The sequence below is a fragment of the Argopecten irradians genome, unplaced genomic scaffold (assembly GCF_041381155.1).
Source record: "Argopecten irradians isolate NY unplaced genomic scaffold, Ai_NY scaffold_0114, whole genome shotgun sequence".
Lineage (NCBI taxonomy): Eukaryota > Metazoa > Mollusca > Bivalvia > Pectinida > Pectinidae > Argopecten > Argopecten irradians.
This window is the reverse complement of record NW_027187581.1, coordinates 1,942-74,030: the sequence shown is the minus strand read 5'-3', so window position 1 is coordinate 74,030 and position 72,089 is coordinate 1,942. Positions and strand designations below refer to the sequence as shown.

General features: G+C 37.6%; 3 protein-coding genes across 3 annotated transcripts; 1 reads left to right on the top strand and 2 right to left on the bottom strand.

The window, feature by feature from the left end:
* Positions 1 to 11,348: 11,348 nt before the first annotated feature.
* LOC138311793 (uncharacterized) lies at positions 11,349 to 31,569 on the bottom strand. The gene is made up of 17 exons (XM_069252988.1): positions 31,437 to 31,569; positions 30,900 to 31,164; positions 26,782 to 27,022; positions 25,796 to 25,978; positions 24,543 to 24,811; positions 22,150 to 22,373; positions 21,716 to 21,821; positions 21,244 to 21,413; positions 20,676 to 20,814; positions 20,259 to 20,380; positions 19,850 to 19,937; positions 19,514 to 19,691; positions 19,032 to 19,139; positions 16,809 to 16,999; positions 14,988 to 15,080; positions 14,750 to 14,876; positions 11,349 to 14,327 (listed from the first exon to the last, which is right to left on the bottom strand). The coding sequence occupies exons 2-17, from the start codon at positions 31,149 to 31,151 to the stop codon at positions 14,173 to 14,175; spliced, it is 2,646 nt and encodes an 881-aa protein (XP_069109089.1). The 5' UTR covers positions 31,152 to 31,164; positions 31,437 to 31,569; the 3' UTR covers positions 11,349 to 14,172.
* Positions 31,570 to 58,997: 27,428 nt separating this feature from the next.
* Positions 58,998 to 62,947, bottom strand: LOC138311791 (ankyrin repeat and SOCS box protein 8-like). The gene is made up of 2 exons (XM_069252986.1): positions 61,423 to 62,947; positions 58,998 to 61,152 (listed from the first exon to the last, which is right to left on the bottom strand). The coding sequence occupies exons 1-2, from the start codon at positions 62,167 to 62,169 to the stop codon at positions 60,868 to 60,870; spliced, it is 1,032 nt and encodes a 343-aa protein (XP_069109087.1). The 5' UTR covers positions 62,170 to 62,947; the 3' UTR covers positions 58,998 to 60,867.
* A 272-nt stretch (positions 62,948 to 63,219) lies between these two features.
* Positions 63,220 to 68,849, top strand: LOC138311792 (DNA repair nuclease APEX1-like). Its single transcript, XM_069252987.1, has 9 exons — positions 63,220 to 63,395; positions 63,695 to 63,715; positions 64,678 to 64,722; positions 65,165 to 65,341; positions 65,755 to 65,953; positions 66,327 to 66,398; positions 66,671 to 66,817; positions 66,928 to 67,108; positions 67,629 to 68,849. The coding sequence occupies exons 1-9, from the start codon at positions 63,378 to 63,380 to the stop codon at positions 67,744 to 67,746; spliced, it is 978 nt and encodes a 325-aa protein (XP_069109088.1). The 5' UTR covers positions 63,220 to 63,377; the 3' UTR covers positions 67,747 to 68,849.
* The last annotated feature ends 3,240 nt before the right edge of the window (positions 68,850 to 72,089 follow it).

Genomic DNA, 72,089 nt, shown 5'->3' with positions numbered 1-72,089 from the left:
CATGTATACAGATGTGTAGGCTATAGGTACACGGTAATTATACCCGAGATCGTGGTGAAATTATTTAATCATGTCTATTGTTTAGATATTTAACGAAAGTCTACCACGTGCACGCGGTTTGTTTACGGTATGAAAACAAGCAGAGCTAGTAATAAAGAGATAGTTTCGTATTCAAATCACACGGGTTTTTTTTATTTACATATGTCGTAAATTATCTGTATGAAGAAGCCGAAGCCATGTATTGTTTTAGAAAATGACTATGTCATATAATGACCGGCATCGACTGATCATCGTGTAATTAGACCATATAATTTGATTCTTGACGTAACCGGAAGCGATCGGCCGTATGTAGGTTAGTGCAGACGAGAACATCCACAAAAACATTCATGCAACTAACTAACTAAACTACGTTTATAAGCGGTAACAAAATCAAGATTGTTGTAATCCATTCCTTTAAAACGTATGATTCTCTCCTTTGTGATAACATTCACATTAACAATCAATATCGGTCGGTTTTTACGAACACTAGGCATACATGCGGTACACTAGTGTAAAAAACGACTTCCGATCGATTAAATCCGGATCGTAATGATCGGTATTCGGTTCACTTCTCCAAACCGAACCCTCTCTAAACCGGCCGAAATTATGTGCACCGACCATGATCTGTTTCGGGAGGTTCCACTGTAAATTGAAGATTATTTAAATTTAAAACACAATATGACATTAGCTGTTTATATTTTTGTCAAAAACATATTAAGCTTATCGTTCATAACACACTAATCATCACCTTCGAGACAATTTAATGAAAATCAATTAAACATTAATTTGTATAACACAGGTCGTCTTATGTTTTCCCCGCCTTGACTATCAATGTTCCCTGATCACTCTGAAAGTATTGATTTTACCTTTTTTCGGTCACCACATGAACTGCCCTTAAATCAATTACATCCAATGCAATGAGACATACTGCATTTATTATAACGCTGTAAGGCAATTCTTCAAGATCAGCTTGCATTGTTTATTTACCTTGAACATATACATGCACAGTATGGTACCTTATTTATATCTCCTTTCCTATTTTCAATCTACCTTGATGACTTGGAATCTTATCTAGCGGAAAAAGAATGTTAATTGTCTGACAAATTGTATTGACAAATTATTTATAGATAATATTGAAATGTATCCCAAACTTTTCATCATTTTATATGCCGATGACACTGTTCCACAACAAATGTTAAACGGATTTGAACAACATTGCATTACATGGAAATTATAACCTAATATCAGAAAGATAAAAGTTGTAATATTATCAAAACGTAAATTGGGCCAACAACACCAGTTTACGTTAAGGGATATAGAATTATTTTGATAAGAAGGGTATACATATCTATGGTAATGGTAGCGTTTTTAAAGAAAAGGGAAAAAAACTGCTGAACAAACAATTAAATCAGTGTTTGCTATTTTTAAGAAACTAAGGAATCTCTTCCTGTTGATTTTAAACTGAAAATATTTTAGTCACTTGTAATGCCAGTTTTATTATACTCATCAGAAGTATGGGGATTTGAAAATACAAATATTGTAGAAAAATTCATTTGTAATTTCCTCAAGTTAAGAAAGTGTATAAAACAATTCATGGTCTATGGCGAGCTAACAAGATACCCAATTGATATTGAAATGAAAAGTAGAACGATTACTTTTTGGCATAACTACATAACATCAAATAAATTATCAAGTAATATTTATAAATTAATGTATACTTTACATGAAAATGGACCAGACGTTTTTTAAATGGCTGAAAGATGTTTAAGATATCTTATCCAGAGCTAGTTTAAATCATGTTTGAATATATCAATCAACTGTTTTTCAAAGAATAATTACAAAACCTTGTTAAAAGTAGACCAATTGACCAATTTATTCAGAAATGGTATGACTGTATTGATAAGTCTTCTAGAAGACTGACATATTCTATATTTAAGACATTTTGGCATAGAAAAATATGCCTCTTGTCTGTCTCTGCTGCAAAACAATACATGTTAACTGATTCTGTGGTCCCAGGAACTTGATGAGAATAGCAATTCAGAATAGATATTTTAATTGACATCAAATTAACAAGGAAAAGGTTAAAGATGCTATAAAATCATTTGGCATATAACATCATAGGAAATATTAGAATGGGCTCCCAAAAGATGTGTTTCTTATTTAACACCTTGGTGTCCAAGGAATCCTGAAGAGTCTAAACTGGAAGGAACACTAGCAAAATTATTTCTTATTGTCCAAAAAAAGTGTTGACTTTAGAAATATATTCCTCCAATAATCGAGACCGAGCCATTTAGTACTTTCAGTACTTTGATTTTTCTTCTGGTGCTGGAATAGATAAAAGTAGGTAGGTTAAAAACATGATAAAAAAGAGGTGTTTATTTGTGAGTGAGGGCTTCAAGGGCTACGTTGTTTATGTTTGCCTTGAAGCCCTCCAGTGTAGTGTTTTGTACTGTTGCCACAGGGAGGAGATTCCAGTGTGTGATGGTGTGTGGGAAAAAGGAGTACTTAAATGTGTCCTTTGTGGCTGTGATGTGTCTGTATGCATAGGGATGTGTGTCTAGTGCGGGTGTCTACAGGTGTTAGGTATTGTTCTGGGTTGATGGCAACGAGATGGTGTGTGATTTTATATAGGAGGATGAGTCGTGATTGTTGACAGCGTGTTTGTAGTGTTGGCCATTGGAGTGTGTATAACATGTCTGAGACTGAAGAAGTGTTATGATATCTGTTGTGTACATATCTTGCTGCTCTGCGTTGAGTTTTTTCTATTTGTTGTATTTGGCCAGTATTGTGTGGGTCCCAGATAGAGGAGCAGTACTCTAGTTTGGGTCTAACAAGTGCTTTATATGCGTGTTCTTTTATGTGTGGTGAATTGATTGTGAGGTTTCGTTTTAGGAAACCTAGTGTTCTGTTTGCATTTGCGGTGATGTTGTTAATGTGTTTGTCCCATTGGAGGTTGTTTTGTAGTGTGAGGCCTAAGTATTTACTGTGTTTGGCGTGTTCAAGTGAGTGGTTATGGAGAGTGTAGTTGTGGTGGATTTTGCTGCGTTTGGTGGTAGTGGAGATGACGTTGCACTTGTCGGGGTGAAATTGCATTAGCCAGTTGTGTTCCCATTGTCCTGCATTGTCTAGGTCGTTTTGTAGTTTCTGTGTGTCTTCTTGTTTGTGTATGGTCTTGTAAATGATGCTATCATCTGCGAAAAGTCTAAGGGTGCTGTGTTTCATGTATTCATGTAGGTCGTTGATATATATTAAGAAAAGTATGGGGCCCAGACAGGTTCCTTGAGGGACTCCGGATGTTACTGGTATTTTGTGTGAGTGTTTGCTCTCAAGTATTACTGTCTGGGTGCGATGTGAAAGAAAATCTGTTATCCATGCATGTGTGTTACCTGTGATGCCGTAGTATTTGAGTTTGTACTGAAGGCGTTTGTGTGGTACTTTGTCAAAGGCTTTTGCAAAGTCCATGATTATGATGTCTGTCTGTGTATTGTTGTTGTGGTTTTGTGTGAGGGCGTGTATGAATGTGGCCAGTTGGGTTTCGCACGATCTGGAAGGTCTAAAGCTGTGTTGTTTGTCGTAAAGTATGTTGTTGTTTTCCAGATGTGACATGGTGGCGCTGGTGATTATATGTTCCATTAATTTGCATGTGATGCATGTGAGTGATATAGGTCTGTATTTTGCGGGATTGTATTTGTCGCCTTTTTGTAAATGGGATTGACATTTGCGTGTTTCCAGTCGTGGGGAAGTGTTCCTGTGGTGAGTGAGCACATAAATATTTTTGTAAGGATTGGAGCCATGATGTCTTTGAGTTCTTTCAATATTCTGCCATGAATGTTGTCGGGGCCAGTTGCTTTATGCGGGTATATATTATTCAGTAGTTTGTGTATGCCCTGTTGTGTTATGTGGATGTCTGGCATAATTGGGTGTGGTAAGGTCCTTTGTCAGGTATGGTTGTATTCTGTTCTTGTGTGAAAGCAGACTGGAATTGTTGGTTTAAGATGTTGGCTTTGTCAGTTGTGTCCGTCAACAGCTGTCCGTCTTTCCGTAGGGCTGTGATGTCAGAGTTCTCTTTCTTAGTTGTTTTTATGTACGAGAAAAGTTTTTTTTGGATTGTGTTTTTTGTTAGGGTGTGAGGATCAAGGTTCGTCTATTGGTATGTCTGTTATCATTTTTTCTAAGTAGTTGAGGTATGCGTTTCTGGTTTGTTTTTGTAGTTCTAATTTTGTTGCTTTATATTTAGGTTTGATTTCTGGTTTGGATTTATACTGTATGTGTAAGTGTTTGGATTTGTTTATGAGTTGGCGAATGGGGCGGGTTATCCAAGGGAGTTTGGATTTGTGTGTGATGTGCTTGGTGGGTATGTTTTTATCTATGGATTTGTTTAGTGTTGTTTTGTTTAGTGTTGTCTCTCTACAAGTTGTAATACTACTTTAATCGGGACGTTATATCGGTGTTATAAATACGTAGGTAGGTGACGATTAATTATGAAAATATCGAGTTACAAAAATATAGGTCAGATTTCTGGCAAGTGATCGATGAAGCCCTTGTGTTATTTTATATGTATTTCTGGCTATTTTTTCACATAGAAACTATACATGGCCCTGTGGGTCAACGGTCAAGGCCAATAGCACAAAAAGAATAAGTAGGGTAGCCTATATAATATTAGTAAGGCAACTAGTGTGCTCATTGTCCCTTGATCATATATTACATGATATTATATTGCCTCAAATAACCCTTAGCTTGACCAAATATTAAACAATTATTTGCACAAATTTATTTGTATCTTTAAAACAGCACCTTTATGGATCGAATACGGCGAATGTTTGGGATAAGGAGAGAAGACTACCAGAGTCGTCAAGTTGATGACTCTAACAACAAGCATGTGGTGCAGGAGGACTGTTTAGAATGCCGAATCATTGGGACTGCGATACCCATAGGAGCAGCAGGATACATTCTGTATCACTACAGGAAAAAGGCTGGAGTTTACAAAGGACAAGAAGCAGTCTTGTTGAATGTTCTGTGTGTAGGAATGTCCTCAGGTAAACATTCCTGTAGTTATAAAGCCACCATTGTATTACAACTGTGTGATGTAACATCGGCACTGTATCGCAAAGGAAAAGGAGTCATGTTTACTTTGACAGATTAATGAGTATTGAAAGAGTTAAAATATGGCTGACTTTTTTTTAGAAGATTTTCATCCACAATTTACTAGGGTGTGTAATATTATTAAATAAATAAAAACATAGATTGAATGCAAGCACACAAAACAAACATCCATGTCATATATAGAAGTAAACTCAATACAGATTACTCAGTTCAAGTTACCTTATAGTTTACCTTGATTGGCTCCATGTTTTATTGTGTTAATTTATAAAGTTGCAATGGTCATATTGAAAACTGATCGATACATTACTGTACTTCAATCTAATATTAACATGTGTGTGATTTTATTGTAGTTTTGCTTTTCCTTGGTGGATGTCGCTTCTTTGGCTGTGGAATATTTAAGCATTTAAAGGGCAATTCAACGACAAATACTTCACAAGATAGATGACCATATGCCTGTAAAGGTCTTTAGGATCTGTGCTCTGACCACAACAGTCTATGACATTCAATGCAATTATGCCTCTACGAGTAGGACAGATAGTTTACCTTGGTAACTGTGACCTGATTGGATGTCCTACTGGATGGTGTTAATCAACAGCATAATAATCAGTTTAGAGCCTGTAAGATTATCATGATGAGATGTCCTGCATTATTAATATCTTAACAGTTGGTGAGGTCGCACCATACTTTGACCCTGTGGGTTGTCTTGCTTGGTGTCTATAACAGTATGAGACAGTGAGGTCGCACTATACTTTGACCGTGTGGGGTGTCTTGCTTGGTGTCTATAACAGTATGAGTCAGTGAGGTTACACCATACTTTGACCCTGTGAGGTGTCTTGCTTGGTGTCTATAACAGTATGAGTCAGTGAGGTCGCACCATATTTTGACCCTGTGGGATGTCTTGCTTGGTGTCTATAACAGTATGAGCAGTGAGGTCGCACTATTTGACCTGTGGGTGTCTTGCTTGGTTACAGTATGATGTGAGGTCCACTACTTTGACCTGTGGGTGTCTTGCTTGGTGCTATAACAGTATAAGTCAGTGAGGTCGCACCATATTTTGACCCTGTGGGGTGTCTTGCTTGGTGTCTATAACAGTATGGACAGTCAGTCTTTGACCTGTGGGTCTTGCTTGGTGTCTATACTATGAGTCAGTGAGGTCCCACCATACTTTGACCCTGTGGGGTGTCTTGCTTGGTGTCTATAACAGTATGAGTCAGTGAGGTCGCACCATATTTTGACCCTGTGGGATGTCTTGCTTGGTGTCTATAACAGTATGAGTCAGTGAGGTCGCACCATATTTTGACCCTGTGGGGTGTCTTGCTTGGTGTCTATAACAGTATGGACAGTCAGGTCGCATCATACTTTGACCGTGTGGGGTGTCTTGCTTGGTGTCTATAGCGGTATGAGTCAGTGAGGTCCCACCATACTTTGACCCCGTGGGATGTCTTGCTTGGTGTCTATAACAGTATGAGTCAGTGAGGTCACACCATATTTTGACCCTGTGGGATGTCTTGCTTGGTGTCTATAACAGTATGAGTCAGTGAGGTCGCACCATATTTTGACCCTGTGAGGTGTCTTGCTTGGTATCTACAAGGGTATGAGTTAGTGAGGTCGCACTATACTTTGACCCTGTGGGGTGTCTTGCTTGGTGTCTATAACAGTATAAGTCAGTGAGGTCGCACTATACTTTGACCCTGTGGGGTGTCTTGCTTGGTGTCTATAACAGTATGGACAGTCAGGTCGCATCATACTTTGACCCTGTGGGGTGTCTTGCTTGGTGTCTATAGCGGTATGAGTCAGTGAGGTCCCACCATACTTTGACCCTGTGGGATGTCTTGCTTGGTGTCTATAACAGTATGAGTCAGTGAGGTCGCACCATATTTTGACCCTGTGGGATGTCTTGCTTGGTGTCTATAACAGTATGAGTCAGTGAGGTCGCACCATACTTTGACCCTGTGGGGTGTCTTGTTTGGTGTCTATAACAGTATGAGTCAGTGAGGTTACACCATACTTTGACCCTGTGAGGTGTCTTTTTGGTGTCTATAACAGTATGAGTCAGTGAGGTCGCACCATACTTTGACCCTGTGGGTTGTCTTGCTTGGTGTCTATAACAGTATGAGACAGTGAGGTCGCACCATACTTTGACCCTGTGGGGTGTCTTGCTTGGTGTCTATAACAGTATGAGTCAGTGAGGTCGCACTATACTTTGACCCTGTGGGGTGTCTTGCTTGGTGTCTATAACAGTATGGACAGTCAGGTCGCATCATACTTTGACCCTGTGGGGTGTCTTGCTTGGTGTCTATAACTGTATGAGTCAGTGAGGTCGCACCATACTTTGACCCTGTGGGGTGTTTTGCTTGGTATCTACAACGGTATGAGTCAGTGAGGTCGCACCATACTTTCACCCTGTAGGATGTCTTGCTTGGTGTCTATAGCGGTATGAGTCAGTGAGGTCCCACCATACTTTGACCCTGTGGGATGTCTTGCTTGGTGTCTATAACAGTATGAGTCAGTGAGGTCGCACCATATTTTGACCCTGTGGGATATCTTGCTTGGTGTCTATAACAGTATGAGTCAGTGAGGTCGCACCATATTTTGACCCTGTGAGGTGTCTTGCTTGATATCTACAAGGGTATGAGTTAGTGAGGTCACACTATACTTTGACCCTGTGGGGTGTCTTGTTTGGTGTCTATAACAGTATGAGTCAGTGAGGTTACACCATTCTTTGACCCTGTGAGGTGTCTTTTTGGTGTCTATAACAGTATGAGTCAGTGAGGTCACACCATACTTTGACCCTGTGGGGTGTCTTGCTTGGTGTCTATAACAGTATGAGTCAGTGAGGTCGCACCATTCTTTGACCCTGTGGGGTGTCTTGTTTGGTGTCTATAATAGTATGAGTCAGTGAGGTCACACCATACTTTGACCCTGTGGGGTGTCTTGCTTGGTGTCTATAACAGTATGGGTCAGTGAGGTCGCACCATACTTTCACCCTGTGGGTTGTCTTGTTTGGTGTCTATAATAGTATGAGTCAGTGAGGTTACACCATACTTTGGCCCTGTGGGATGTCTTGCTTGGTGTCTATAACAGTATGAGTCAGTGAGGTCGCACCATACTTTGACCCTGTGGGTTGTCTTGTTTGGTGTCTATAATAGTATGAGTCAGTGAGGTCGCACCATACTTTCACCCTGTGGGTTGTCTTGTTTGGTGTCTATAATAGTATGAGTCAGTGAGGTTACACCATACTTTGACCCTGTGGGGTGTCTTGCTTGGTATCTACAACGGTATGAGTCAGTGAGGTCGCACCATACTTTCACCCTGTAGGATGTCTTGCTTGGTGTCTATAGCGATATGAGTCAGTGAGGTCCCACCATACTTTGACCCTGTGGAATGTCTTGCTTGGTGTCTATAACAGTATGAGTCAGTGAGGTCGCACCATATTTTGACCTTGTGAGGTGTCTTGTTTGGTGTCTATAACAGTATGAGTCAGTGAGGTTACACCATACTTTGACCCTGTGGGATGTCTTGCATGGTATCTACAACGGTATGAGTCAGTGAGGTCGCACCATACTTTGACCCTGTGGGATGTCTTGCTTGGTGTCTGTAACAGTATGAGTCAGTGAGGTCGCACCATACTTTGACCCTGTGGGATGTCTTGCTTGGTGTCTATAACAGTATGAGTCAGTGAGGTCGCACCATACTTTGACCCTGTGGAATGTCTTGCTTGGTGTCTATAACAGTATGAGTCAGTGAGGTCGCACCATACTTTGACGCTGTGGAATGTCTTGCTTGGTGTCTATAACAGTATGGGTCAGTGAGGTCGCACCATACTTTGACCCTGTGGAATGTCTTGCTTGGTGTCTATAACAGTATGAGTCAGTGAGGTCGCACCATACTTTGACCCCGTGGAATGTCTTGCTTGGTGTCTATAACAGTATGAGTCAGTGAGGTCGCACCATACTTTGACCCTGTGGGATGTCTTGCTTGGTGTCTATAACAGTAAGGGTCAATGAGGTCGCACCATACTTTGACTATTTGAGATATTTCAAGATCTTACACATTATCCTAGATATAAATTAAACTTTAATTGTGTATTATCACACAATGTAAATAAAATGCCGTATCACAAGTATAGGGGAGGCTGTCCTAAAATTATCACAGCTGTTGATTGGATAATAATTATAAAACCTTCATGAGTGTTTCTGAATGGATTCTAGACCAAATACATTCCAAATCTGAACATGTGTGTGACAGATAGTTGATACAATAGATAAAACTGTTACGGTATGTTTAACCCGAGGATGAGATATTGGATTGTGATGGGGTCGTAAATAAAGTAGTGACAATATAGAATTTAGTTGAATTAGTCTCTGCCCTATCGTCGGTTACCCACGTTAATCAGCCTATGGTCTGATACACGGAGCGTAGTGGAATTTAGACACTGGGTTTCCGAGGGTGTGTCTGCCCTCAATAAGATTGAAAATATCATTTATACAACTACATATAATATGTACATGTGCATCCAAAAATTGCAACATATCTATATAAATGGTCATTTTAGATTTTTAGCCTTTTTTAGCCAAATTGCTTTTTGTCCATGGTCTGTCGTCCGTCCTTCCGTCCGTTAATAATTCTTGTTATCGCTATTTCTCAAAAAGTGCTGAAGAGATCTTTCTCAAATTTCATATGTATGTTCCCTTAGGGCCCTAGTCACACATATTACATTTTGGGACCAATCGGTCAACAAGATGGCCGCCAGACAGCCATCTTGGATTTTGGTAGTTAATATTTGTTATTGCTATTTCCCAGAAAGTATTGAAGGGATCATTCTCAAATTTCATACGTAGGTCTCCCTAGGGCACTAGTTGTACATATGTATTTTGGGACCGATCAGTCAACAAGGCGGCGGCCAGGCAGTCATCTTAAATTTTGATAAAGTTTGTATCCCTCTTTCTCAGAAAGTATTAAAGAGATCATTCGCAAATTTCATTCGTTGGTTCCTATATAGATCTCTAGCTGTGCATAATGTATTTTCGGACTGATCGGTGAACAAAATGGCCGACAGGACGCATATTGGATTTTGATAATTGAAGTTTGTTACCGCTATTTCTCAGAAAGTACATAAGGGATCCGTCTCAAATTTCATGTGCATGTTCCCATAGAGGTCTAGTTGATCATATTGCATTTTCGGATCAATCAGTGAACAAGATGGCCGACAGGCCACCATCTTGGATTTTGATAATCAAAGTTTATTACCGTTATTTCTCAGAAAGTGCTTAAGGGGTCTGTATCAAATTGCATGTGCAGATTTCCCTAGGACCTTAGTAGTGCATATTGCATTTTGGAACCGATCGGTCAACAAGATGGTGGCCTGCAAACAAGATGGCGAACAGGTTGCCATCTTCAATTTTGATAATCAAAGATTGTTACCGCTATTTCTCAAAAAGTACTGAAGGGATCTGTCTCAAATTTCATGTGCAGGTTCCCTTAGGACCTTTGTTGTGCATATTGCATTTGGGACCAATCGGTCAACAAGATGGCCGACAGGTAGATAATCGTTTGTTACTGTTATATATCTCAGAAAGTACTGAAAGGATCTTTCTCAAATTTCATATGAAGTAATATGTAGTAAAAGTTTGAAAAGCAAACAAAGGATCCCTCTTTCCATTGTCAGACATAGATCATTCTTTGGTGGGCGCCAAGACTGATCTCTTGTAACCATGGAACAAATTGGTGATTGGTACATAATTTTGACCTTGAATTTTAAGTCACGCTATTATTAATGGACATATTCTTATCACTACTGGTAAAACAGTGTGTACAGAATGGATATTAGCCTAGTTACAAGTAAGTCAGAAACATCTTGGGTGGAAAGAAGGGATAAGATTTTGTATGAATGATCAGTCCAAAAGGACAAGACTTGTAAATCATTATTAGCCATAAAGAGTAGTATATTCTAGTCGTTTTGGCAAAGGCAGCCTTTTGACATTTTCCATTTTGTATATGGTAACCTACTAAACGACCCCCATATTGAGCCACAAGAATCGAGCCTGTGTCAAGCAATGCAGGCCCCATGGGCCTCTTGTCACTTCCAGAAAAGTAGTTGATGACTAGAAGAGACTTACAGGAAACATCGCTGGAGGATGAGCTGACAAACACTTCGCCATGACATCAACATGTCATAGGAGCTAAAAATGACAAAATAACTCAAGTATAGTGACAAGTTTAATTATACCATTATTACAAAATACATATCTGATAGATTCTTACTTACAATGGTCCTACTACAGTTATCAGAATTACCTAGTAGACAATCGTCAGGAAATGGACTAGATCTACAACATACCGTCCATTAATAGATGAAATTATAGCTAAATGCCAGGAATACTAGTTATTTCTCATTTCACTATTATATTAATCATTTGTCCATGTTTGTATTGAGAAATATGTATGAGACAAATGGCGAAATTGAACAAATACAGTAAAACATGACGCACAGAACAATGCAGTTACATACTGTTTCACATATACTGAAGCAATTACTAAAAGATATAGCTAAAAACAGAAGCTAAAGCTACTACAAATGTTGAAAACAAAGATTTTAGGCATTATCTACAGCTTGGCTTCTGGGCAGAAAAATGGATGTAGTCTACAGCATGAAGTCCAAACAGGACTTGTGGTCTACTTTTAACTTCTGTTCCTGAGTATACAAACTTTGTTTAATAAATGCAACATCATCCATGTATATCAATTTTTCTCTTCTTTACAATGATCTGATTTGGATATTTCAATAACGAATTGTAAAAGTAATGTAGTTATGTAAATGTTTCTATGAAAACTGCATAACCGATCTGCTATGGAATTTAAAGATTTTGCAAAATAACTGAGCAATAAACTGATTATTTCGAAATAATCATTATGCTCCTGTAAACTGAACATAAATATAGCACAAACTAATAGCACTATTAATCAAGTTGTAGAAAATATCATTATGCTGTCTATTTTACTTCCGTGGAGTGATAGCTTCACTGTAAGAACATATGTAGAATCCTTTATGCTGTTCAAGCTGCTGCAGTTCATCAGCATTATTCAATTAAGGTTCTGATTAGATTTCTTTTTTACTTTTCATTTACACAAAACCTGGTAAAGGATGTTATCATTCTGATAGAACTTTAATTCAGAAAAAAACCAACATCATCATGATAACTAAGGATGCAACATTGCATCAAGTTGTAGGATATCATGACACAAGTGTTAAAACACAAACTGTGTGAAGGTCCTGTTCCCACTCAAAACTACCTCAAACTTCCTACTGTGTTCCTCATGGATGGATAGGGTAGATAGTATCTCTTCTTGGTACAAAAATATTATCAGACAGACATTATCACTTGCCGAGTAATGCGAGCCAAAATCTAAACAAATCTTTGACTAAATATTTCTAAATCTACCAAATCTCACAGCAATCATTGAGCTAAAAGTGTTAATGTTTACAATCATTTCTGAAGTTGCTACAAATAATTCACAAATTTGACAGCCTATTCATTTTGAAAATACTGCAGTTTTGCCATTGTGGAATACCTGGTTTATTCAATTGATAAGAGGATATTAATTTGATTTGCTACAGTAAAGTTGTACTGTTAAAATAAACATAAGTTTTGAGATTTTATACATCCTGCATGCATAATGAAATTGCACAGTTTGAAAAAAAACTTCTATAAATTGATTGCAATCTTAGAAATAATCATATAAAGTTGTAAAAAATAGAATAGTTTAACAAGAAAGTGGTCTAGCCAGTAAACCCATTGTATAGATAGAAGTTACCTATTGCATTAAAAATATTATAGTAAACAAACATCTGACATTACAACAATCACAACATGCAAAATCATCTGGGAGAAAGTTATAAACTAATCATACAAGTATAGTAAATAAAATTACAGTCACATCTCAAAATTTAACATAGAACTCCAAAAGCTAGAAATTCATAGAGAAATCGTTCATGCATTCTGAACAACACAAATGTGATATGGTTAATACATATTTATAAAGCTTTGAACTTATTGAAAGTGCGCATTAAGTCTTTGTTAGTAACTACAGATATGATCAAGGCTTATTTTTACTATAGCCAATGTAAAGAAGATTTTTGTTAGTAACTACAGATATAATTAAGACTTATTTTTACTATTGCCAATGTAAAGAAGATTTTTGTTAGTAACTACAGATATAATTAAGACTTATTTTTACTATAGCCAATGTAAAGAAGATTTTCCTTTATAGATTACTTTAGTTTTCTGTACTGATGTCACAATAATCTTTTTATTAACTTGCATTAAACACTTGCTGTAGGATGAGTTCATAATAAATATGTCTACAAGTGTATATGTTACAATGATTCTTGTTAACATCATAATCCATCTATACATGTACTGAACATTCGTCAACAGTTACAAGTATACCATGGCTTTGGACCCTTACACAAACACTTTACAACCTACATACATTATTCATTCTCCTTTAACATTAATGATTTATTGAAGCTGCACATCTGAGAATTCATACATAGTTATCTGCATACATCAAACATGTTTATATTCATACCAAAATAATTGACTATCTTCCAAAACTTACAGATAATTTACTGTATACAGCCTTATATAAAACAGATTCTGGTATAAATACCTTATACTATTCTCTCTCAATTCAACTCTCACCGACACAGACTCTTATTTCCAACAGGGAGCACTCGTAATGTATCACTGGTGTTATGGAAACCTATGTTATTCTAACTGTGGGTAGTAATTTTAACAAAGTACCGCTGCATCCTCAACCTATATCTACCCTGGAATAGCTCTAGTTACAGGTGGTGTCCGTCAGATTTTAGCAGATCAGGTTAAGTACTTGTTGCTGTGTATGAAGAAGTGTGCAGAAAGCTACTCTGCTACATCAACTTTAACAACTTTATTGCCTCTGTCTGAAGCTATTACGGTTCTCCCTCTTGTCTGTGATAATGAACTCTATGTACAACTCATTGGAGTTTTATCTTGGGCTGGCCTTTGTAAACTGTATCAGATAACGCAGACAGATTTGAGAAGGGTTTTGGATAACATATTCACTGTAGGCCATATGGTTCCATCCTCTGGATGCAGGCTCTGATTTGGTATCGGTTATCATACCAAGAGGAATGGTTGGCCCTGCAAAACAATAACAGATACATGATGTTTGCTTCGGTAAAAGATGGTGTCTGGTTATATCATTATTATTTCTTCTTCCAATTTCCTTTTTATTCTTTGGTTATAATTTGTTTTACTGATCCACTTTACCATGTGTACTTGTTGCAATCATATATGAAATTTAAGATGTAGAATGAGCATATTTGATAAACAGTGTTCAATCTACGATTATTTTCGTGGGTCCTTTTCAATGGTTTTTGTGAAAACAATGGGTCCCACAGTGTTATAGATACCTATTCCATGAAATTTCATGGGTCCTTTTAAAATTCTGTGAGTCCAGGACTCGGGATGCGCATGTAGATTGATCACTGGATAAATATTGCTCGTTTCCTAATGTTAATTTTCTCAATCACTTGTGGTTTACGGCCTTAAACATAACTTACCATAGGGTAGAGCTACATCATACATAGGGCTGGGCCCTTTCTTTCCGATGATATGCTTGCTGTTGAAGTCAGTATCTTTAAGGTCTTGGAAGTCAATACTTTTCTCCTGTACCTTGCCAAGGGCAACCTACAGAATCAGAATAAGAGTTACTCACTTGCAGTTGTAAATATAAAGAGGACCTGATATACTAGACTAGTAAAGATGTTGTAATGTCATTGTAAGCCAGACTCTACCTACCTCACACACTAAACAAAGCTTGGTGTCCGACGTAGGGTTTGTGTTGTAGCAGTAGTCTTTGCTCTTGCAGAATGTATCGGCAAAATATACTCCCTGTAAAATAAGCATTCAGTGTTGAATGTTGTGTTGATACAATTACACATTTGTCTGTTTCTAAAGTATTTGGTAATGTAATTAAATCAAAATTATACAACACCAATCATTAAACAAAGGCTCAATTGGCTCACCTGCTATAATAATAATGATAATAACTTTATTTAAACATCAAACCAATGGCTCATCTCCCATGGGGTCAACACAAAAGCATGCAATACAACAGACAATAATATGACAAATTATACATGTATATATAGAAGTAAATCAACTAAACTAAGGTAATTAATAAAAAAAAAAAATAACATACGAAAACATTTACATTTATATGTATATCAACTACGACTACAAATCAAGTTAAATATAAAGTGAAAATAGATTCATCACCACATACTATTCAAGGACAGGAATTCGATTGTGTTGTTTACAACATTTAAACAATTTCAATATACATTTGCAATAAATGCATTTTTAATCGGTATTGAAAATTAGCAAGTGGCGCACATTCTTTACTTTGCCTGGGTAATAAATTCCAGTTAATCACTCCAGAGTAGCTAAATGACTTTTTCATTAGTTCTGTACGAGGCTTTGGGAGCACACAAGCATCTCGTGAGGCTAATCTGGTAATCATGGTGCATACTTATTGTCGGTGTGGGATTACTTCGAAAAGCAACAGTGTATTACTACCCTGACAGATGGAGGAAGTTCCTTTGATCAATAAAGGCACAAATTGAATGGGACAACAGTATACACGTGGCAATCAGCCGAGTCTGACTTCATAAGCCCCGCCCCATAAAAACAACACTGACAGTCGTGATCACTAAGATGTGACGCGGTAGTGACATGACCTCTCTACTTATGATGTACAGAACAAAATATTTTAATGTTACATTTTAATGAACTTTACATATAACCACGGTTTACAAACAGCTTGGAAAGTAACATGTCGGAAATGCCAGTAAAGGAATTAAGCACTGAAAATTCAGTAAATTTTGTATGGAAGTCCCAATTTTTTTCCATTCCATCTCTCATCAATTTTGATATAAATTCACCAGGGTTGAGACAAGAAGGTGGGTAAATGAATTATCCATTTATGTTGGATATTGTTGAGTTTAATTGTAAATTTACTTGACATACATGACATTGTATTATTTTCAACGCTGGATGTTTTACAATACTACGGTCAATGGGACAGAATCTTTTTGATTCACAGGCATGTCTGTAAACTATGCGTGGGGAACTAACATAGTTGGAGGAAATGGGCATGTTTATAAAATGTGTCGACCAATAAAAACATGCGCTTCACTCCCAGAATAAATCAATCGCTTCATTACTAAGCCATCCCCCTTTAGAGGGAGTAATACAGCGAAGCCTTTCAAAGCTGTGTGGACAGTAAGAGAGTGAATAAAAATGTCTATATATGACACAGGTAAATCAGGTTGTCTAGATTTTCCAAAGTAAATGTTTAGACATAACTCACCAGTCTATGTTGTCAGAAACATTACCCATTATAACAGCATACTTATGGTATGATGTCACAAATATTAATATCTTTATCAAACCAGGTATGTCTACAACAACAGTAATATATCCCCCAGCCTCTCTATGGAAAGGAAACAGATGGTATGGTATGGTTAATTCCTACAGGCCCCCAACCATGAATAGAGGGGGGCATAAATGAAAATTACAAACATTAATTCATGTGTTGAGCATTTTGTTATACGTTACCTCCCCAAACAGGTTTCCAGTGAAGGGGACCTCTGGAGGAGAAACCTGTAGTCCTCTGTGTAAGATACTAAGGAAATTGGCTGTTGAGCTGCCATGAAACAAAAGTTTGTGGTTGTCCACATTTGTACCAACCAGTCGCTCCTCCTCTCCAGGTCGGCTCAGCTTGTACATTGCTTGTACTTCACTAGCACCTATATATAAAAAGGATGCAATGTAAGGACTTCTATTGTGATTGTCAAGGTATTTTGCACGATTGCTGAAGAATTATTAGAATGGTGTATATATGTTTTTGAATGATGAAAGAAATATTTGTAATTATTGTATGCAATAAGTTTGCTAACTTCCGGAATAAAATTTTTATTGAGTTGAAATCAATATGCCACTTCTTATAGTACATAACTTATAATGTATTCTAAGCATGCCTAAATAAAACATCAATTCTTCACATTTTACAAAAAATGAATTTTCAAATACCATCAATATCATACTTCTTGGTATATAACACATGCATACCATACTTCTGTGATATCATCAATATTATACCACAGTTTTCAGTGTTAACCCTTTGAGTGCCACAATACTTACCATTATACCATATGGATAATCTACATTAAATTTGACTCTTTTGACTACTTTGAAAACTTTTCTTCTATTGATTATAACTTTGCCATTTGTTGATGGATTTTGATGAAATTTTGAATGGTATCATTTGATACCTTTACCCTTCAGAAATTATATTCATAATTACCTTATGATATCATTTGCAGGTAATATGGGCAGGTAAAAACGGTAATTAAGGTGAAAATGATTAAAATATTGAAATACAAAGCCTCTGTCTTTGTTTTTACTTCATTAATTATAGTTTTGACACTTGCTAACAACCAACATACAACTAGAGCAAAAATTCCAATTCTCATTTCAAGGGTTGAGCTAGGTAACACAGGTAAATAACACAGGTAAAATAAGGAATAAAATCGGCTTTTTATTTAAAGCGTTCATTAGGTATTTATCAAATTTTAGAGTGATTTTTAGGTTAATAGTTCTATATCCACATTTATAGATATCCTTTTTTCCCAAATAACAGTCCACAGTAATTGGTATTGAACCAACTTACCTGTACAAGCGAGCACAGGTAACATCAGGTAAATATGGCGAAATTTGGCTACAACCATATCATTTTGTGTTTTTTTGGTCATTACTGGCGATTTAAATTAGTCTCAGAAGCATTCATCAATTCATCAGTCGTTATAAAGGTCAGTAGTGGCTCAGGTATTCACAAATAATGATATTGATAACACGTACCTCGTCATATGCTGTCGGCTGCCATCTTGGATTGGGTCATTTTTAATGGCATACCTTTCGTTTTTACAGATATAATGCCAAAATATTTGAGTGAAATTAACTTGAAACGATGACCAATGGGTTCTTTCCTCCATTTGCAAGTGATTATTTGCCCATATATTTTTCTTGAAGTCCAATAAAACACTTGTAAATAGGGCAACATTTTATGTAAAATTCAAATTTTGAAAGAATGGATCATCTCCATCTTCCGATTACTCGCGATCGTCATCAAAAAAAATTATGATAGATTGATCAGCAATACCATCCCGTGTCATTTCTAAATTTCTGATTTGTTATTTGATGCCTTTCTCATTAAAATTGTCAAAAATATTTGCTATTAATGTCAAAAAACTTATCACTTGAGTCCCGTAGGTCCGCCATCTTTTTGTCACTTTCGTTTTTTCAGTCATCATTTTGTTTGCGATCGAAAATTCAACCTGAATTGCATGGTACAGACAGCAGCCATGCTATGTAAATAAACAGGAAGTAGTGCTCTAGTGAGATCTCGTGAGACTATAACGGGATGTAGAATTAGGTGGGAGTAGTCTCCACTGTAAACAAGCAAGGAAACTGAGGCGGCCTCGGCCGGTTCAACGCTATACGAGCGATGGCGGTGTAGGGCGCAATGGCACTTAAAGGGTTAAACACATAATTCCTGATTTTTAGCTTACCAGGTATATATATTTCAGCTTTCCATGATGAAACAAAATATGGTCTGGCCTCGATTTCTCGAAACAAACTTAAGTCAAAATTTGACTTAAGTCAATTTTATCAACATAATTTACATAAGGAGAAAAACTTAAGTTTGGACTTAAGTCTGTACTTTTGTTTCGAGAAATCGGAGCCTGATTTTCAAATAATTTGATTATCTTGAACACTTACATGAGCTATACATGTACTTGAGAATGTACTGAGCTTCAGGGCTGTCCTCTGTGAGTACCTCGATGTTACAACCAACAGCTTGATGTATGTAGTCGAGAGGATTCATTTCTGTAAACATCAACATGTAACTTCATAGTCCTTTCATAGTTTTATTTTGAAATAAGTTTCTTTTATATACAAGACATCCAAGAGGAATCTCAGCGCCCACCAAAGAATAATCTACGTCTGACAAGCGAAAAGAGGGATCTTTTCTCTGCTTTTCAAACTTTTACTACATACTACATATGAAATTTGAGAAAGATTCTTTTAGTACTTTCTGAGATATAGCAGTAACAAACTTCAATTATCAAAATCCAAGATGGCTACCTGTCAGCCATCTTACTGACCAATCGGTATATTGAATGTTTTCTACACGTGCCATCATATTCCAAAAAGTAAGCTCCTCTTCAGTTATTTTTTTATATTAACGCTTGTGTACTTACGAGACAATTTGGACTGAGCTGCTAACAACATTTTACTGGCACATTCCAGGTCCAAGAGATCAGAAAGCACCTTCATGTGCTGTTTAAGGGAATTATAGTTGTTTATTGGTGCAATCTTCTCAAATGTGAAACCATGGTGTGGTATGAGATGGTAATATTCATTAGTCAGTTTTGAGATCTGAAATAAGAGACACAAAATTAATTAATTTTAATTCAGGTCATGATGATCTTATCTTTCATTGTGTATTCTGTATTTATCACAATAAAATATTTGAGATCAAAATGGATATTATAAAGTCAATTAAGTGTAGAATCCTTCTATGATCAATTGTTCACCTTTTCACAATTGCTTTGGTATGACTGGGTGTCTTCAGCCGTCATCATTCCCGACTTCTGTTGATCAGTTACTGCTTTGATCAAATCCCTGAAATAAATATTTTAAAGATAATCATTCAGTCTCATCCCCATGTTAACTTCATGGATGGCCTCTTTCTCATATCTCTTCTTAGCATAAAGATTGAAAATATCCGTTACATATTTTCGTTTTCACAAGATATACAATAAATGGCATTTCCACCATGTCACATTAACAAACTTTCATAAACTTTCACTTCTGAAATATTGATAGACAAAATGTCCTTTGATCTTTATAAATAATTGGTTACTTATTGTAAAGTCAATGGCTTGGGCTGTTATCTGATGTGATGATATAGAACCCAACCCTGTACAAACATCCGAACCTTACCCAAGCTGAGTCAGAAGTTTCCTGCCTTCTGTAAGAGCTTCTCTCTTTATTTTGCCAAATGGCATAGCATCAGAGTAGATTCCAGTCTTGTTCACCGCCGCCAGCATCATGCTAACACTAGTCTAATCAACAACCAAATAGTAACTCAACCAAAGACGCTCAGGAATATGTTTAGAGTAAAATCAAGCTTTTTAGCTCTGACAATAAAAGAAAAGAACAGACTTGTGTACAATGAATATCCATTTCTTTAATAAAACTGATTTCATATTTTCAAAGGCTAACAATTCATACTGACAGACAATAATCTTGTGACTAGAACTTAGCTACTGGTATATAACATTTACATGAACATTGGAACATGTTATCAACATTAGCAGAGCATTTAAGTTAGACGTAACTCTATTCAATCTTACATACCATTTCTTTGAACAAGTATTGTACAGATTCAGGTAGCTTGGAGGGAATGTCAGACTTGAGACTGAAATCAATCTTGCGCTCTTTCTGTCTCTTGTCATCCCGCGGAACAAGTCTGTACTTTTTCGGCTGCTTTTCAAAACTGTAAAACAGGTAACATATTTATCAATACAGGCAGATACATTGGTTTGATAAGTTTAACGTCCTATTAACAGCCAGGGTCATTTAAAGACGTGCCAGATTTGTTGGTGGAGGAAAGCCGGAGTACCCGGAGAAAAACCACCGACCAGCGGTCAGTACCTGGCAACAGCCCCACATGGGATTCGAACTCGCGACCCAGAGGTGGAGGGCATGTGGTAATATGTCGGTACACCTTAACCACTCGGCCACCGCGGCCCTATGCGGATACCACTGTTGTAAACTGTAAAAGGACTTTGAAATCACTAATAATACTAAATCAATGTTTGTAACAACCTCTTAATGTCTCAGGGAGAGGGCTTGTTTATAAGTTTTTTGTCAATTTTAAAAAGGCAAATAAAATCTGTGTAAAGCAGCAATGTGATTTACTTACGAATTGACATTGGACCAAGAGTTTCCCGTTTTCGACCTGAAGATTTTGCCAAACTCTGCCACAGCTTCAGCTTTCTTCTGGAATGGTGTGTGCTGGAACTGTCCCCTATCTCCTATTCTACCCCACCTGGTGAACAACACGTAGACGTCCACACCTTTCTGCCAAACAATCTGCAACCAAATATCTCTTCATTATTTTAAAACAATAGATTTATCAATTATTCACACAAATCCAGCACATACCGTTTTCGACCCAAAAAGTTTCTAGGGCGTTTAAAAAATTGAATTTTTTTTATAAAAGGTGACGAAATTATTGCGAATCTACAGTTTTGTGTAGTTTTGGTCTTTATTTATGCCTGGGCAATTGAAATCAATGCCTCAAGAAGGGGGAGGGGCGCTTATAGGGAAATGGGCTTATTGGGTTGGTCCCTAGAAGTTCATCATGACCATGTTTTACTGTATAATTTTCTCACCTGCATCTTGTAAAAGTTAAACATGCCCCAGGCACCACAAGACACATCCACCTTGGACAGTAGAACATCGTACAGGATTCCTTGAGTGTCATCCATAGCTAATACCCTGTAATAACAAACTTCATTTCTCAGTCACCTTAAGTAAAAGACATTTTTGTTTTCAAGGTATCTATAACTTGATCAGTAGATTGGATTTCACACAGATTGAAATTCCATAAAATATTGTTTGGCTATAGATATCTTTGAGTGTCTCAGACTAGCAAGCCAGAGGTAACAAGTATTAACCCTAGAGGATGAAAAGATTTTAAATCGCTAAAAACATGCAAACAACGGTGGGATTTTTTTAGGGAAGATCTATTCATATTGGAAATACAAACCACAGATATCATAAGCGATCACTACCAAAACTACCGAAACGCATTTCCTCTACACACCCTATATCTTTCATCTGACAATTTGGATCTGGTTTTGCTATGGAATCATCTTCTTCTTCTTCGTCATCATCATCATCATCCTTTACTTTGGACACGTCCATGGACTCGTCAGTTTGACTGTCGAGAGTTTTGAGCATTTCTTCAGCATCTGTCTGATAATCAACAGTACTGCCTCCTGATAGAAGGCTATCCCTGACCTCCTGTGTGACTAACGTAGGCTTCTCCTGTAACCAAGTCATACATTATACATGAGAATGTTTCATAATGCATCATTCCCTTCCCTGGTAGATATCCGTTTTCGTTTTTTTTGAAGGATGAATAAATGATAAAGCTAAAGCTACAAGAGATCCCAGAGGGATCTTGGCGCCCACCAATGAATGATCTATGTCTGACAATGGAAAGAGGGATCTTTTCCCTGCTTTTCAAACTTTTTCAAACACACTACATATAAAATTTGAGACAGATCGCTATAGTACTTTCTAAGAAATAGTGGTAACAAACTTCAACAATGAAATTCAAGATGGCGGCTGTGCAGCCATCTTGTTCACCTATCAGTTACAAAATGCAATATGCACAACTAGGGCCCTAAGGGAACCTACATATGAAATTTGAGAGAGATCCCTTCAGTACTTTTTTAGAAATAGCAATAACAAACTTTAACTATCAAAATCCAAGATGGTCGCCTGTCGGCCATCTTGTTCACCTATCAGTTACAAAATGCAATATGCACAACTAAGGCCCTAAGGGAACCTACATATGTAATTTGAGAGAGATCCCTTCAGTACTTTTTTTAGAAATAGCAATAACAAACTTTAACTATCAAAATCCAAGATGGTCGCCTGTCGGCCATCTTAATGACCAATCGGTCCCAAAATGCAATATGCAAAAGTAAGTTCCTAGGGGAACCTACATATGAAATTTGAGAAAGATCCCTTCAGTACTTTCTGAGAAATAGTGGTAACAAACTTTAACTATCAAAATCCAAGATGGTCGCATGTCGGCCATCTTGTTGACCGATCGGTCCCAAAATGCAATATGCACAATAGAGGCCCTAGGGGAACCTACATATGAAATCTGAGAAAATCCCTTCAGTACTTTCTGAGAAATAGCGGTAACAAACTTTAACTATCAAAATCCAAGATGGCCGCCTGTCGGCCATCTTGTTGACTGATCAGTCCCAAAATGCAATATGCACAGCTTGGGCCATAGGGGAACCTACATATGAAATTTGAAAAAGATCCCTTCAGGACTTTCTGAGAAATAGCGGTAACAAGAATTGTTAATGGACGGACGGACGGACGGACGGAAGGACAGACGGACGACAGACCACGGACCACGGACGAAAGGCGATTTGTATAGCCAACCATCTGATGATGGTGGGCTAAAAATGAGAAAAGAAATTGGATGTTTAATAGAAAGTGTATAGACTTGATAAACCTTGATATAGCGTTGTGTAGCCTTGATAAAAAGAGGCTCATGGACCTTAATGGTCATCGGACTATTGGCACATTACAACAACTCAGAGAATATAGAAGTGGCAAACAATATTGCTACAAGTCCAATATCCAGTCTCTATAAGGCCTCTGAGTTATTTACAAGAAGTTGTTTTTGTGACCTTGAATGAAAGTCAAGGTCATTCATTTGAACAAACTTGGTAGCCATTCATCCCAGTATGTCACAGGCCCAATATCATGTCTCTAGGGCTCTTAGCTATTCACAATAATTTGTTTAAAGGTTTTAGCCTATTTGACCCCTGTGACCTTGAATGAAGGTCAAGGTCATTCATTTGAACAAACTTGGTAGCCCTTCATCTCAACATGCCACAGGCTAAATATCAGGTCTCTAGATCTCTTAGTTATTCACAAGAAGTCTTTTAAAGAATTACACCTATTTGACCCCTGTGACCTTGAATTGAGGTTAAGGTTATTCATTTGATCAAACCTGGTTACCCTTCATTCCAGCATGCTACAGGCCAAATATGAGTACCCTGGGCCTTTCGGTTATAGAGAAGAAGTCGTTTGAAAGAAAATTTTACGCACGGCGTCAAACGATGCATGATGACAATAGGTCATCCTGACCCTTTTGGTCAGAAGACCTAAAAATTTAGAGCTGATTTTAAGTTTCTTACTAATACCATGTACTACTATACAAATTTGTTATTAGCATAAAGTTCAAAATTAAGACAAATAAAATTGCCTGTAAGCCCTAAATATCCCCACCTCCATGTGAAATCAGAATAGGGTGGGACAGACCCAATATGTCAATAAACTTCCCCATCATTTCGTAACAGTGGCATCCACATAGAAAAGGACAATCCAAAGAATATGTTAGGAAGCTACCACTTGATTTCTCTCTTACTGATGCAAGTGACGAAAGTTCTGTATTAAACCTACCATTTTGCTTTCCTCCACACCTGCTATAAGCTGCAGTCGTTTCGAAAGTTTTGAAGCACTATGTATTAACGAATGTTGCAAGGGGGATAACCCTGCATTGTCTTTCTTTAACACATCAGCACCAGCCTTCCACAACACATAGAGGATTTCCTCTGCATCAAAGGTACCATAGTCTAACGGGCACACAAGATGGTGCACCACAGTCCAGCCTTGGTGATCTGTGGCATTCACGTTGACAGGACTAGTCTTTTCTACGGTGGGGAATTCCTCTGTCAAATATAATCATTTAATCTATTAAGGTCTACAGGACTAGTCTTTTCTACCGTGGGGAATTCCTCTGTCAAATATAATCATTTAATCTATTAAGGTCTAAAGGACTAGTCTTTTCTACAGTGGGGAATTCCTCTGTCAAATATAATCATTTAATCTATTAAGGTCTACATGACTAGTCTTTTCTACAGTCAGGAATTCCTCTGTCAAATATAATTATTTCAACTATTTAGGTTTACAGGACTAGTCTTTTCTACCGTGGGGAATTCCTCTGTCAGATATAGTCTTTTCTACCGTGGGGAATTCCTCTGTCAAATATAATCATTTAATCTATTAAGGTCTAAAGGACTAGTCTTTTCTACCATGGGGAATTCCTCTGTCAAATATAATCATTTCGTCTATTAAGGTCTACAGGACTAGTCTTTTCTACCGTGGGGAATTCCTCTGTCAAATATAATCATTTCATCTATTAAGAGACCTTAAGTTTTATGGGACTAACCAATTTCTGCAGTGTCAGGAATTCCTTTGTCAAATACATTTCTATTACTTACCTTTTTGTATTTCACAAATATTACAAACATTTTGTTAGTGGAAAGAAGTTTGTTACCATTCCAACTGTGAATAACATATGATAGCTAAACAAGCCTTTTTTCCTAGTGTACAAGAAAAACCTAGAAGAATTCAATATACAGTGGACCCTTAATAATCCAAACAATTGTGTCCCAGCTGAATTCTGAATCTTAATATGTGTCATGATTAAAATCTATTCCCTAATATTTACTTCTCGATTGTGAGTTTTCAGGACTGTTAGCGTCCGGATTTGCAAGTACGCTGTATACATTTATTCAGTATAATTAAAATTGATAATTCAGAAAGAACCGTGATAAAGATAAGTGGAAAGAAACTTTTTTTTAAAACAAGCAGTAAAAAAATTCTTTGTGACAAACAGAATTTCATAAATGAAGAGGAAAACAACTGCTTACCTTTATTAACACTGCTGCCGTGTCTAATTAGAGAGACTTTTTTCGATCCCATACGAGAGAGTGAAGGGAACTGTTCTGGTGCCTCATCTTCTCCATCCTCGTCCCAATCCACGATGTCTGTATCATTGTCATCATTATCATCATCTTGATCATTCATATCATCACCCGAATCCCCTGAATAACCTTCATCAAGGGTCAAAATGTAGATTATTATGACAGTTTTCTGTGTCCATTTCATAAGGGCAAGAGCTATAGAGAAATAACTCGTTACCATAAATTGGGATATTTTGGCATTTTGAAAATTTGGCGTTTTTGTGACAAAACAGGGTGGATAAATTTTGGTTCATTTAAATTTGGTGATTCCATATGCTATGCAAAATTTTTGCAAATTACTTGATCAAAAGAAAAAAATCTGAAGATTATCTTTGTCTATATCCCACAACAATGAAACACTGACGCGATTAGTTTTGAAGCCTTATTGATACAAAGTCAACATTTTAAAATATTTGTCCTCAATAGATGTGATTATTAGTCACACATCTAATTATATACGTGTTTGCATAAAAGAGAGACACTCACACAGTTTACGTTTTTTTCTGGTTGACAGCACATACCTCAAATGTATCTTCATGTAACATAATGGAGTAATTTACCCATGAGTATGTGTTCACATACCTAATAAATGGCATGTAGATGTATTGATTGTTATAATCATATACAAACAAATAAATACATAGCCATATTTTGGTGTTTTAAATTTTGGCACTTTCATGCCAAACGCCAAATATGCCAAAATATGACCACATCCAAAATATCACAATTTATGGTATAACACAAATGGCAGTTTTTATAGTATGGAATTTAACTGAAGATTCAAGTTCAAAGTTTCAGTGACAAGAGCCCAAAGATAATGAAGTGGAGGATGGACTGGCACAAAATCATGGCCCCTCACAATATCGTCGAGTATTACATAAAACCAATCTCACCTCCATCATCCGACGCCTCCTCATCCTCCTCTTTGTCTTCATTATCCTCATCTTCATTTTCTTCATTCTCTGAGTCCCTATCCTCCGGCCCACTGTTGGAGTTCTCCGAGCTCACAGAGATGAAGGCTTTGATTTGAAACACCTGCCGAGAGGCTTTACGTGTCAGGGCAGGCTTCTTGACACCATCGCCGTGCTCATCAAAGGAGTAGTTGAGTAATAATTTCACCATGGAGAGATCATTCTGAAAATTAAAAATTTTGATTTTTATATCACATGATTGGTTTCCTTTGTTTAGTTTTACATCCTAAACCACCGACCAGTGGTCAGTACCTGATAACTGCCCAACATGGGATTTGACCTCGAGACCCAGAGGTGGAAGGCTTGTGGTAATATGTCTGGACATCTTAACCACTTGGCCACCCCGGTCCTATTATTCCAAAATGAAGAATAGTCAAAGACAATAATCTAGTTATTAAGAAACTTCATAAAAAGAATATAGTTCAAATCTGTTTCTATTTCAAATTCAAAGAAGTAGAAGGTATGACCAGAACCAGAGATTACAAATACATGTAACTATAACAAGAGGCCCATGGGCCTTAACGGTAACCTGAGTTCGGATACAGAATGAAACAAAGACATATAAACACTATATATTGGCCCATCAGGCCCTTGATATCAGTCAGTGATTTTATAAATTCGACTTTTTTTTATCTATGAAGATTATTTGGTTCCATCAAACCTGTATATTAAGAAGAAGATTTTTTTAAATTTTAGCCATTTTGACCCCCTTTGGCCCCACGACTCTGGCCCCTGGGGGTCGGCCAGGACCAATATGGATATGATGTTAAAATGCTATCTCAGGCTGATAATTCTAACTCATTTTGACTAATTTTCTATGAAAACTAAGCAAATAATGATAATAGATGTGTTTTTCCTATATAAACTATTGTAAATTTGACCCCTTCTCCAGGTGAAAAATCTGAGATCCCAGGGCCATGAAATTCACAATTTTTGTAAAAGGCCTTAAGACCTTCCAATCTATGAAGAGTATCTGGTTCCATCACATCTGTGAATTCAAAAGATGTTTGAAATTTTAGCCATTTTGACCCCTTTTGGTTCCGCCCCTCTTGCCCCATGGGGGTTAGCCAGGACCAATATGGACATGAAATCAAAATGCATTTCAGACTAATAATTCTAACCCAGTTTGACTTATTTCCTATGAAAAATAAGCAACTAATGTTCATAAATGTGTTTTTCGTATATATCAAATATAGTTAACTTCACCCCCTCCCAAGGGGGAAACAAGAGACCCCAGGGTCATATAATTCACAATTTTTGTAAAGGACATTAAGACCTTTCCATCTGTTAAGAGTATTTGATTCTATCAGTTCAGAATTTCAGAAGTAGAGTTTTTGAAGTTGAAGTTTTAGCCTATTTGACCCCTTTTGGCCCCATCCCTAAGGTCCCTGGGGGTCAGTCATGGAAAATTTGTTGATAGGATTCAATGGCCATCTCATAGGGATAATTCTGACAACATTTGACTAATTTTCTATTATAAATGACCAAATAATGCTTAAAAATGTATTTTCTTTATATAAACTGTAGTAAACTTAACCCCCTCCCCATGGGGAAACCTGAGACCCTAGGGTCATATAATTCACAATTTTTGTAGAGGACCTTGAGACCTTTCTAAGTGTGAAGAGTATTTGATTCTACCACATCTGTGAGTGGAGAAGAAGATTTTTGAAATTTCAGTCAATTTTACCCCTTTTGGCCCCTCCCACAGCCGCCAAGGGGGCGGGGGTGGGGTCATGTAATTTTGATTGGCCTTATGCCTTAGAAGGTTTGTGCAAAATTTCAATGAAATTAGTTCAGCGGTTTTGGAGAAGAAGTTGAAAATGTAAATTGTTTACAGACACATGACGTGCGATTGGAATCAAAGTGCCAAGGCCACTCATAGATGCTGTGATTGAAGGATCCAAACCAAATAATAAAGAAATTGGTTTTTCATTTAAATATTGAATTTAGTATACTTTAAGTGTGCAGTGTTGAATTTCGGAGTTTAACAAAATATATTTACAGTATACCATATTTATTTTATGATATTTAAAGTTTTTCAAGATTAATAAGTTGAATAACTCAATTTCCTGAAATAACTGTAATAAATTTTATATCTAAATTATTTCTGAAATAACAATTTTGACACCAATGAAACCGTTCAGAATCTGAGTATCATTTTTTATAATTCTTTTTTTAATTACTAAATTATCAATTTCATCAATGTCTCTTCAAAGACAAACAAGAGCTGTTGGAGAACAGCGAAGCTCGCCTATTCAGAAGAAGTTGATGTTCAAGTATTTACTATTTAAACATGGAAATATGACAAATTAACAGACTCAAAAAACCTAAAGGGCCCCAAATTGGTTGTATTATCACGTTCAGCATCCATACACATTAGGAAAATAAAAACATAAACCTTTATGATGACTTAAGCTTAAACAATAGACAAAATAGAAACTTGCTCAAAAACTTTAACATGGAAATATGACAAATTAACAGACTCAAAAAAAACCCTAAAAGGCCCCAAATTGGTTGTATTATCACGTTCAGCATCCATACACATTAGGAAAATAAAATCACAAACATTTATGATGACTTAAGCTTAAACAATTGACGAAACAGAAATTTGCTCAAAAACTTTAATGTGAAATGGGACGCCAACGCTGACGCCGACGCCGGGGTGACAACATTAGCTCCCCCTATTCTTCGAATAGGCGAGCTAAAAATAATAATTAAACATATCCGTATCATAATATCCACTTAACATTAAAGAATATTTTCAGAAAAATATAACATTAGAAATATTACCATTTCTGGACATGTTTTGGTTTCCTTTTTAGAAAACTTACATGGGTTGCTTTGACGACTTTCGACTAATAAATCATGGCCAGATACTTTTGCCGAATAAAAGGTACATTATTTCATTACGTATATCACTCGGATTTCTTTTAAATTCACAAGATCGCTAGCCGTTAACATCAAGAAAACTTCATGTAATGTACCGGACTTTAGCAAGTCTTCGTAAGCCTAACAGTAACTGGTTGGCGAGATATTATCGTGCAGAACATTATACCGTGAGTTGTGCTTTGTCGACTTTTGACTCATGATGAAACATGGCCATATACTTTTGCCAAGTAAAAGGTACATTATTTGGTTACTTATAACACTCAAATTTCTTTTAAATTCATAAGAACGCTAACATAAAAAAAAATTCATACAATACATCGGACTTTAGCAAGTCTTCATAAGGCAACCGTACATTACATGACAATATAAGTTTATTTGTCACTTAAAAATGCTCGTACATATATAGATCTATATCATCATTATATTTTGTAAGTTTATGTTGATTAATTTTGTACCTTTCCCCTTTCAATATAACGCAGTTGTTGATAAACAAAAGACACAACTCCCAGTGACAGACACATACTATTAACTTTTACTGCACAATAATACAGTGTATCATCGGATATAGTTCGTCAATGCAACCAACACAAAAAACTTTATAAGCGTTAAAAGAATTTTCTTTTGTAGTAACCTTCCAAACATTTAAATTTGATTACAGTAATCGATCAGTAGCATGAATTATGTAAAATTTCAATAAACATACACAATCCATAATCCACCGAAAGTCTGCCGCGGAGGAAGACAGCGAAGAAAGTGTTGTTCATGATTTTCGGGAGACTACTATCTCGGAGTAATACAAATATCATAGAGTCCCAACGGAACACTTAAAACTCTCCATCCATGGTGTATATGTATGTACAAATTCAATGACTGTGGTTTTGAATATTGGGGTTTTATTTTTCATACCATCAAGTATTTCACAGCATCAAAAAGTCACGTGAGACTTCGTCTCAGGTGACCTTAAAACCATTATTAATGAAAAAACATGGTTTTTAATGAAACACCTAAATGATAAAAACACACTTTGTACACTGACAGTTTCAAAAACAATGTTCTACACAAGTAATTAAAGTGTTACATCTTGAAAGTAGATTTCACACTTTCAACTCTAGTCTTTATGACTATCACCTAGTATATTCAGCATTGCTTACCAGTTTTGCAGCATGCATAAGGGGTGTAACACCGTTACTGTCAGGAAAGTTAGGCGATGCACCATTTTCAAGAAGAAATTTCACAATTCCAAATTCAGCAAAGTGAATAGAAAAGATAACTGGTGAAAGTCTTCTTTCACTGGCTGTAGTGAAATAGTCTGGAACTACTTCCTGGACAACATCAAATGTAGGCATATCGGATAGTGGATAGTCATACAGGAAGTTGAAGTTTCCACCTTCGGATAAAAACATCTTCAGCCATTTTCTGAAATGAAATGACAGAGGGAAAAAGTTATGTAGCATTGGCCATAACAAAGTTGTCTTAGTATGTAACTGCTCCTATTGAAGTATGGACTTAAACATACCATGAGTATATGTTATATTATAAAAGCATTATAAGCTAGAATTGGTATCAATAATAATTATTCATAATTATACCCAATTAGAAATAGAGTGTAACATATAGTGGGGTTAGCAATGTTCTACATAAGTAATGTTTTGTTTCAGCGATATCATTATTCACAAGTTTACACTTACGCGCTTTCTTCAGTCAAGCTGGAAACATCATGCTGGTTCCAGAAGAAAGCTCCCAATACCGATCGCCCAAATTTGTCTTTCTTGCTCAGATCTAATGCTTTGTCTTGTTCTGCAAATAATTTATATAAACATGCTAAATTGGGGTTTCTATTCTTCATAAAATAAGCAGCCAAGTATACAAAAGAAGATAACAATTCTTGAAACAGAGAAGAAAGTGAATTATAATTCATTGTTGTACTAACTCAATACACTTTAAAATCATGTTAATTTGCATACTTAAAATATCTCATGTGTACGTTTGTGTCCAGATGATAAACAAAAGAGACCCAGGAGCCTTAATGGCCACCTTAGTTTGAAAGACAACAAGAGGCCCATGGGCCTTAACGGTCATCTGACTCATTGCACAAAACAACAAAGTCACAGTATAAAGTATTGGTTAACGATTAATATAAACAATACAAGAACTCCTTAGTTGAATATGTAAGTTTCTGAAATAGGTAAATGTCATTTGTTGAACAAACTTGGTAGCCCTTCATCCATATATGGTTGTAACCCATTTACGGATTTTAAAGCCAAATTTCAGCAAAGCTTCCAATTTTGGACATCAGCCATACTATCCCCATGGGTCTTAGCTCGGTCCTTTATAAAATATGATTGTCCTCACCTAAAGTTCCCCTTCAGAATCAATTAAAACCCCTATAGACCAATTTTCCTTGAGATCGGAGACTGAAACCTGAAAACAGGAAGTGGGCCAGCGGCCATCTTGGAAAACCTAAGTCTTAATGAAAATGTTTGCATGTTGTTCGGCATTAATTTAAACCCCTATAGATCAATTTTCATTGAGATTGGAGACCGAAATCTGAAAACAGGAAGTGGGCCAGCTAACATTAAGAAAATTTGCCCTTTTGGGGCCCCACACCTCAGCCCCTAGGGGTCGGACCAGACTCATATATATAAAATACGATTGTCCTTCCCCAATGATGTTTCACACCAAATATGGATGAAATTCATCCAAGGATGAAGGACTAGTAGGATTTTAAAGCTTAAATTAAGAAAATTTCCCCTTTTTAGGCCCCGTCCCTCTGCCCCTAGGGGTCGGACCAGGCTCATTTATATAAAATATGATTGTCCTTCCCCAATGATGTTTCACACCAAATATGGATGAAATCCATCCAAGGATGAAGGAGGAGTAGGATCTAGCTTAAATTAAGAAAATTTGACCTTTTGGAGCCCCGCCCCTCTGCCCATAGTGGTCGGATCTATTTCATTTATATAAAATATGATTGTCCTTCCCCAATGATGTTTCACACCAAATATGGATGAAATCCATTCAAGGATGAAGGAGGAGTAGGATTTTAAAGCTTAAATTAAGAAAATTTCCCCTTTTGGAGCCCCGCCCCTCTGCCCCTATGGGGTCGGACCAGGCTCATTTATATAAAATATGATTGTCCTTCCCCAATGATGTTTCACACCAAATATGGATGAAATCCATTCAAGGATGAAGGAGGAGTAGGATTTTAAAGCTTAAATTAAGAAAATTTCCTCTTTTGGAGCCCCGCCCCTCTGCCCCTAGGGGTCACCAGGCTCATTTATATAAAATATGATTGTCCTTCCCCAACGATGTTTCACACCAAATATGGATGAAATCCATCCAAGGATGAAGGAGAAGTAGGATTTTAAAGCTAAAATTAAGAAAAATTGCCCTTTCGGGGCCCCACCCCTCTGCCCCTAGGGTTCGGACCAGGCTCATTTATATAAAATATTATTGTCCTTCCCCAATGATATTTTACACCAAATATAGATGAAATCCATTCAAGGATGAAGGAGGAGTAGGATTTTAAAAGCTAAAATTAAGAAAATTTGCCCTTTTTTGGGCCCCATCCCTCAGCCCCTAGGGGTCGGACCAGGCTCATTTATATAAAATATGAATGTCCTTCCCCAATGATGTTTCACACCAAATATGGATGATATCCATCCAAGGATGAAAGAGGAGTAGGATTTTAAAGCTTAAATTAAGAAAATTTGCCCTTTTGGGGCCCCACCCCTCAGCCCCTAGGGGTCGGACCAGGCTCATTTATATAAAATATGATTGTCCATCCCCAATGATGTTTCACACCAAATATGGATGAAATCCATCCAAGGATGAAGGAGGAGTAGGATTTTAAAGCTAAAATTAAGAAAATTTGCCCTTTTTGGGGCCCCACCCCTCAGCCCCTAGGGGTCGGACCAGGCTCATTTATATAAAATATGATTGTCCTTCCCCAATGATGTTTCACACCAAATATGGATGAAATCCATCCAAGGATGAAGGAGGAGTAGGATTTTTAAAGCTAAAATTAAGAAAATTTGCCCTTTTGGGGCCCCACCCCTCAGCCCCTAGGGGTCGGACCAGGCTCATTTATATAAAATATGATTGTCCTTCCCCAATGATGTTTCACACCAAATATGGATGAAATCCATCCAAGGATGAAGGAGGAGTAGGATTTTAAAGCTAAAATTAAGAAAATTTGCCCTTTTTGGGGCCCCACCCCTCAGCCCCTAGGGGTCGGACCAGGCTCATTTATATAAAATATGATTGTCCTTCCCCAATGATGTTTCACACCAAATATGGATGAAATCCATCCAAGGATGAAGGAGGAGTAGGATTTTAAAGCTAAAATTAAGAAAATTTGCCCTTTTTTGGGCCCCACCCCTCAGCCCCTAGGGGTCGGACCAGGCTCATTTATATAAAATATGATTGTCCTTCCCCAATGATGTTTCACACCAAATATGGATGAAATCCATCCAAGGATGAAGGAGGAGTAGGATTTTAAAGCTAAAATTAAGAAAATTTGCCCTTTTGGGGCCCCATCCCTCAGCCCCTAGGGGTCGGACCAGGCTCATTTATATAAAATATGATTGTCCCTCCCCAATGATGTTTCACACCAAATATGGATGAAATCCATCCAAGGATGAAGGAGGAGTAGGATTTTAAAGCTAAAATTAAGAAAATTTGCCCTTTTGGGGCCCCACCCCTCAGCCCCTAGGGGTCGGACCAGGCTCATTTATATAAAATATGATTGTCCTTCCCCAATGATGTTTCACACCAAATATGGATGAAATCCATCCAAGGATGAAGGAGGAGTAGGATTTTAAAGCTAAAATTAAGAAAATTTGCCCTTTTGGGGCCCCACCCCTCAGCCCCTAGGGGTCGGACCAGGCTCATTTATATAAAATATGATTGTCCTTCCCCAATGATGTTTCACACCAAATATGGATGAAATCCATCCAAGGATGAAGGAGGAGTAGGATTTTAAAGCTTAAATTAAGAAAATTTCCCCATTTGGGGCCCCACCCCTCAGCCCCTAGGGGTCGGACCAGGCTCATTTATATAAAATATGATTGTCCTTCCCCAATGATGTTTCACACCAAATATGGATGAAATCCATCCAAGGATGAAGGAGGAGTAGGATTTTAAAGCTAAAATTAAAATAAAAAATTTGCCCTTTTGGGGCCCCAACCCCTCAGCCCCTAGGGGTCGGACCAGGCTCATTTATATAAAATATGATTGTCCTTCCCCAATGATGTTTCACACCAAATATGGATGAAATCCATCAAAGGATGAAGGAGGAGTAGGATTTTAAAGCTTAAATTAAGAAAATTTGCCCTTTTGGGGCCCCACCCCTCAGCCCCTAGGGGTCGGACCAGGATCATTTATATAAAAAATGATTGTCCTTCCCCAATGATGTTTCACACCAAATGGATGGATGAAATCCATCCAAGGATGAAGGAGGAGTAGTGAGATTTTAAAGCTTAAATTAAGAAAAAATTGCCCTTTTGGGGCCCCAACCCTCAGCCCCTAGGGGTCGGACCAGGCTCATTTATATAAAATATGATTGTCCTTCCCCAATGATGTTTCACACCAAATATGGATGAAATCCATCCAAGGATGAAGGAGGAGTAGGATTTTAAAGCTAAAATTAAGAAAAATTTGCCCTTTTGGGGGACCCCACCCCTCAGCCCCTAGGGGTCGGACCAGGCTCATTTATATAAAAATATGATTGTCCTTCCCCAATGATGTTTTTACACCAAATATGGATGAAATCCATCCAAGGATGAAGGAGGAGTAGGATTTTTAAAGCTAAAATTAAGAAAATTTGCCCTTTTTGGGCCCCCCTCTCCCCAGCCCCTAGGGGGACCAGGCTCATTTATATAAAAATATGATTGTCCTTCCCCAATGATGTTTCACACCAAAATATGGATGAAATCCATCCAAGGATGAAGGAGGAGTAGGATTTTAAAGCTAAAATTAAGAAAATTTGCCCTTTTGGGGCCCCCCCCCTCAGCCCCTAGGGGTCGGACCAGGCTCATTTATATAAAATATGATTGTCCTTCCCCAATGATGTTTCACACCAAATATGGATGAAATCCATCCAAGGATGAAGGAGGAGTAGGATTTTAAAGCTTCAATAAAGAAAAAAATTTGCCCTTTTGGGGCCCCACCCCTCAGCCCCTAGGGGTCGGACCAGGCTCATTTATATATAAAATATGATTGTCCCTTCCCCAATGAATGTTTCACACCAAATATGGATGAAATCCATCCCCAAGGATGAAGGAGGAGTAGGATTTTAAAGCTTAAATTAAGAAAATTTGCCCTTTTTGGGCCCCACCCCTCAGCCCCTAGGGGTCGGACCAGGCTCATTTATATAAAATATGATTGTCCTTCCCCAATGATGTTTCACACCAAATATGGATGAAATCCATCCAAGGATGAAGGAGGAGTAGGATTTTAAAGCTAAAATTAAGAAAATTTGCCCTTTTGGGGCCCCACCCCTCAGCCCCTAGGGGTCGGACCAGGCTCATTTATATAAAATATGATTGTCCTTCCCCAATGATGTTTCACACCAAATATGGATGAAATCCATCCAAGGATGAAGGAGGAGTAGGATTTTAAAGCTAAAATTAAGAAAATTTGCCCTTTTGGGGCCCCACCCCTCAGCCCCTAGGGGTCGGACCAGGCTCATTTATATAAAATATGATTGTCCTTCCCCAATGATGTTTCACACCAAATATGGATGAAATCCATCCAAGGATGAAGGAGGAGTAGGATTTTAAAGCTAGAATTAAGAAAATTTCCCCATTTGGGGCCCACCCTCAGCCCCTAGGGGTCGACCAGGCTCATTTATATAAAATATGATTGTCCTTCCCCAATGATGTTTCACACCAAATATGGATGAAATCCATCCAAGGATGAAGGAGGAGTAGGATTTTAAAGCTAAAATAGAAAAAATTTGAGCCCCTAGGGGTCGGACCAGGCTCAGGAAATATGATTGTCCCTTCCCCAATGATGTTTCACACCAAATATGGATGAAATCCATAAAGGAGGAGTAGGATTTTAAAATTAAAAATTAAGAAAATTTGCCCTTTGGGCCCCGCCCCTCTGCCCCTAGGGGTCGGACAGGCTCATTTATATAAAAAATATGATTGTCCTTCCCCAATGATGTTTCACACAACCAAATATGGATGAAATCCATCCAAGGATGAAGGAGGAGTAGGATTTTAAAGCTAAAATTAAGAAAATTTGCCCTTTTGGGGCCCCACCCCTCAGCCCCTAGGGGTCGGACCAGGCTCATTTATATAAAATATGATTGTCCTTTCCCCAATGATGTTTCACACCAAATATGGATGAAATCCATCCATCCAAGGATGAAGGAGGAGTAGGATTTTTTAAAGCTAAAATTAAGAAAATTTGCCCTTTTGGGGCCCCACCCCTCAGCCCCTAGGGGTCGGACCAGGCTCATTTATATAAAATATGATTGTCCTTCCCCAATGATGTTTCACACCAAATATAGATGAAATCCATCCAAGGATGAAGGAGGAGTAGGATTTTAAAGCTAAAATTAAGAAAATTTGCCCTTTTGGGGCCCCACCCCTCAGCCCCTAGGGGTCGAACCAGGCTCATTTATATAAAATATGATTGTCCTTCCCCAATGATGGTTCCATTTGACCAAAATGATAGATGAAATCAACAAAGTGAAGAGAGAGTAGGGAATTTTAAAAGCTAAAAATAGTGGTTAAATTAAATTTCACAATACCCAACTCCCTATCCCCTAAGGATATGTCGACCAGGTTTTAAAATAGGTAAATGTGATTTCCCTTTGAAAAACTTGTTTTTGCCTTAAAATAATGGTGAAATCCATTCAAGGATTAATCAATATAAGGAGGAGTAGATTTTAAAGCCAAAATTTAATTTCCCATTTTGGAGGCCACCCCCCCATACTAGCCCCAGGGGTCGGACCAGGCTCATTATATATAAAATATGATTGTCCTTCCCCAATGATGTTTTATTACACCAAATATGGATGAAATCAAACCAAGGATGGACCTAGAGATAAGGAGGAGTAGGATTTCAAACTAAATATGATGAAAATAGTGGGCCAGCGCTTCCATTTGGTACCAAAATCTTTAAAAAATTGTTTGCATTTGTTCGGAAAATCAATTTGGAAAATTGACCCTTAACCAATGAATTGCAACCGGAGACCTATAATACCAGGGGTAACCAGGGCCATCTTGGAAATCCAAAATTTTATAAAAAATGTTTGATCTTTTTCAATGTTTCACACAATTAAAATGAAATATAACCAATTTTTTGAGATCGGAGACTTAAAAGGGTTAGGTTTGCCCTAGGGAGCCCAATTCTATAGCTTTAATTTTTATGAATGTTGTTCGGCCCCAATCAATTAAAACCTTAAACCCATTCCATTTTTTTATGAGAACTGAAACCTTTTTTAAATCTCAAATGGGCAAAATTTGGGACCAAAATCAAATTTTGAAAGAATGGAAATCCAACATTTAATAAAATTTGGGTCCCTTCCCCAAATTAAAATTAAAAATGCCAATTTTCCAAAAAGGATTGTTTAATTTTTAAAGCTTACATTAAGAAAATTTGGGGGCCCCACCCCCATAAATCTAAAAAATTTTATATAAAATTTTGATTGTCCTTTCCAATGATGAAGTTTTCACACCAAATATGGATGAAATCCATCCAAGGATTTTGAAGGAGGAGTAGGAAACCTAAAGCTAAAAATAGGCTAAAAAAGAAAATTTGCCCTTTTGGGGCCCCCGCCCCCTCAGCCCCTAGGGGTCGGACCAGGCTCATTTATATAAAATATGATTGTCCTTCCCCAATGATGTTTCACACCAAATATGGATAAAATCCATCCAAGGATGAAGGAGGAGTAGGATTTTAAAGCTAAAATTAAGAAAATTTGCCCTTTTGGGGCCCCACCCCTCAGCCCCTAGGGGTCGGACCAGGCTCATTTATATAAAATATGATTGTCCTTCCCCAATGATGTTTCACACCAAATATGGATGAAATCCATCCAAGGATGAAGGAGGAGTAGGATTTTAAAGCTTAAGATAAGAAAATTTGCCCTTTTTGGCCCCACCCCTCAGCCCTTAGGGGTCTGACCAGGCTCATTTATATAAAATATGATTATCTTTCCCAAATGATGTTTCACACCAAATATGGATGAAATCCATCCAAGGATGAAGGAGGAGTAGGATTTTAAAGCTAAAATTAAGAAAATTTGCCCTTTTGGGGCCCCACCCCTCAGCCCCTAGGGGTCGGACCAGGCTCATTTATATAAAATATGATTGTCCTTCCCCAATGATGTTTCACACCAAATATGGATGAAATCCACAAAGGAAGGATGAAGGAGGAGTAGGATTTTTAAAGCTAAAATTAAGAAAATTTGCCCTTTTGGGGGCCCACCCCTCAGCCCCTAGGGGTCGGACCAGGCTCATTTATATAAAATATGATTGTCCTTCCCCAATGATGTTTCACACCAAATATGGATGAAATCCATCCAAGGATGAAGGAGGAGTAGTAGGATTTTAAAGCTAAAATTAAGAAAATTTGCCCTTTTGGGGCCCCACCCCTCAGCCCCTAGGGGTCGGACCAGGCTCATTTATATAAAATATGATTGTCCTTCCCCAATGATGTTTCACACCAAATATGGATGAAATCCATCCAAGGATGAAGGAGGAGTAGGATTTTAAAGCTAAAATTAAGAAAATTTGCCCTTTTGGGGCCCACCCCTCAGCCCCTAGGGGTCGGACCAGGCTCATTTATATAAAATATGATTGTCCTTCCCCAATGATGTTTCACACCAAATATGGATGAAATCCATCCAAGGATGAAGGAGGAGTAGGATTTTAAAGCTAAAATTAAGAAAATTTGCCCCTTTTTGGGGCCCCACCCCTCAGCCCCTAGGGGTCGGACCAGGCTCATTTATATAAAATATGATTGTCCTTCCCCAATGATGTTTCACACCAAATATGGATGAAATCCATCCAAGGATGAAGGAGGAGTAGGATTTTAAAGCTAAAATTAAGAAAATTTGCCCTTTTGGGGCCCCACCCCTCAGCCCCTAGGGGTCGGACCAGGCTCATTTATATAAAATATGATTGTCCTTCCCCAATGATGTTTCACACCAAATATGGATGAAATCCATCCAAGGATGAAGGAGGAGTAGGATTTTAAAGCTTAAAATTAAGAAAATTTGCCCTTTTGGGGCCCCACCCCTCAGCCCCTAGGGGTCGGACCAGGCTCATTTATATAAAATATATGATTGTCCTTCCCCAATGATGTTTCACACCAAATATATGATGAAATCCATCCAAAGATTTATTGAAGGAGAGTAGGCTTTTTAAAAATAGCTTAAAATTAAGAAGGAGAAAATAGATTGAAAATTTTTTTAAATTAAGAACCTAAAAATTAAGAAAATTTGCCCTTTTGGCCCCAAACCCTCAGCCCCTAGGGGTCGGACCAGGCTCATTTATATAAAATATGATTGTCCTTCCCCAATGATGTTTCACACCAAATATGGATGAAATCCATCCAAGGATGAAGGAGGAGTAGGATTTTAAAGCTTAAATTAAGAAAAATTTGCCCTTTTGGGGCCCCCCACCCCTCAGCCCCCTAGGGGTCGGACCCAGGCTCATTTATATAAAATATGATTGTCCTTCCCCAAATGATGTTTCACACCAAATATGGATGAAATCCATCCAAGGATGAAGGAGGAGGAGTAGGATTTTTAAAGCTTAAAATTAAGAAAATTTGCCCTTTTGGGGCCCCACCCCTCAGCCCCTAGGGGTCGGACCAGGCTCATTTATATAAAATATGATTATCCATCCCCAATGATGTTTCACACCAAATATGGATGAAATCCATCCAAGGATGAAGGAGGAGTAGGATTTTAAAGCTAAAATTAAGAAAAATTTGCCCTTTTGGGCCCCCCCCCATCAGCCCCTAGGGGTCGGACCAGGCTCATTTATATAAAATATGATTGTCCTTTCCCCATGATGTTTCACACCAAATATATGATGAAATCCATCCAAGGATGAAGGAGGAGTAGGATTTTAAAGCTAAAATTAAGAAAATTTGCCCTTTTGGGGCCCCACCCCTCAGCCCCTAGGGGTCGGACCAGGCTCATTTATATAAAATATGATTGTCCTTCCCCAATGATGTTTCACACCAAATATGGATGAAATCCATCCAAGGATGAAGGAGTAGTAGGATTTTAAAGCTAAAATTAAGAAAATTTGCCCTTTTGGGGCCCCACCCCTCAGCCCCTAGGGGTCGGACCAGGCTCATTTATATAAAATATGATTGTCCTTCCCCAATGATGTTTCACACCAAATATGGATGAAATCCATCCAAGGATGAAGGAGGAGTAGGATTTTAAAGCTAAAATTAAGAAAATTTGCCCTTTTGGGGCCCCACCCCTCAGCCCCTAGGGGTCGGACCAGGCTCATTTATATAAAAATATGATTGTTTTGTCCTTCCCCAAATGATGTTTTCACACCAAAATATGGATGAAATCCATCCAAGGATGAAGGAGGAGTAGGATTTTAAAGCTAAAATTAAGAAAATTTGCCCTTTTTTGGGACCCCACCCCTCAGCCCCTAGGGGTCTGACCAGGCTCATTTATATAAAATATGATTGTCCTTCCCCAATGATGTTTCACACCAAATATGGATGAAATCCATCCAAGGATGAAGGAGGAGTAGGATTTTAAAGCTTAAAATTAAGAAAATTTGCCCTTTTGGGCCCCCCCCTCAGCCCCTAGGGGTCGGACCAGGCTCATTTATATAAAATATGATTGTCCTTCCCCAATGATTTTCACACCAAATATGGATGAAATCCATCCAAGGATGAAGGAGGAGTAGGATTTTAAAGCTTAAAAATTAAGAAAATTTGCCCTTTTGGGGCCCCACCCTCAGCCCCTAGGGGTCGGACCAGGCTCATTTATATAAAATATGATTGTCCCTTCCCCAATGATGTTTTACACCAAATATGGATGAAATCCATCCAAGGATCCAAGGATGAAGGAGGAGTTGGGGCCCCAGGATTTTAAAAGGCTAATGTATAAATTGAAGAAAATTTAATGAAATTTTTTTTTCAGGTAATTTTAACCCAAATTTAAATTTGCCCCTTTGGGGCCCCACCCCTCAGCCCCTAGGGGTCGGACCAGGCTCATTTATTTATAAAATATGATTGATTGTCCTTCCCCCCAATGATGTTTCACACCAAATATGGATGAAATCCATCCAAGGATGAAGGAGGAGTAGGATTTTAAAGCTTAAAAAAGAAAATTTGCCCTTTTGGGGCCCCACCCCTCAGCCCCTAGGGGTCGGACCAGGCTCATTTATATAAAATATGAATGTCCTTCCCCAATGAATGTTTCACTACTAAATATGGATGAAATCCCATTCATAAGGATGTGAAAGGGAGGTAGTAGGATTTTAAAGCTAAAATTAAGAAAATTTGCCCTTTGTTTGGGGCCCCATCCCCTCAGCCACTAGGGGAAGTCGAGACAAGGCTCATTTGTATAAAGATATTGATCTGTCCGTGTCCCCAAGTGATTATTTCACACCAACATCATAATGGGAGATGAAATCCATCCACTCACGACGCAATGAAGGAGTATATCGTAACTGTTGATTTTTAAAGCTAAAATTAAGAAAATTTGCCCTTTTGGGGCCCCCAGCCCACCCCTCAGCCCCAGGTGGTCGTACCAGGCTCATTTAGATAAAATTTGATTGTCTTCCCCAATGATGTTTTCACACAAATATTGATTGAAACGACATTCAAGGATGAAGGAAGAGTAAGGATTTTAAAGCTTAAATTAAGAAAAATTTCTTCTTTGGGAGCCGCCGCCCCTCTTGCCCCCCTAGGGGTCGTACCAGGGCTTTGATTTATATAAAATTATGATTGTCCTTCCCCAATGATGTTTCACAACAATATATGGAATGAAATCAATCCAAGGATTGAAAGAGGATGTAGCGTATTAGTTAAAAGCTATAAATCTAATGTGAAAATTTGTCCTTTTGGGGCCCCATCCACTTCTGCCCCTAGGATGGTCGGATCAGGCTCAGTTAGATATATCAAAATAGTGACTTGTTTCCGTTGTCTTCCCAATTTTGATGAATTGATCACCAAAATTAATAGGTTGAAAAACCAATGCTAATGGATGAAGGAGCAGAGGTTAGGATTTTAAAGCTTAAAATTAAGGAACATATGCTATGTCACTTTGGCGGGCTCCACTACCACCCTCACTAGCCCCAAGCGGATCGCGCAAGCTTCAGTAACCCCCCTTGATTAAAGTTTGATCGTTTGTCCTTCGCCTAATGATGATTCTCACAACCAAGAATGATGGTGTTGAAAATCCATTCAAGGATTGAGTAAAGTCATAAAGTAGGAGATAGGATTCTAAAGCTTTAAAAAAATAAGTAAATGTTCCTACTGTTTGGAGCATGAACCCGTTTGCAGCCTCCTCGGTCAGATCCTTCGGGAGACATTCCCATGCTCGCTGAGGTGAAACGGCGGGACGTTGGTAGTAGGGTTCGGACCTGCAGCTCATGTCATGTTATAAAAGTTGCCCATGAGCAAAACTATGTATTGCATACTTTACCTCAAAAAACGAAGTGTATCATTATACAGCAAATGAATATAGATTGGTAAATCATTCAGGATGATGGAAGGAAGTAGGATTTTAAGTGTAAAGCTTTTAAAATTAATGAAAAATTTGCCCTTTGGGGGGGCCATCCCTCACTCCCTTAAGCCCCTTGGGGTCGTGACCAGGCTAAATATTGGTTTTTTGATAGTGGGTGAGATTGATGGTCTTACCCTAATGATGTGTTTCACATCCCAATTTATGGATGAATAAACCATTCAAATGGAATGAAGGAGAGAGTGGGGATTTTTGAAAGCTTAAATAAGGAGAAAATTTTTGCCTTTGGGGGCCCCCAAAACCCCTCAGCCCCTAGGGGGGGTCGGACCAGGCTCATTTATATAAAATATGATTGTCCCTTCCCCAATGATGATGTTTCACACCAAATATGGATGAAATCCATCCAAGGATGAAGGAGGAGTAGGATTTTAAAGCTTAAATTAAGAAAATTTGCCCTTTTGGGGCCCCACCCCTCAGCCCCTAGGGGTCGGACCAGGCTCATTTATATAAAATATGATTGTCCTTCCCCAATGATGTTTCACACCAAATATGGATGAAATCCATCCAAGGATGAAGGAGGAGTAGGATTTTAAAGCTTAAATTAAGAAAATTTGCCCTTTTGGGGCCCCACCCCTCTGCCCCTAGGGGTCGGACCAGGCTCATTTATATAAAATATGATTGTCCTTCCCCAATGATGTTTCACACCAAATATGGATGAAATCCATCCAAGGATGAAGGAGGAGTAGGATTTTAAAGCTAAAAATTAAGAAAATTTGCCCTTTTGGGGCCCCCCCCTCAGCCCCTAGGGGGATCGGACCAGGCTCATTTATATAAAATATGATTGTCCTTCCCCAATGATTTCACACACAAAATATGGATGAAATCCATCCAAGGATGAAGGAGGAGTAGGATTTTAAAGCTAAAATTAAGAAAATTTGCCCTTTTTGGGGCCCCACCCCTCAGCCCCTAGGGGTCGGACCAGGCTCATTTATATAAAATATGATTGTCCTTCCCCAATGAAATGTTTCACACCAAATATGGATGAAATCCATCCAAGGATGAAGGAGGAGTAGGATTTTAAAGCTAAAATTAAGAAAAAAATTTGCCCTTTTGGGGCCCCACCCCTCAGCCCCTAGGGGTCGGACCAGGCTCATTTATATAAAATATGATTGTCCTTCCCCAATGATGTTTCACACCAAATATGGATGAAAAATCCATTCCAAGGATGAAGGAGGAGTAGGAGTTTTTTAAAGCTTAAAATTAAGAAAAAATTTCCCTTTTGGGGCCCCCCCTCAGCCCCTAGGGGTCGGACCAGGCTCATTTATATAAAATATGAAATATGTCCCCTCCCAATGATGTTTCACACCAAATATGGATGAAATCCATCCAAGGATGAAGGAGGAGTAGGATTTTAAAGCTTAAAATTAAGAAAATTTGCCCCTTTTGGGGCCCCCCCCTCAGCCCCTAGGGGTCGGACCAGGGCATTTATATAAAATATGATTGACCTTCCCCAAAATTTTTTGCAAACCAAATATGGATGAAATCCATCAATTTTCATGAAAGGATATAAATCTTAAGTTCAGAAAAATAGGATTTAAATTAAAAATTAAGAAAATTTGCCCTTTTTTGGGACCCCCAAATTTGAGCCCCTAGGGGTCGGACCAGGCTCATTTTTATATAAAATATGAATTGTCCCCCCAATGATGTTTTTTACCAAATATGGATGAAATCCATCCAAGGATGAAGAAGGAGTAGGATTTTAAAGCTTTAAAATTAAAAAATTTGACCCCTTTTGGGGCCCCCCCTCAGCCCCTAAGGGTCGGACCAGGCTCATTTATATAAAAATATGATTGTCCTTCCCCAATAATTGATTTTTCCCCAATTGGATGAAAGATCCATCCAAGGATGAAGGAAGTAGGAAGTTTTAAAGTAAAATCCAAGAAAATATGCCCTAACTTGGGGCCCCCCCCCTCAGCCCCTAGGGGTCGGACCAGGCTCATTTATATAAAATTTGATTGTCCCCCAATATGATTTTCACACCAAATATGGATGAAATCCATCAAACATGATGAAGGAGAGTAAGATGGATTTAAAAGAAAAAATTAGAAAAATTTCCAATTTTGGGCCCCCCCCTCAGCCCCCTAGGGGTCGGACCCACTCAAAATATATATTTTGTTAAAATATGATTGTCCTTTCCCAATGATGTTTCACACCAAATATGGATGAAATCCATCCAAGGATGAAGGAGGAGTAGATTTTAAAGCTTAAATTAAAAAATTTGCCCTTTTGGGGCCCCGCCCCTCCAGCCAGGGGGACAGACCAATCATTTATATAAAAATTGATTGTCCTTCCCAACTATAAGTGTTCATCACACCAAATATGGATGAAATCCATGCCAAGGATGAAGAATTAGAAGTAGGATTTTAAAAATGAAATTAAGAAAATTTGATTCAATTTTGTCCCACCCCACCCCCTCAGCCCCTAGGGGTCGGACCAAACATTTATATAAAATATGAATGTCCTTCCCAATGATGTTTCACACCAAATATGGATGAAATCCATCCATTTGAAGGAGGAGTAGGATTTTAAAGCTTAAAATAAGAAAAATTGTCCCTTTTGGGGCCCCACCCCCCTTCAGGCCCCCCTAGGGGGGACCCAGGCATCATTTTTATAAAATATGAATGTCCCTCCCCAATGATGTTTCATGAACCAAATTATGAAGGAAATCCATGCCAAGGATGAAGGAGAAAGTAGGATTTTAAATCTTTGAAAATAAGAAAAATTGCCCTTTTGGGGCCCCCATCCTCAGCCCCCGGGGGGGACCAGGCTCATTTATATAAAATGAAATATTGATTGTCCTTCCCCAATGATAAGGATTTTCACCACCAAATATGGATGAAATCCATCCAAGGATGAAGGAGGAGTAGATTTTTTAAAGCTAAAATAAGAAAAATTGACCCCTTTTGGGGCCCCGCCCCTCAGGCCCCCCTAGGGGGTCGGACCAGGCATCATTTATATAAAATATGATTGTCCTCCTTCCCCCAATGATGTTTTTCACACCAAATATGGATGAAATCCATCCAAGGATGAAGGAGGAGTAGGATTTTAAATGCTTTTAAATAAGAAAAATTTGCCCTTTTGGGGCCCCACCCCTCAGCCCCCGGGGGTCGGACCAGGCTCATTTATATAAAATATGATTGATCCCCCTTCCCTAATGATGTTTCACACACCATATGGATGATATCCATCTTGGTTTCAAGGATGAAGGAGGAGTAGGATTTTAAAAAAATTAAGAAAATTTGCCCCTTTTGGGGCCCCCCCTCAGGCAGCCCCTAGGGGGTCGGACCAGGCTCATTTATATAAAAATATGATTGTCCTTCCCCAATGATGATTTTCACACCAAATATGGATGAAATCCATCCAAGGATTGAAGGAGGAGTAGGATTTTAAAGCTTAAATATTTAAGAAAATTGACCCCATTTGGGATGATAACCCTCAGCCCCTAGGGGGTCGGACCAGGCTCATTTATATAAAAAATAATGATTGTCCCTTTCCCCCAATGATTATGATCACACCAAATATGGATAAAATCCATCCAAGGATGAAGAGGAGGAAGTAGGATTTTAAAGCTTAAAATTTTTTAAAATTTGATTTTGACCCCCCCCTCAGCCCCTAGGGGGGGACCAGGCTCATTTATATAAAAATGATTGTCCTTCCCCAATGATGTTTCACATTTTTCAAATATGGATGAAATCCATGGGATGAAGAGGAGTAGGATTTTAAAATCTAAAAAATAAGGAAAAATTTGCCCTTGGGGCCCCCACCCCCAGCCCCAATATGGGATCCCGACCAGGCTCATTATATATAAAATATGATAGTCCTTTGGCCAATGATGTTTTCAACAGAACAAATATGGATGAAATCCATCCAAGGATCAAAGAGGAGAAGGATTTTAAAGCTAAAATAAGAAAATGTCCCCATTTGTGGCCCCACCCCTCAGCACCTAGGGGTCGGAGACCTGGAACAATTTATATAAATATGAATTGTCCGTCTCCAATGATGTATTCACAACTTAAATATGGATGCAAACTCCATCAAAAGATGAGGAGGAGATAGGATTTTAATGCTAAAATTAAGAAAAAAAATTTGGTCCTTTCAGGGCCCCAACCTCCTCAGGCCCTAAGGGGATCAGGATCAGGCGCATTTATAGAAAATATGATTGTCCTTAGCCCAATGATATTTTACAAACCAAAATATAAGATGAAATCCATTCAAGGATGTGAAGGAGGAGTAGTGATTTTAAGCTTAAAATTGAAGGAAAATTTCCTCATCTTGGAGCCCCACCACCTCATGCTTCATAGGGGTCGGACCAGGCTCATTTATATAAAATATGAAATTGTCCTTCCCCAATGATGTTTTTTCACACCAAATATGGATGAAATCCATCCAAGGATGAAGGGAGTTAGGATTTTAAAGATTAAAATAAGAAAATTTGCCCCTTTTGGGGCCCCATCCCCTCAGCCAGCCTAGGGTTGGTACAAGGAACATTTATATAAAAATATGATTGTCCATCCCCAATTGATGTTTCAAAACAGGCAAATAAGGTATGAAATCCATCCAAGGAAGAAAGGAGGGAGTAGGATTTTAAAGCTCAAACTAATAAAATTTGCCCATTGTTAGGGCTCCCATGGCCCGTCAGTCCCCAAGGTGTCGGACCAGGCCTCAATAATTATAAAATATGAAATGTCCTTCCCCAATGATGTGTTCACACAAAATATGGATGAAATCCCATTTCAAGGAGTGAACTAGGAAGTAGGATATCATTAAAGCGTAAAATTAAGAAAAATTGCTCTTTTGGTGGCCCCGTGCCCTCAGCCCCTAGGGTCGGTACCAGGCGCGCATTTATATAAAAATAACTTTGGAGATTGTCTACCATTAAGTTTACCACCAGAAATTGCAATGTGATTTCGACATACCACCAAATATATAATGAAATCCATTCAAGGATGAATGAGATATATAGAGATTATAAAGCTAAAAGTTAAGAGAAAATCTGCCCTTTTTTGTCCCCAATCCGCATCAGTCCCCAAGGGGTCGGACCAGGCTCATTTATATAAAATATGAGAAATGTCCTTTCCCCAAAATGTATGTCACACTCCGAATATAAGATTTAAAGTCCCTCTAACCGTGTTCAGAGAGAGTAGTGCATTAAGTAAAAATTAAGTCTTGACGCACAGACGGTCACCGGCGCACGGAGCCAACGGTCGCACTACGACTTGACGAAACACGAATTACAATAGTTCATCCTGACCTTTGTCAATTATGACCAAAATATAAGATTGTCCGTCTCACAATGATCGATTTCACATCAAATAATTGTGGTAAGAAGAAATCCCATTCAAAAATGAATGAGGAGTAGGAATATTAAAGCATAAATGTTAAGAAAATTTCCTATTTTGGAGCCCCACCACCAGGCTTCCACCTTGAAGGTGATCATACCGAGCCTCAATTATATAGAAATAATTGATGTCCTTCTGACCCTAATGATGTTTCTCACCAATAAATGGATTATAATTCCATCCAAATATTAAGGAGAAGAAGGATTTTAAAAAGCTAAAGTTAAGAAAATTTTCCCATTCGGTGTTCCCCACCTACCTCAGCCCCAAGGGATCAGATCATGCTCATTTATAGAAAATATGAATGTCCTTTGGCCTCATGATATTTCAACACCAAATATTATGATAGAAATCCAATCATATATGAAGGATGATTAGGTTTTAAAGCTAAAAGTAAGAAAATTTGGAGCCCAATATGGGTGCACACCATCCCTCATCCCCTAGTGGTCGTACGCAGGCTCTTTTATATATAAAATATGCAAATGTTCCCTATGTCCATAAGATGTTTTCACACCAAATTAATGTAACGAATGTAAATCCATCCAAGTATATAAAGAGGAGTAGGATTTTAAAGCTTAATTTAAGAAAATTTGCCCATTTTGGGCCCCGCCCCCTCTGTCCCATGAGTGGTCTATCCTATTTCATTTATATGGAATATGATTGTCCATCCCAAAATGATGTTTCACACCAAATATTGATGAAAATCCATCCAATTGATTGAAGGAGAGTAGGAAGTTTAAATCTTAAAATTAAGAAAAATTTCCCCCATTTGGGAGCCCCGCCCCTCAAGCCCCTAGGGGTCGGACCAGGGCTCTATTATATATTTATAATAGATTGTCCATCTCCTAATGAATGTTTCAACAGCCAATTTATGTTATGAAATCCAACTAATGAAGTAATGAGTTAGGAGTAGGAATTTTAAAAAAGCTAAAAATTAAAAAAATTATCCTCTTTGTGGAGCCCCGCGTCACCTCTGCCCCCTAGGGTCCATGACCAAGCATCAATTATATAAAATCAGATTGTCCTTTCTTCCCCAACGATGTAATTCACACCAAAATAGTGGATTTCAAATCCAACCAATGGTATCAAAGGAGAAGTTGTGAATTTAAATGCTAAAGTTAAGAAACTTTCCCCATTTCTATGCCCGGCCACCCCTCAGGCACCCTAGGGTATCTGGATCCACCGGATCAATATATAATCAATTGATGATTTGTCCATCTCCAATGATATATCACACTAAATCTAGATGGAAACCATTCAAATGATGAAGGAGAGTAGGATTATTAAAGTCTAAAAAATTAAATAAAAATGGTCTTTTTTTGGGGCCCAATCCCTCAGCCGCCTATGGGTCTGACCAGGCTCATTTATATAAGAATGAAGCAATGTCCTTTCCAAAGATGTTTCACGTACCAAATATGATTAAAATCCATCCAAGGATGAAGGAGGAAGTAGGATTTTAAAGTCTTAAATTAAGAAAAATAGCCTCTTTTGGAGCCCCAGCCCAACATCCCCACAGGCCCCTATGGGGTTCGGACCAGGCCACATTTATATAATATATGATTGTCAAATCTCCCATGATGTATTTCACTACAAATATGGATGAAACTCCATTCTAAGTAATGAATAGAGGAGTAGGATTTTTAAAAGTGCTTAAAATTAAGAAAATGTTGCCTCTTTTGGAGCCCCGCGCCTACTCTGCCCCTAGAGGTCAGACCAGGCTCATTTATATAAAAAATTTTAAATGATTGTCCTTCTTCCCAACGGATGTATTCACAACCCAAAAATAGGATAAAAACCATGACCGAAATAGTTTAAAGATGAGTAATGATTTTAAACGCTAAAGATAAGAAAATTGGTTCCTGTTCTGGGCGCCCACCCCATCAGCCCCTAGAGTGATCTGGAACCATGGCTCATTTATAGAAAAAGCTAGAATGTCCATCCCTAATGGAATATATTCACGAACACCAAATATAGAATTGAATCCCTTCCAGATATGAAAGAGTATAAGGGTATATAATGCTAAAAATAAGAAAATTTGCCCTTTTGGAGGTGGCCCCAACCCACAGCCCCAAGGGGTCGACGCAGGTCGATCATTTATATAGGAAATATCGAATTGTCCGTCCCCAAAGATTTAATATCCCATCCATAATATGTATGAGAAATCCATCCAATTAATAAAGTAGGAGTAGGATTTTATAAAGCTAAAGATTAAGAATAGTTTGCCCTTATTTGTGACCCCAACCCATCAGCCCCTAGGGGTTGGACAAGGCTTCATTTATATAAAATATGATTGTCCCATCCCCAATGATGTTTGCACACCAAATATGGATGAAATCCATCCAAGGATGAAGGAGGAGTAGGATTTAAAGCTAAAACTAAGAAAATTTGCCCTTTTGGGGCCCCACCCCTCAGCCCCAAGGGGTCGGACCAGGCTCATTTATATAAAATATGATTGTACCTTCCCCAATGATGTTTCACACCAAATATGGATGAAAATCCATTCAAGGATGAAGGAGGAGTAGGATTTTAAAGCTTAAATTAAGAAAATTTCCTCTTTTGGAGCCCCGCCCCTCTGCCCCTTGGGGTCGGACCAGGCTCATTTAATTAAAATATGATTGTCCTTCGCCCAAAAGAATTTTCCCAAAAACCAAATATGAAAAGAAATCCGTTTTGTTACCAGGATGAAGGTGGAGTAAGATTTTAAAGCTAAAATTAATAAAAGTTTATGCCTTTTTTGGTGTGCCCCATCCCCTCACCCCTTAGGGGTCCGACCCAGGGCTCATTTATATAATATAATAATTGTCCTATGCCCAAATGATTTTTTCACACCAAATTATGGTGATTAAAACCATACCTACACAAAGGAATGATTGAGGTAAGTGGATTAAAAGAATGCTAATATTAAGTAAAATTTGCACGTGTTTGTGGGCCCACCACCCTCACCCTCTAGGGGTCGGACCATTCTCAATTTATATGAAATATAGTAGATGTCCCGTCTCCCAATGATTTTACCGCACCAAAAATGTAAGCATATCCATCCAAGGATTGAAAGAGGATTAGTTTTAAAGCTTAAAATTAAGAAAATTTGCCCTTTAGGGGGCCCCATCCAAATCATTGGATGTAATCCGCTAAAGGGTTAAGGAGATAGTAGGCTTTATGTAACAATAGTCTTACGCACGACGGCACGGCGTCACGCGGACGGGCGTACGGCGGACGGCGGACGGTCGCACGACGACGACGAAACACTATGACAATAGGTCATCCTGACCTTCGTCATCGTTCAGATGAACCTAAAAATGTTTTCACCATGTATGGAAAATACCTGTAACATGTACTGTTATTAATAACTCACAAACGTAAAAAAGTTCAACATGTATGACAATACCTTTAACATGTACTGTCCAGACCTTAGGGATATAATGTAGCATAATACGGCTATATACTGAGTAGGAAAGACAATAAGTAAATACAAGGCAAATGAGAAAATTTATAGAAAACAAGAGGCCCATGGGCCTTAACGGTCATCTGACTCATGGCACAAAACAACAAAGTCACAGTATAAAGTATTGGTTAACGATTAATATAAACAATACAAGGAACTCCTTAGTTTAAATATGTAAGTTTCTGAAAAAGGTAAATGTCATTTGTTGAACAAACTTGGTAGCCCTTCATCCAAATATGGTCAAAACCCATTCAAGGATTAATATAAGGAGGAGTCAGATTTTAAAGCCATTTCAGCAAAGCTCCCATTTTGGACCTCGGTCATACTATCCCCATGGGTCTTACCTCGGTCCTTTATAAAACATGATTGTCCTTACCTAAAGTTCCCCCTTCTGAATCAATCAAAACCACTATAGACCAATTTTCATTGAGATCGGAGACTGAAACCTTAAAACAGGGAGTGGGCCAGCGGCCATCTTGGAATACCAAAATCTTTACGAAAATGTTTGCATGTTGTTCGGCATCAATTAAAACCCCTATAGACCAATTTTCATTGAGATCGGAGACTGAAACCTTAAAACAGGAAGTGGGCCAGCGGCCATCTTGGAATACCAAAATCTTTACGAAAATGTTTGCATGTTGTTCGGCATCAATTAAAACCCCTATAGACCAATTTTCATTGAGATCGGAGACTGAAACCTTAAAACAGGAAGTGGGCCAGCGGCCATCTTGGAATACCAAAATCTTTACGAAAATGTTTGCATGTTGTTCGGCATCAATTAAAACCCCTATAGACCAATTTTTATTGAGATCGGAGACTGAAACCTTAAAACAGGAAGTGAGCCAGCTAAAATTAATATAAGAAAATTTGCCCTTTTGGGGCCCCACCCCTCAGTTCCTAGGGTTCAGACCAGACTCATTTATATAAAATATAATTGTGTTTCCCCAATGATGCTTCACACCAAATATGGATAAAATTCATCCAAGGATGGAGGAGGAGTAGGACTTTAAAGCTAAAATTAAGAAAATTTCCCCATTTGGGGCCCCACCTCTCAGCCCCTAGGGGTTGGACCAGGCTCATTTATATCAAATATGATTGTCCATCCCCAATGATGTTTCACATCAAATATGGATGAAATCCATCTAAGGATGAAGGAGGAGTAGGATTTTAAAGCTAAAATTAAGAAAATTTGCCCATTTGGGGCCCCACCCCTCAGCCCCTAGGGGTTGGACCATGCTCATTTACATCAAATATGATTATCCTTCCCCAATAATGTTTTACACTAAATATAGATGAAATCCATCCAAGGATGAAGGAGGAGTAGGATTTTAAAGCTAAAATTATTGCCCATTTGGGGCCCCACCCCTCAGCCCCTAGGGGTCGGACCAGGCTCATTTGTAATATGATTGTCCTTTCCCCAATGATGTTTCACAACAAATATGGATGAAATCCATCCAAGGATGAAGGAGGAGAAGGATTTTAAAGCTAAAATTAAGAAAATTTCCCCATTTGGGGCCCCACCCTCTCAGCCCCTAGGGGTTGGACCAGGCTCATTTATATCAAATATGATTGTCCGTCCCCAATGATGTTTCACATCAAATATGGATGAAATCCATGTAAGGATGAAGGAGGAGTAGGATTTTAAAGCTAAAATTAAGAAAATTTGCCCATTTGGGGCCCCACCCCTCAGCCCCTAGGGGTTGGACCATGCTCATTTACATCAAATATGATTATCCTTCCCCAATAATGTTTTACACTAAATATAGATGAAATCCATCCAAGGATGAAGGAGGAGTAGGATTTTAAAGCTAAAATTATTGCCCTTTGGGGGCCCCACCCCTCAGCCCCTAGGGGTTGGACCACGCTCATTTATATAAAATATGATTGTCCGTCCCAAATAATGTTTCACACCAAATATGGATGAAATCCATCCAAGGATGAAGGAGAAGTAGGATTTTAAAGCTAAAATTAAGAAAATTTGCCTTTTTGGGGCCCTACCCCTCAGCCCCTAGGGGTCGGACCAGGCTCATTTATATAAAATATGATTGTCCATCCCAAATGATGTTTCACACCAAATATGGATGAAATCCATCCAAGGATGAAGTAGGAGTAGGTTTTTAAAGCTAAAATTAAGAAAATTTGCCCTTTTGAGGCCCCACCATTCAGCCCCTAGGGGTCGGACCAAGCTCATTTATATAAAATATGATTGTCCTTCATCAATTATGTTTCACACCAAATATGGATGAAATCCATCCAAGGATAAAGGAGGAGTAGGATTTTAAAGCTTAAAATAAGAAAATTCGCCCTTTTGGGGCCCCACCCCTCAGCCCCTAGGGGTCACACCTATCTCAAATATATAAAATATGAATGTCCTTACCTAATGATGTTTCACACTAAATATGGATGAAATCCATCCAAGGATGAAGGAGGAGTAGGATTTTAAAGCTAAAATTAAGAAAATTTCCCCATTTGGGGCCCCACCCCTCAGCCCCTAGGGGTCGGACCAGGCTCATTTATATAAAATATGATTGTCCTTCCCCAATGATGTTTCACACCAAATATGGATGAAATCCATCCAAGGATGAAGGAGGAGTAGGATTTTAAAGCTAAAATTAAGAAAATTTCCCCATTTGGGGCCCCACCTCTCAGCCCCTAGGGGTCGGACCAGGCTCATTTATATCAAATATGATTGTCCGTCCCCAATGATGTTTCACATCAAATATGGATGAAATCCATCTAAGGATGAAGGAGGAGTAGGATTTTAAAGCTAAAATTAAGAAAATTTGCCCATTTGGGGCCCCATCCCTCAGCCCCTAGGGGTTGGAGCATGCTCATTTTTATCAAATATGATTATCGTTCCTCAAAAATGTTTTACACTAAATATAAATGAAATCCATCCAAGGATGAAGGAGGAGCAGGATTTTAAAGCTAAAATTAAGAAAATTTGCCCTTTGGGGGCCCCACCCCTCAGCCCCTAGGGGTTGGACCACGCTCATTTATATAAAATATGATTGTCCGTCCCAAATGATGTTTCACACCAAATATGGATGAAATCCATCCAAGGATGAAGGAGAAGTAGGATTTTAAAGCTAAAATTAAGAAAATTTGCCTTTTTTGGGGCCGTACCCCTCAGCCCCTAGGGGTCGGACCAGGCTCATTTATATAAAATATGATTGTCCATCCCAAATGATGTTTCACACCAAATATGGATGAAATCCATCCAAGGATGAAGTAGGAGTAGGTTTTTAAAGCTAAAATTAAGAAAATTTGCCCTTTTGAGGCCCCACCATTCAGCCCCTAGGGGTCGGACCAAGCTCATTTATACAAAATATGATTGTCCTTCATCAATAATGTTTCACACCAAATATGGATGAAATCCATCCAAGGATGAAGGAGGAGTAGGATTTTAAAGCTTAAAATAAGAAAATTCGCCCTTTTGGGGCCCCACCCCCTCAGCCCCTAGGGGTCACACCTATCAACAAATATATAAAATATGAATGTCCTTACCTAATGATGTTTCACACTAAATATGGATGAAATCCATCCAAGGATGAAGGAGGAGTAGGATTTTAAAGCTAAAATAAGAAAATTTGCCCTTTTGGGGCCCCACCCCTCAGCCCCTAGGGGTCGGACCAGGCTCATTTATATAAAATATGATTGTCCTTCCCCAATGATGTTTCAAACCAAATATGGATGAAATCCATCCAAGGATGAAGGAGGAGTAGGATTTTAAAGCTAAAATTAAGAAAATTTGCCCTTTTATGGCCCCACAACTCTGACCCTAGGGGGTCGGACCAGGCTCATTTATATAAAAAATGATTGTCCTTCCCTAATGAAGTTTCACACCAAATATGGATGAAATCCATCCAAGGATGAAGGAGGAGTAGGATTTTAAATCTAAAATTAAGAAAATTTGCCCTTTTGAGGCCCTCCCCCTCTGACCCTAGGGGTCAGACCAAGCTCATTTATATAAAATATGATTGTCCTTCCCCAATGAAGTTTCACACCAAATATGGATGAAATCCATCCAAGGATGAAGGAGGAGTAGGATTTTAAAGCTTAAAATAAGAAAATTTGCCCTTTTGGTGCCCCACCCCTCAGCCCCTAGGGGTCGGACCAGGCTCATTTATATAAAATATGATTGTCCTTCCCTATTGATGCTTCAAACCAAATATGGATGAAATCCATCAAAGGATGAAGGAGGAGTAGGCTTTTGTATAAATAGTCTTACGCACGACGCACGGCGCACGGCGCACGGCGGACGGCGGACGGCGCACGGCGCACGGCGCACGACGACGGACGAAACACGATGACAATAGGTCATCCTGACCTTCGGTCAGATGACCTAATAAATATAATAATAATTGGGTGGACTGTCAGTGAATTATTAGCTTGTTTTTTTATAGTAATTTTTGAAATTTAATTTATTAATCCTGAAAAGATCTCAAAATTAAACATGTTCTGTTGAAAGTATGACCAGATTGAATATGATTTTTTTTTTCTGATAGTGTGTAAATTGAGTATGATTTGTTTTACTGTAAAATACACTGGTCTCATAAACTCATGGACTGATCTAGTTTTGTATGGGGCCATTTTGACAGATTACGAAATTTCTGCAGATTTCAACAACCCAAATTTACTACCTTCAGGTAAATCTAGCAGATAGTTGAAAAAAATGCAATAAATAAAACCAGTTTTAAAAGCCTGTCCTAACAGAAATTAAGTCAATGCAAGTTATCTCCCTTATGTTCTTCCAAGAATCATTCTACATCAATTATGGTTTTTTAATGTCTTTGATGGAAAATGTGGTATTTAAAAATGTTGATGTTTACAAGGTTTATTTTCTATTTTATTAAGTTAGTGAAAAATAAGCATAACTGGAAGCAAAAATTACAAAACAACCACAATAATACTGCAGTATTTGATCAGTGTTTATAAATCTGCAATATCGCAGCTGCAAATACAAAGCGGCAACACGTCTGCAAAATTGTTTGCAGTTTCAAATCAACCACATAAAGCTTCGTGTATCACCTTTGGTGGAATAAAATGAGTGACACTTCGGGCAAGTCGGACACTTCTGCATTTCAATGAATGTTTAGGTCCGTGTTTTTCTTCCGTTCTTCTTACATGTGGACTGACGTGATCGCGCGAGATTTCATTTGGCGCGAGGGGAGAGTTCATTATTTCCTTTGCACCAATGAAATAATTCGTCTGCTATATAGTGCTCATCGTTAGAGACTTGTAAATAGTTAGTAATGGATACGTTTTCTTACTCTTAGAAATTATTAACTCTTAGCAAATATTATACTTATGTCCATTTTTATTTCTAACGTTGCACAACATGGTCAAAAGCCTCTTACTAGCGTTAAAATTGACTACCGCGGACCCGTAACGTGCTGATCCGTGAAGCTGATGCTGATGTTTTTCGTGTAAGCTAAGGGTACATGTATACATATACCCTTGGCTAGCGAAGTTGACATCTAACATGATCAGTGTTGAACACCTTGATCATCTATTCACTTTAATCATCACTACGGTGGCTGACTTGTATGCGTATTTTCGTCTCGAAAAGGAACTCGTGTTTTCGAGGCGAAAAGACGAAAAATAAAAGACGAAAAAACGAAATCGACTAAGATTTTCGTCTTTTCGCCTTTGAAAATAGAGCCTTTTTTGTTTTTCTAGCCTCGAAAAGACGAAAATTAACAAACCTAAATTTTGTCTTTTCGCCTGAACTTTAAAGCGGTTAAAGGCGGGCAAAAAGACGAGTAATTATGGTTAACCAATTATTACAATGCTAATTATTATTAGCAGATTTAATACTTGTTAATTTTCGCCTTTTCTTTCAGTCATAGGTTTTTTTTTTTTTTTGTTGTTTACTTAAGTTTCCAGCAGAGAAGTTAACCCAAGGACTAATCTACTGGCGAAAAGATAAAATGACACAACTCCGCCACCGTAATAGATGTGTAATTTATGTTTAAAAAAAAGGGGGGGGGGGGGGGGTTCCCAAGCAACTCTGTGTTCTGAAACTGTGTTTGGCAGTAACTAAAACAAGGCAAAAATTATGATTTTTAATTACTGTCCTGGCACGGTATTTTTGTAGCTTAATTTCAACTAGAAAGATGGAAAAGATACAGGAAAGAGCCATTCGTTTTATTGAAGATGATATTAATCTTTTAGATAAGTTTCAATTATCATATCTACATGTAAACAGAATGAAAAAACAAGCCATCCACCAATGAGTCGCGAGTTCAAACCCCATGTGGGGCAGTTGCCAGGTACTGACCGCTGGCCGGTGGGTTTTTTCCCGGGTAATCCGGTTTTCCTCCACTATCAAACCTGTCCTTACATGACCTTGGCATTAAATAGGACGTAGAATAAACTAAACCAAACCAAAACGGACAAGTTTGGCTTTCAAATATTTTCGGGTTAACCTCGGTAAGCCGGGGTGGTATTTTCACTTGTGACCGTTTTTGAAGTTTGACAAAACCTTTGTCCACTTCACGTGTTGCATACTGCCAAAGAATTACACATAATGAAAAAAATGTTAGCAGACATATATATATTTAGACCTACCACAGGTCCATAGACCATTTTAGATGTTCTAGTTCTCAGCTATAGATCAAAAGTCGATAGAATTCATACTCTACATATGGTGCATAACTCGATCACGACAAAGGAAATAAGCACTTCAAAAATGACACAAAAATAACACAGCATTGTCAAAAATAATTTTTTATTTCAACAGTTGAGATTCTTGGAGGTTTTACAAAACAAATTCGTTCAAAATACAAAGCAGCATTTTACACATGCACTGGTCATGGTGTGGCTACGTGTACCAAATAAGGAGGTTAGATTAGTGCATTTACTACCACAGCAAATCATAATAATTCTTCCGGTTAAAAACTTGACAAACGCATGGTTTGAAATGTACATGAATGTTTACTGATATCAAATAAATTTCAAGCAGATATTTTGAATGACATACCTTGAATCGTTTATAAACACTATAGTCTAGAACAACAGAAAACATTAATTTCTGAGATAATAAAAGTTCACATATAGTAAGCTTACTCTTTTGATGGAATACTGATTCAAATGGTCAGTAGCAAAATAAGAAATTACTTCACCAAAATAGCTAACAAACGAAAATTATAAGGAATCTGTAGTACCTTACTACAAAAATAGACGCGTTTTATCAGTTCTTGGTAAAGAAGGTAAATGCACTTGTACCATGTCCTGAGAACAGTTCCTACATGCAATATTCTACGGTTAAAGACCAACACTAACTTCATCATATCTTCAAAATTACACCGAATAGCATGAAGCACATCCAAAACATGGTAGTTTTTTGACAGCTAGGATAAAGTGGTCAACATCTGATAAATTAAAATCTCCAGTTATTATTTATATACATACTGTAAACGTACCCGTTTATTTTAGCGCAGTCAGGTTTTATCGCATAATAAGCGCAGGTATAAATCAGCCACATTAGCTATAGGTAGTTCAATACAGTAAATGGCCTTTTACAAACATTAGCGCTGTACATGAATAAAAAGCGCCAAAACTACCGCTAATATATGTATGTTTATATGACATCAACCTGTTTGCATGCATATACAAATGTAGTCCAGTACATCATACAGCCAGAATAAAAAATAACAATATTTACAATCTAGTAAAACAATATCGAATGTGTATTAAAGCCAATTCGTGGATAATATTCAAAGGAATTTGATTTTCGTAGGCGTTTTTTTCACAAAAAATATATCATTTACAATATCCAACACTCTTTCTCTCTTCACACAGTTAAGTTGATGTAGGTCAATGTCATTAATACAGCCTTGGACTTATTTTAATGTCCTAAGTGATGACATCAGCTGGTTACACCTACAGTTCAGCTCCAGACAGTAAGACTCAAGGTAATCAATACCTGGTACAGGTGGATAATTACCTGTACTGTTAGGGTTCGTATAGATCATACATTACGGCTACATAATATAACTTTACTACCCTACCAATTACAGCTTCAGTCCTATTGAAAATTACCTGAGCACCAACAAACGGAGAGAAACATTCTCGAAGGACTTTCTAATTAGAAAACTATACAGCATCGCATTGTCAGATGTCTGCTTTATATTGATGAAGAGCGAAAAATGTGATATCATCAAAAGTTGTTTAGATGATATAGTTCAAAACAACATCGCAAACTTCTCCAAGAACAAAAAAGATATAATGATTTTTTAATTTAATCAATGCCCTGAAAGACGCATCATGGTTACCATGGTAATATATAAAGGGCAGACGATTTTTTATTTACTCCTGGTATCATGGATTAGAGAAGAAATTAATCGTTGTCATATGGTAACAATTACATTTATCAATATGTTGCCATGGCTATGGAACATGTACATGTATATACATTCTCGTCATCAGTTTGTTAACCATAGCATTCGATGTTTACTAGAACACAATACACAGGCATCATCATTAACCATGGTTACCGACTTACCATGGTTAAAAACAGGTTATCAATTTGTTGTCCAATATGATTGTCAAAGTAATATGTACAGTCTCTTAAGTCTACACTACGGTTACCATTATAAATGAGCCATAAGTAAATATTCCTTGATCAACTTAGGCAGAGGTAGGCCCTCAACCTTCTGTATGATATGAAGATCAGATGCTGACTGAAGTAAAGATTTCCTGATCCGTAGACAGCTCAATGTCCTCAGGGTTCTTGGTGTCTCTGACAAAAACTTCATTAAGTAGAAGAGGTCTGGATTCAGTAATAAGTTCATCATTTTCTCTTCCTTACACTTTTTGATTAAAGACATAGTAACCTCCGCTCCTGCTTCTAGAAGTAGCTCTGGGATTTGTCGGTCCTGAAAGTACCAGTAACGAATATTACATATAACAGCTTAAAACCGTCCACAAAAACCTGAGATCAGTTGCCAACAATATCTGTATTATTTTTAACAAACTTTAAAAACAATTTAAATATGAATAAATGATTACATATGAACCATTTGAAGAAGCATTGATTAAATATTACTATCGTGATAATATTTGTAGATTATACTTTTCCCTCACTTTAATTACATTATTTTGATCATTTTTTCATGGTGTAACATGAGAGGGATATCTTAACATACCTCACAATACTGTAGAGACATAGAAAGTGGTGTATGTTCATTATAAGCAATGTGATTTGGATCAGCACCATTCAGAAGTAACATTCGTGTCGTTGGTACACATCCCGTCCGGCAAGACAGATTTAACGCTGTCCATCCTCGCAGTTGAACAGCATCAATACGAGCCCCTCTCCGTATCAATAGCGACATAATTTTGTGGTTACCATGCATTGCGGCTATATGTAGAGGTCGGAGAAGGGCGGTGTCCATCACATTCACATCGCATTCTTTGGCTAAAAGAATGGCTTTAGCCATTTCATAGTTATTTAAATCCACAGCGTGCCATAGACAGGTACAGCCACGGTCGTCATGGTTATTTACATTATAGCCAGCCTGAACCAGTAATTTAATCATGTCCACCTGGTTTTTCACAATACATGCATACATCACAGTTAGCTTTAAACAATCTTTCTTTTTATATTCCCTCAATGTGTAAGCGTAATTGTTGACATCCACAATGTATTTCAGATTGACATTTGCTTTCTTACTGATCAACTCCTCCACCACTTCCTTCTGTTGTGCCTGCACCGCCACCTCTGTAAGAGTTTTACCGAGCCGGTCAGGACGGTCAGTACTGCGGAATGCATGGTTCACGTCCAGCCCCTTGTCCAGATACTCCTTAAGGGATTCCCGCTTCCCTTTTAAAAGGATGTCATACAAGTCATCCTCGAAATAATCCATTGTTCTGACTAACAGGCCACTCTCCATTGAACTGGCATTTAGCAAACCAGTCGGCACCTATGTAATGTTATGGAGATTCCTGGGTATCGTTTCATTACAGGGGGTTCAAAAGGATTTCTTTACAAAAATCATGACTCGATGGAAAGAGAGTTTTTTTTTCCTTTTATAAATTCTTTACCTGTAATTAGCAAATCATGGCAAAAATAAATTTATCATTTCTATAGAGGTTGTCGCTTGAACATGCATTGATTAATTCCATAACGTACTGTTCGTTGTTAAATAAAGAATTCCTGGTCAGCTCCTTGAGACCCTCACTAAGTTAATTCCTGGCCTTGTACATAATTAATAGAGTACCAAGACTTCTGTTGCTTTACTGCCCCCACTTTCACTCGAGAAAGTCGGCGCGGCGTGTTACTTTAATTACGGATACGTCTGTCACGCAACAGCAGTTAGCACTGTCTTGTGATCTCATGCACCGATAAGCAGTCATTTCAAATGTAAATTAACTAACACCGTACAGAGCTCTCAACCGGTATAGTTATACTTGCAAAACTACATATTCTGTATATAGATAAAGACTCCAGAGTGCGCAAACATGGAATGACAACACCGTCGATGCATTATTTTCACTTTATAGTTGTCCAAAATTTCCAATGCTAATTCATAAAACTAGGAGTTGACACCAAAACACTCGGTGTCAATATATGGGCCATATGAAGTTGCAAAAGCGTCATGTATCCAAGTTAAATTGGTTAACTTCCGGCAGGTGCCCTCTGATTGTACACAAGTTAGGCAAAATTCCAAAAGCTTCCGAAAAAGGTCGATCGGAACCTTTTGATATTACCCTCCGTTTCAAACGTTCAAGAAACTTCGTCTGTTCAGTTTCAAAACTATGCAGCATCTATTTCTTGACAAGGACAGAAATTCGTTTTGTCATCAGCTAATACGTAAATTGTAAGTTTTTATATATACAAATATGGCTTTTCTTAAATTTGCTTTTCCCCAAAAATTACAATACTATTACAACTAAACCCATTCCAGTGTAAACAAAAGCGCGGGAAAAATGTGGCGAAGACGCTTGTAATTTTCGTTTCTTCTGCCGTCGGCTGTTTCTTTGTGATCGTTTTGCTCTGGCGTGCTCATCGGTTCACATAAAGCTCGTCTCGTACTTGGTGTATTCAAGCGTGCGAAGAACACTTTTTACTTCTGGAGTCTTGTCATTGAGTAAAAAGAATATGCCGCCCAAACGCAAGGTAAGATTATTTTTGCATGCAAAACATTTTGACTAGTGGAGTATGCCTACTGCCGCACAGATGTACATTACATCAGTTCATTTATTTGATCATGTACGCAGTCTAGAGAGAGTAAATATAAGGGTTTAAAAGCTATAAGGATTAAGTCTCTCAGTCTTCATGATTTGATGTTGTTGACATCCTATGGACACCATGCTTTTGATTATATATAGTACACGTACATTGTATCTTACGACTGTACGAGTTACATCCCCTGAATGTGTTTCAATTTAATTAATTTGTACATTTTTATTTTTCAGTCTAAAAAGACTCCTGAAGATGTAAGTTAAACACATTTTTTTTATAAAAGAACAGCTTAATTAAATTGGTATGTGTTGTAGATGTTGCACACGGAAATATATTTAATTGAAGGCAACCTATCAACTCGAAAGAATTTTTTGTTTGTTAAACCAAAGGATTTATAAGTGAGAAGGATTTGTGACTGTCTCTTTACACTACTTAACACCTCGCGAGACGCTTATGAACCAAGAATAAAAACCATTTTTCTCAACAAATACTTGCCTTAACGAGTCAAACCAAACACCAATGTAAAGTTGATTAAATTTTACAATGTTTAGTACTTGCTTTAAGGACGGAAGATTTAGAACAAATGTTTTAAATTTTTGTTAAAAAAATACAACAGCTCATGAAATGACAGCACGTTTCAGAAAGTAAGACGGTAGCCCTCACACCCGCAAGCTAAATCAAAGGCTGCGCCGGCGGATATCAAAGGAAAATCAATCGTCGCCCAATATCACAGTCAGTGCACAAACACAAAAGCTCCTGCGCCGCACTCGACCCAAACCCAGTGTGACTTATCCTTCTTATATACGTCCTTGGTTAAACTGTCCATATATCTATTTGTGGTTAAAATATTTTTAGTTGAGCCCTCATGTTTAATGCTAATATTGCCTTTCTTCTTTGATACCAGACTTACTATCACTTAGACATATTGACTGATATATATCTGGTGAAGGGCTTAAATGCTAGATATGTACTTTTGAGAAAACATTTGGTTTAATGTTGCAACTATTTTAAGGACTGCGTTTAAAATATGATGATCAAGAATCATGAATAAAATAGTGAACTACCTTGTCAAAGGCCACACTCGGCAGTGTCAACTCTGGTGTCTCTGGCTAAAACAGTTTCTCAAATAACTATATGAATACACACAATGGAAATGCTATAGACATGGTATGCATTAACTACATACAAATGCAGTATCTGAATTTGTCTTCAACAGGAACCAGCAGAAAAACAAGTCAAAGTGGATGAAGCTGGTACATCAGTATGTATTATCATCTCCTATAAATCTATCACATGTTACCGTATTCAACCCAAGAAATGCTCAGGGCATTTAAAAAATAAAAAAGGTGCTTCATTAGATGAAATTATTGCAAACTTATACAGTTTTGATAGTTTTGGTCTTATGCCTGGGCAATTGAAATTGAGGCCTCAAAAAGGGGAGGGGCGCTTAAAGGGACAGGGGGGCTTATTGGGTTGAAAACGGTATAAAAGGAAGGCCAGAACAAGATGATGGCTATTTACACTATTGTGGTCCAGCGTATTTCTCTACAATAAAGGTGGATGAGTTTAATAGGATAATTTGTTTTTAAATATGATTGAAGATGTAAGCATTATTTCCTGTTAAAAATTATTTATACAAATGTTGAAAAAAATAAGTGATTAACCTAAAAACTTTTGACCCCAATTTATATTTTACCTCAAAGAATGGCAAAGGAAAAACTCCCAAACCCAAAAAAGAGGACAGCCTTGAGTCTCTGCCAGAGGGAACAGACACCAGCTTTCCGAAAGAGTTCAACCCAGACAAAGTTACAGAGGATGGTCGCAAGTCCTCACTGAAAATCACCTCCTGGAATATCAACGGCCTACGTGCCTGGATGAAGGTAAAGATATAAACAACTTTCGTTAGATTCGTTACATTGATGTAAACACTTCGCTGTAAAACTTGTTTATAAACCCTCTTTATGCTAAACTGTTACATTTTAAGGTTTTTAAATGTCATTTGACATTTTTTATAGACTAATTCTGTAATATTTGACTGTAAAATACATAATACATAAGTGACATTCAGTGTAAGGGGAATTGAGTCACTGTTTAAACATATGAGAGTCACAGATATTATGTGTCATTCTGATCCAATTTTAGTCTTTTAGAAGCTATCAGAAAATCAAAACATATTGTTAAAATATTGTTCAATATTGTAGCTCATTCTACCATAAATCTGTTGTTGAATATTCTACCATGATCTGTTGTTGATAGTACAATTTCACATACTACCATGGTTCGTTCTTGATAGGGAGATGGTCTAGACTACCTGAAGACCTATGATCCTGACATTCTTTGTGTCCAAGAAACCAAGTGTTCCAAAGCCAAGTTACCAAAGGAATCTGAAGTGGACGGTTACCATGCCTACTGGTCATCGGCAGAAACTGAGGGTTATGCTGGGACTGGCATGTACACAAAAACAAAGCCTGTCAATGTGACATATGGCATTGGTGAGTTGGCTTTATGTACAGCGCCATGACAAAAGTATTTGTGATTTTCAATGATGGTGAACATCATTGTAGAGCTCAGCATCACTAGTATGATGTAAAACTTTAATCAAACAGCAATAGAATAATTACTTTTACCATATATTGTGAACTGACCTTTGGAATTTTTAACTTCCAGCAAACGATGAGGGATTGAATTATATAATGATTTGATGCATTGTAGACTGAATGAAACTACAGTTGTGACATCATAAGTAACTAAGTGAATATTTTTAAAGCAACTTGACAATGCCAATTCATCATTCACCAACAACATTTCTACTTTGTACACAAGTAACAAATGGTGAAGCAATAAAGGCTCCCTATTGTATTTTAGGTCAAAAGAAGCACGACAACGAGGGCCGTACAATTACAGCAGAATTTGACAAATTCTTTCTAGTGACATCATGTAAGTATTAATTGCTAATAGTTTAGGACACAAGCTGATATTATGTTAACATTTAGTATGATGTTATAATTCTTCAAGAATGTGTTTAATGATTATTTCTTGTCTTGATTGGTCTGTTACAAAATTTGACCAAAATTAGCCACACATAGCGGTATAGTATATCTATTATTGTATTAGAGGTAAGCTTTAAAACTTTTAAATCATATAAACACAGTTATTTCTTTTGACATCTAAGGTATATGTAACATGTGTGCTTCACTTTTTTCTTACAGATGTGCCAAACTCAGGAAAAGGTCTAGTAAGACTGAACTATAGAACCAAGGAATGGGATGTTGACTTCCGCGAGTATATCAAGAAACTGGATGCCCAGAAACCAGTCATTTTGTGTGGAGATCTAAATGTTGCACATACACCTGCAGGTAAATAATTCTCAAGGATACTGACAAATCATGTGATGTTAATGAGAATTTCTAATTCTTCCTTATATTTTCTGTAAAATGATGTGTGTTATACTATTTTCTGTTTCCAGACCTAAAGAATCCAAAGACAAACAAGAAGACAGCAGGATTTACTGAGGCTGAAAGAGTGGAGTTTACAAACCTGCTGGCTGAAGGTTATGTGGATTCATTCCGAGAGCTGTACCCAAACGCACGAGACTGCTTCTCCTTCTGGACATACATGATGAATTCACGTGCAAAGAATGTGGGGTGGTGAGCATATTGTTTGGATATCATTAGAACCTTGTATCCACTGAATTATTAAGATTTACTTTGTAATATGGTTCTACCATGAAAGAGGGTCATTTCATAATATGGTGTTTGTGAATTTGAACATCATGTCCCGTTCTGACCCGCTTTGGTTAATTGAGGCAGGGCAATTACCATATTCTACCCTAGAAGTGTCCATGTCCTTATAAATGCCCCTCCCCTTTTTGAGGCCTCATTTCAATTGCCCGGGCATCAGACCAAAACTATTAAAACTGTATAGGTTTGAAGTAATTTTGTCTTATTAAGCACCTTTTCGTTTTTTCAATTTTTTAAACACTTTGGGCGCTTATTTGGTCGAATACTTATGTCTTACAGATGTTTCTATTTCAAATACTATGTTACTATTCAGGTTACAATATATAAATTTATTTGATATTGATGTTATGGTTAATTCTAATGCTATATTTCTTACTGCTGATGTTTTATATGGCTGTGTGTAACAATGCGGTATTTTGGTTTCCAGGCGACTCGACTACTTTGTTCTCTCCCAACGATTGAAGGTTGACCTGTGTGACAGCATAATCCAGCAAAGCATTATGGGTAGTGATCACTGTCCAATTATGTTATCTATGGCTCTTTGATTAGAGCAGCCTTTCAAAAACCAGACAGATCTGAATGAATTACTTGATCTGAATCAGGGAGTTAAAGTAAAGGAAAATAGGCCAATGGAATTGTTGAATACAGCAATTTTAAATCATCCAATGGAGAATGTGTGATAATAACAGTATCAAATCAACCAATGAAAAGCTTGATTTCAGTATTATCAAATCTATCAATCAATGTAATAGTCTACCAATAGAATCTTTGGTTATTAAATCCTCCAATAGAATCTTTAGCTATTAAATCCTCCAATAGAATCTTTGGTTACAGCAGAATCACATTAGCCAATGAAATGTTTCTTTAATACACGCAGATGTGATATTCATTGATGAAGTCATTGGTTACATGACACATAGCTCACTAGAGATGTCATTATCTATAACTAAAGATTGCACTACCAACCAACCAAGGTGATACTTTTAATACGAAATAGGGAGTAATTTTCAAATGGATGTTGAACCAATACATTATAAAACAGCTGTAAAAGAATTTTGTATTAAATGTTTTCAGCTCAAAATGCTGATTTTGTTTAAGTTTATTCCTCATTGAAACAAGAGAGAGAATTTCATTTTATAGTGGACAAATTAATTCCATCAGTTTGTAGTAATAAAATCAACCGTTCTGATATATATTGGAGTTCACTCCCTTGGTTTCATCCATACAGATGGTATAGCAAACGGCAAAGCCTAGACTAATGTTGAAATGCATACATGGATGCCAGCAACAACCATGGGCGTTTTCTTGTATCTGAAAGTATTTTCAGTGTTTCTGAATATTTCGTGAAGTATTGATCATTGATCATTTTCCTCATTTCAAGACTGAAAATTCATTACCTATTACATGTATATGTAGTCATGAAGAATATTTTTATGTTGTGTTGTGACAATGATTGGGTATGTGAAATGTGTGTGTACATGCATGTGAGCAGTCCTTTCGTATATATGTTGATGCATGTTGTATATTTACCAGAAAATCAAAGTGAATTCATTGTTGTATTTTTTTGTAAACATGTTTTAAGCACACCTGTTAATGACAATGATTTGATGACTTCAGTAAAGTACATCAATAAAACCATGAATCTTCAGATTTGTGTCATGTTGAATATTTTAATTGTTTCCATGGCAATGTGATAAAATTCTGTGACCTGTTGATAAATGTATATACCTGTGTATATTGAGATACATTCTGTTCTCAGTTGTGTCGCCTTATTTCAAGGTAAAAAAATATCAACATTGGAGGTTCCTGATTTTTGACCAGTATCATTCTGACATTGGGTTACTTCCATAAGGATCAGAGGTTGCCCGTAAATCTGACCTTGAACTGATTTGTAAGTTGCAGATTCAAATGTGCCAGAATGGTATTGAAACAAATCAAATGTATAAGAACGCATTAATTTAAGATTTGGCGATCCTATCATGGTAAAGTAAATCCAAATCTGGATATCTATAAAGAAGGGCTAACAAGACTGTTAGTGAATAATTACTTTGTTGTTATACGGAAGCAATTGCTCAATCTGTAAAATGTGGCCTTCTCCCTCAACAAGCGATTCCCCGCGGTTCACCCGATGGTGCAGGAACGATCTCTTCGTTGCTTCATGGATGTTATATGAAAATATAGGTTATCATGTTGATAACAGAAAAATCCTTTTCACTGCTAGTTAAATGTCGATAGTTTCTGGCCACGCATATATCTTATTTGGTGTCTTTAATTTGGTCCTATTTCCAAATGTGATAAAAATGGTTGCGCGCTTTGAATTCAAGTTTGAACCATTAATCATTACTGTTATAAGAAAAGATGTAGCAACGCTTGTATTCAAGTTTGAACCATTAATCGTTATTGTTATATGGAATTCAAGTTTGAACCATTAATCGTTACTGTTATATGGAATTCAAGTTTGAACCATTAATCGTTTACTGTTATATGGAATTCAAGTTTGAACCATTGATCTTTACTGTGAACGGATGTAGCATCGCTTGGAATTCAAGTTTGAACCATTGATCTTTACTGTGAACGGATGTAGCACCGCTTTGAATTCAAGTTTGAACCATTAATCGTTACTGTTGTATGGAATTCAAGTTTGAACCATTTATCTTTACTGTTATATGGAATTCAAGTTTGAACCATTGATCTTTACTGTGAACGGATGTAGCATCGCTTGGAATTCAAGTTTTGAACCATTGATCTTTACTGTGAACGGATGTAGCACCGCTTTGAATTCAAGTTTGAACCATTAATCGTTACTGTTGTATGGAATTCAAGTTTGAACCATTAATCGTTACTGTTATATGGAATTCAAGTTTGAACCATTAATCGTTACTGTTATAAGAACGGATGTTTGCAACGCATGTAATCGTTACTGTTATCAGAATTAAAGCAATGCTTGGAATTCAAGTTTGAACTATTAATCGTTACTGTTATAAGAATGAATTTAGCATCACTTGAAGTCCTGAACCATGTTTATTGACCTTTATATCTGACACAATGACCTTGACTTGTATCCACTGACACTGTCATATGGTCAGGTGAATCTGCTTGATTCCCTAACAACTTTGTTTCATAATATATTCAATATTGACCTCTGAAGTTATAACCTTGACTCCTTTCAGTAAATCCTTGACGAATGAACAACTTTACTTCGTTATATTACATGTTACTACAAAATGTTTATCAATTTGCTAAAATCCTGAATTTTTCTCGTTGAAATCCAAGATGGCCGCTGCACAGCCATTTTCAACCCATCAAACATAAAACGTTACACCGCAAATCTAGATCTCACTGGGAATCATCCTACCAGATTTGAATATGAATATTTTGGGGATAAAGGCATGCCTAGGAATAGTAAGACAGCCGTTAGTGTATACAAAAATGCTGAATGTCCGATTTCAAGGAATAAGGAAGAGGGCGGGGGGCGAAACCTAAGACGACTCGTTCTATTTTGAAAATTAGCAATTAATTTGTTTTGGTTAGATTGTTCAGAAGGTATGATTAGTGTTGTAATAACGGTAAGATAATAACTTTTGCCACTCTACAAAAAGTATTAATCTCATTTTACATTCCCATTTTACAAATTAAAAGTCGTTTCGGAAAGGTACATGAAGTGGGCTAGCGTGACGCTGACGATCGCTTTCGGACGAATTTACTTTTCTTACATACTTAAAAGTTAAGAACTTTTCGTTAATTGGGTTACACTGGACCTAGCCCAACCAAAGATATTTAAAACATTAAGAATTTTCTAAAAGTGACTCTTTTTGTCTTCCTAAGGTACGCATGTGCGAAGACATTGTCTGTGGATCGCAGAAAAAAAACTTGAAGTGCATCAGACAAACATTATTGGGTATCATAAATGTTTCTGAGTTCACTTGAACAAGAAAACAATTGAAAAATAAGGACATGTATATGTGGTGAGATACAACTATTGACGCTGGTTTTTCTATGTCCGTCAATAGCAAAATGTTTACATATTTCCATCTGGGTAATATTAATACAATGTATTGTATGTTACACCTGCATGTACTGGGCTACGCAATCTACCCAAATAACAATATGATCGCCCCGATATCAATAATCCTTTCTAAAGGTTATTGTTAAAGGTCGATGTTAAAGGTCACTGGAACTGATCTTAGATCATATTCGATGAAAAACTGTTATCCGTGATATCTCGTGAACTTTTATAATTTTGATAATTTAATTGAAATCTCAACACCGATACATACATGTAATCGTATATAGAGATTTAAATGAATATATGTAATGTATTATTTCAATCCTGTCCATCTATGAATTAATTAACTGAACATAAATTGCTTCTTATACATACTTAGACACAATGATGTTTGAAGTTTTAAGTTTGAATCTTTTAATTAAGTATACTAAAGCCGTTCTCGGTGTTTTCAGCTTGAAATTTTGACCGCAATTTTGCCGTCAGTTAGACGGCCCGGTATACAATTATAATTTGAACAAATCGGCCTGCAATTTGATTTCTCTACAATTTTGCAAAAATATACATAAAACGTCGTCGCGCACCATTCAAATTATATTCATGGTTGCGCATACGCGTCTTGTTCAATCCATTATTTCAAAATCCATGTGATATATATAAAGATGCAAATCTTCAAACAAAATCGAAAGACAATCCAAACATACGGATATCAGCGCGGATTCAGGCTTGATTATATTCCGCGACGTAGCGCTGTTTTTCACAGTATTCCTTTATCGCAAATCGTTATTTCACGCTTTTACCATAAAATGTTGCAATATTTTTCGATACCCTGATGTATGTTAAAAGTTTGTGTGACACTTGAGATACAAGATACAAGACATTAAT

Excerpts from the sequence above, each read along its gene's own strand:
- LOC138311793 (XM_069252988.1), bottom strand. The coding sequence starts at position 31,151 with ATGTTTTTATCCGAAGGTGGAAACTTCAACTTCCTGTATGACTATCCA. Across the intron at positions 21,822-22,149 it reads TGTCAGATGAAAGATATAGG|GGTATTAGCTATGGATGACA; the intron begins GTGTGTAGAGGA and ends TTGTTATTACAG. Across the intron at positions 19,938-20,258 it reads AAACTTCTGACTCAGCTTGG|GGATTTGATCAAAGCAGTAA; the intron begins GTAAGGTTCGGA and ends TATTTATTTCAG.
- LOC138311791 (XM_069252986.1), bottom strand. The coding sequence starts at position 62,169 with ATGGAGAGTGGCCTGTTAGTCAGAACAATGGATTATTTCGAGGATGAC. Across the intron at positions 61,153-61,422 it reads TGTCTCTACAGTATTGTGAG|GACCGACAAATCCCAGAGCT; the intron begins GTATGTTAAGAT and ends TGGTACTTTCAG.
- LOC138311792 (XM_069252987.1), top strand. Across the intron at positions 63,716-64,677 it reads CTAAAAAGACTCCTGAAGAT|GAACCAGCAGAAAAACAAGT; the intron begins GTAAGTTAAACA and ends TGTCTTCAACAG. Across the intron at positions 65,342-65,754 it reads GCCTACGTGCCTGGATGAAG|GGAGATGGTCTAGACTACCT; the intron begins GTAAAGATATAA and ends CGTTCTTGATAG.